The 72,089-nt window shown below is 42.7% G+C and overlaps 1 protein-coding gene across 1 annotated transcript; it reads right to left on the bottom strand.

Moving 5' to 3' along the window:
- Positions 1–40,023: 40,023 nt before the first annotated feature.
- On the bottom strand, positions 40,024–66,018 carry LOC311013288 (uncharacterized protein; the record flags this gene model as incomplete). Its single annotated transcript, XM_084009340.1, has 8 exons — positions 40,024–40,079; positions 40,631–40,790; positions 41,007–41,604; positions 41,699–41,786; positions 46,736–46,790; positions 48,439–48,513; positions 65,594–65,685; positions 65,883–66,018. 6 exons carry the CDS (start codon positions 66,016–66,018, stop codon positions 41,280–41,282), a joined length of 771 nt encoding a protein of 256 aa, XP_083865466.1. The 3' UTR covers positions 40,024–40,079; positions 40,631–40,790; positions 41,007–41,279.
- Positions 66,019–72,089: the final 6,071 nt, after the last annotated feature.

Raw genomic sequence — 72,089 nt, 5'->3', positions numbered from 1 at the left:
TAGAACAGAAAAGAAAATAAATGAGTTAAATTAGTGTTTATTGTCCCACCAGGAGAGCAACCAATAAAGACCGTAAACAAAACACAATAAAAAATAATGAACGCAACACAAATCATCAACAGTACAGCCAAGTATGTGGCATGGGACTATTTAATGCTGTTGGTTCATTATATAGATGCCTCATGGGAAAAGAGTGGAAACCTCCTGTATGATCATGTCTGTCCAGGTCATAGTAATCACTGAGTGGACGATTATTATAGAGATTATTATGGGGATGGATGGATAAACAATACACACACACACACACACACACACCCTAACCCTAACCCTAACTAAAACAATTAAAAACAGGCAAGGAATGTCATGACTAATACAAATAAAAAAAATATTAAACAATATAAACATAATTTAATGTATAATATACGTTTCACAATGATAGAAAGAGACTTCCATTTATATTTTTTTCCACTAAGACTACTGAATGCATACTGTGGGCTAGGACTACTGAACGACGCCTGTTGCTTTCTGCATCTTAACCAATGGACCCCTGAGGCGCCTGAAGTGTGAGCTTCACTCAGTGTAACCATAACCTACTCAAATCTTATGCAAAAAAATATACAGTTTCTATGTCCCTTTATATACTGTCCATTAATGTTACAAATCAACCACATCTGTGGGTCCCACAAATTCATACATAGTTTACAATCTAAATGACATTAGTTTATTTCTGACATGCATTCGATGCAATAAAGTGGACAGCTTCACAATAACAGATTGTTATTGACTTTATCAAATGACTGTGCACATTACATAACTGTACTGCGTAGAATCCATACATTCTATCATGCAGTAGATTAGCGTATGTTAAATAGAGCTTTATGCCTGAAGTGTTAAAGCTGATGGTTTAGTTGGAGTCCCAAAGCAGAGACTAAAACAGTAAGTATGTACAAGATGAGTTATTGGTTCTGGAGCAGGCAGATGAGGCTGGAAAACAGGAACAACCGCTGAGGCGACACGAGGGCTGAGGAGTGGAGAAGTCAGGCACCGACGACGTAGCGAGGCATGCAGGAGATCTGAGAACAGGTAAACACAAAAGTAATGTGCCATATGAAAAAACACGAGAGAAGAAAGCTTGTCACTAGACACTGAAAAAATGACAAGCGATGCTGAGCAGGCTTTTATAATATAGTGAGGGTGATGAGGCAAGTGGAAACAGGTGGGCCTTGTGACGCCTCCAGCCACGCGTCCAGGGGACACATGTCCAGGGGACACATGTCCTGAGGACACGTGTCCCACATGTCCTGAGGACACATGTCCTGGGGACACGTGTCCTGAGGACGCATGTGTCCAGGGGATCGGCGATCAGATTCTTTGCAGAGCTCTTTAGATTGTTTGCGAATGGGAGATTTATGAAATGTGTAAGGGCATTTCTGTGTTGGAAATAGATATTTACTGTTTAATATGTGTGAAGTTATACGCATCAAGTCGGACCGTGAATGTCTGACACACCAACTGTCTCTACTTTGATGCAGTTATGTTTCTCTGCTTTCTAAGGATGACCTCGTTTTCTACATAAACACTCAGTAATATCTAATAACTCTCCCGGTTGCCATGGTGAATCGTAGTATCGGAGCTCCATTGATGATGGCTTTGTAGAGTCGGCTGACACGTGTTACTCAGAGTTGGTCGACTCAGAGTTCAGGGTTAGGTCCAGAGTTTGTTGAGTCAGCTTTCTGGAATACCCCCCTAATCTCAATGTCCTCCCTCACCAACTTTGATGCGCGTTCCTGTTAAGTCCTTGAGGGTTTAGTTCTGTCCCTCTGTCACGTCGTCAGGTGCTCGACGGCTCGCTTGTGGACTTTTTGAGCCCTTTATGTCCCAATTCCGTAAGTCAGCATCGATGCTGACTTTGCCTGAGGCAATTACCCATAGTTCACAGGGGTTACCAGGGGAAGCATGGAAGGAATAAAAAAAAAAAAAAAAGATTTACACATTAACATTCAAGATTTAATTTTACAGCATGGCCACTGTAGTAGACCTCAGGACTATTTCAGTGTGGAACTTATCCTGGAATTCTTCTACCACAGATTACTTTTAATAATTATCATTTTATAGCTGATGAAGATGACTTGATGTATTAACATTATCAACAGAAAAGTATTGGCCACCACAAAAAGTTACATCATTCCCTATCCCCGTTCTCCAAACCCCAGATTATATTCATTCTAAACAGCTAATGTATATTATGTGCATGTTTCCTCGTGTGTGTGTGTGTGTGTGTGTGTGTGTGTGTGTGTGTGTGTGTGTGTGTGTGTGCGTTATAAGCCTGTAAAGGCTTCCCTTCACATTGAGAATTATCCAAAGACCATCCTACGCTACAGACATCATTGCAGCATTAAGAACATTGCTTATATGACTTATCCCAAGGAGCCTTACAGAGATGTACTATATCCCTGTAGTAACGATGTTATTAAGAAACAACATGATGTTAAAAAAAATATCAACGTTGCATTTTTTAGTTATTTTTTGGCCATTTGGACTTTATTCAGATAAGACAGTGTGAGATTGAAAGAGGGAGGGGGATAACATGCAGAAAGGTTGAGCTATATTCATCTGTAACTTATCTTATGCTTTTTTATTTCATGTATTATTTGTATTATTATTATTTACTGATGTAAAACATTCTGTGTGAGCATGATGACATGCTATTTCTATGATGTCTGTACTGTGTGAAAATCCTCAACAGGATGGAAATGAAAAGTGTGTTTGATCAGGAGAAAACAGAAACAGCAAGGCTCAGCAACCCTCTCATTTTTTTCTTTTTCTTTTGCAATTCTGCGTGCAGTTGAAAAGAAGTTTAAATTCATCAATTATTACCAGGTACATTATTCCTTGCAACTTTCGAAAACATGTTTTACAAAAAAGACGTTTATCAACCTACAACCAAACAAGTACATGGCACTTGCAATCTTCATCAAAATCAATCATCAAATCAAACTTTTTTTTTTTGTGGAAAATATGCAGAAAGAAAATGGTGTAAAAAGAGGCTCATTAACCAGGGCTTCAGTGTGTCTGTCCGTCAAAGAGTCAACGTTTGTCATACACTACTCTGAACCTCTTTTCACATTATGTTTTTCTCAGATAGAATGTTTTGCTGGGGTATTAAGATAATGTTGCTGCTGTCCCATTTTGTGAATGTAAGCCTCCACCAGAAGTTTCAAAGTGGATTTCTCTGCAACTTTCGTGGGTCTGTGGAAGTCCCTTGACACGCATTTCCACTTTGCCGGTTCACATTCGATAATTGTAGCTTTGAGGTCCGATGGCTCCAAATGTGTGGATGTTGTCCCCGCCCAGCTCATCGGTCAGCTGACTCAAGTAGCTTCCTGTTGGTAACTGTTGGTCTCTCCCTCCCTGCCGACAAAAGTTAAACTGTCGTAAGAGAGAATTATTTCGGGATCTACCAGCCACTCCATAAAGCTGTACAGAATGGCACGCATAGGCAGAGGTGAAGGCAGCAATACAGATGTTGTTGACGTCGTCGGGAGGGACTACATACCGATCTGCACCACCTGATCATGTAGGAATGCAAAGTAGCCGATATGGTTATTGGCCAATTTTTTTGTTGTGCTTGCTCAAATGTTTGTCAGAAAGACTACGTTCGCCATCCGCTCTAAAGAAACACAACAACTTTACAATCTGGAACCCATTTCAATTGAACAACATTGTTAAATGACACGGGGGGATGGGCTGACAAGCCGGCTTGTTGCATGTGCAGTTCAGTTGGGATTTCTAAAAAGTCCCAGGTTGATGGCAAAGCACAAGTGGTTGCTTTCTATACAGAGTATTTGTGACTGTACAGACACTGCACTTTTATAATTTCATCATCCCAAAGGATTGGTTGTTTGCTTTTTGTACCACCATGAGGATAACGTACAACCTGCACACATTTAATCAGATTTGAGTCGGGAGTTGTCATGACAGAGACATTGTTTTTCCATTTTACACCAGTGACATCTCATCCCACCCCACGTCACGTGTGTGATGAAGCTCTATCTTCCTGTCTGTAATTGGTTATTTTCTTTCACTGTCAATAATAATCTAATACAGTTTATCAATCTTACAAATGATGAAAAACCCTTTCTTCAAGTACACTCTCATGTTTCTTCTTCTCCTTCTCACTCAGGTGATCTTGGCCTCTCGGGGTATGATGGGCGAGAGAGAGAGATGCATCATGAAACAGGTCATTCTGTTTCCAGTATCACAAACAAAAACAAAAAAACAAACTCCCCACTGGCTGAAAACACTGATCCGTCTGGTTCTGTTATGTTCAGGAGTCAGGAAGGATTCTAATGTCCATGCATCCTGAGGGGTATTCCATCAAACTCGCCAAGTGCAAAGCCGGGCTAATTTCGATAAGCCTTGCTACCTTTAGCGAGAGTTTCGTTCCATCAACGTGACTTGAGGCACTCTCCGCTAAGTAACCATGGGAATTTATCCGACCAAACTAGCCTGCTCCGGGGCAGGCTAAACATCAGGCTTACTTTAGTGGGGGTTTCAGAGAAGTCCGTCTGTCGGAAACAACTGTACCAGCAGAAGGTTCCGCCAAGTCTAGTCCTCGTGATTTCATCACGTCAAAGACCAAAAATTACCAAAATTACATATATGAAGTACAAACTATATTTGCATCAAGTGTCTAAGAATACATGCTTGCAATTAAAAAATATGAATAAATCGTTTATTTCCTGAACACCGACTATCTAAATACATATCTATTTCTTGTGTTGCTAGTCTCCCAGTTGGGTGAGTGGTGATGCACCTGCCCCCAGGTGCAGGCAGTCCGTGTTCACATCCCGGCCAGGACGTCTTACAAATAATTTTTTTTTGATTGCATAATTGTCTTGAATTAGACCAACATTTTACCTTAACTATGATAAATATGTCATACAATTTCCCCAGAGCCCAAATATAACTTGCAAAGACATGATAGATATAATAGCATGTTATAGATCCCAATGACAAAGGCATTGCTGCATGCAATTTTCAGCCACATAAATTCCTTTCAGGTGAGTTCATTAATAGGTTCATTGAATGTGTTCATTGAATTGTTGAGATAAATGTGTTGGTCAATGTAGATGCATTTACTAGGCCTATCAAAAAGAGAGAGAGAGAGAGAGAGAGAGAGAGAGAGAGTGAGTTCCGGCCAAAGAAAGAAAAAGAGACGACTATGGACGGGAATTGAACCATGGCCGGCCGCATACAGCCGGCACGTTACCTCTACACTATCCTCACGTTAGAGAAATCGTTGTCAGTGTTATATTAGAACATGTTACTCTTAACGGTACTTCCGTATTAAATCGCTCTGCAATTCTTGCCCAAGCAGCCTCGCGATTTTAATTTATCACTACAGTATTCCCTTTATTGGTTATGATGGGTTTGTACTCCTCGTACAGTTCCATCAATAGTTTTTGCTCTGGTCTTTTCTGCCATTTTCTCGATGATTCGACATTCACGGTTCTGGTCTGGCTTCATATCCCGTGAACGTGTGTAACACACGACAACGTTAACCTGGCTTGAATAAGCCTCAACAAGGCGCGGCTGAAATGCGTTAATGGAATGGGTTTAGCCGCAAGTGGAAGTTGGCGTTAGTTCTAACCAGGCTTAACCAAGTAAGCGCCGCTTTAATTAGCGAGTTTGGTGGAATACCCCTCTTGTCTGTCTGGTTTTGATACGTCCACGGCACCGTCTGTCTGTGTATCAGGAGCAGCTCAATCCATCCAACCAGTGCTGCGGGTCAGGGTCAGGTCATCCATGAAAATGTGTGTATCTCTATTCACTATGATGTTGATGCTTGACATGTGTGAGAATAAAAGAATGAAAACACCATCGGTACAATCAATGCAAGTCTTCCTGCACTTATGTTTTCATTGCAATGTCTGTCTGTCTGCAATCTGAGGATCTGTGCTGAAGCACAGGACAGACAGAGAGCGAGGGAGAGAGCATTAGAGGAAGACACACACACTTTTACTGCTATCTTATCAGGACAGATGACTACAGGATTGTTTGCACCAATGTTACTATTGGACGCACTGATACAGTGTGTGTGTGTGTGTGTGTGTGTGTGTGTGTGTGTGTGTGTGTGTGTGTGTGTGTGTGTGTGTTTGTGTTTGAGTTGTTCAGATGTGTTGTTTATGCAGAATGTGAGGTTGAATGCAGTGTCCTTCAGTGTGTGTGTGTGTGTGTGTGCGTGTGTGTGTGTGTGTGTGTGCCATAATCCGTTTTGTGTTGATTGTTTCAAGCCATTCGTCTCATCGAGACACTGAAACATGGTTGTAGACACGTTTTCTCCTGTGGTGGAGATTCTGCGCCGTGACATCACTAAAGCAAACATCCTCACGTACCACTCTGATTACATGAGATGAAGTTCCAACGTAAGTTTACGCAGGAAGACCGTACTGTTGCATGCTTGTACCAGCAGCTATTTCTCAATCATCAGCCCCCCAGTCCCAGCAGGACCATCAGCCACCCCCAGTGTCTCCATGGGGGGTTTATCTTGCTGCAGATGCCCCTCAATGACAAATCTTTCTTTTTTTGAAGTTTAAGCCAAAGCCTCTGTTAAGACTTTACATTCCACAGCATCTGTTTATAATAAACATCTTTTCCTCATTTTCTTGTCTCTCCTGATTGAAATTCAAAGCGACTTACAAGAAATGCGTTCAATAATGCGGGTGGGACCCAAAAGTGCAAGACTCTTGCAAGTGCATCAACTTCAGGAAACATGCTGAACTGCTTCAATGGCACATTTTCAGTTTGTGATGAATAGAGTTTTGCTGTTCTGGGCAATTGGCCATTTGCAAACAGGAAAGGAGAGTGCATTGCTCAGACTGGGGTGCATGCTTTGACTAAGTCCTGGATCTAGGATGGGCCTGAGACATTTACAGCATGATAGACAAGTACCAGGGTCTCTCTTCCTGTAAATCGATAATTAATGAATATAATTAATTTACTGAAAACTTGATCTGCTTGTTACACTTCACTTTGAAATATCAGACAAGTAATATTGCTTTGATTTGCAGACGACCTGATCGAACACATCCACGGAGATCAGAGCTCCCTCTAAACCGCCGTGTAATCCCTCAATGTTCAAGTGAATGTTCTAAGAAATGGAAATAGCGCATTAAAGAAACCATGCAGTATAATCAGACACAAGTTAGCATGGCAACTTAATATTGTCTGGCATATCAGAAAACAATCAGCTCTGCTTAAAACTCTGCTTCATTGTATGTAGCAGGAAGACATGTCGTCCACATGCTGCTGGACTACATGCACACCCACATTAGACATGTTGTGTTACACCTCATGCCTCTTTTGCTCCCATAATGCCATCTATGGCTTTATGCCGCCATTGTTCAGTTCAGTGACAACATCTCTAATGCTGGACAAACGCTACATAAATGGACAGCTTGACCACCACTCTTCAGCCACACATTGGCTATTTCAAGCAACAGACTCACATTAGAACCCTCCAAACTCCTTTCCTAATCCTAACTCAGAGGTCTCGTTGCATAAACCCAACTTTTTTTTTGTAGTGTAATGACAGAAAAGGAAGTTGTGCCGAGCGACATGAAAAAAGTGGACAGTTTGTGTCACTCAGCACGAAACCAATCTTGTCTCATATGTTTTTGTCCTGTTGATCTGTCTCTGTTTACTTTTCTGCCCCATCCACCCAGATACCCACCATACATACATACATATGCATCCAAACACATAAGACATAGACTCACTGCGCCTTTTTGTTGTTGCAATGTGATATATGTTATCATGACGATTATGTTTTCAACAGTGGGGTAATTGATGGGGTGGGTGTACTGCTAGGTAGATGGGTAGGTTACAGAGGAGGAAGTGGGTATACTCTCCTTTATATTCCAATGGCTTTCTGGCTGATAGGTGGGTATACTGTAAACCGCCAGAAAAAGAGGTGGGTATACCCCGTATACATTTACATTTACATTTAGGGCATTTAGCAGACGCTTTTGTCCAAAGCGACTTACAATAAGTACATTTGTCAAAAGAAAGAAACCACAACATATCATTGCCGATAAAGTAAGAGCTAAAAATAGAAACAAGTGTTTGGTCCTCGTCTGAGTAAAGTAGTAGCTGTTCAGCAAATATACCTTACAACAGTGCTATGATCAAAGTGCTATAGGTAAGAACATAGTAGAAGTGCTTTTTTTGGGGGGGGGGGGGGGTGTTAGTGGGTCATTCTATGCAGAGGTGAGGTGAAGCCTTTTTTCGGAAGATGGCACGTGACTCTGCTGTCCTGACATTGGTCGGGAGTTCGTTCCACCACTGAGGCGCCAGAACAGAGAAGAGTCTGGACTTTGCTGAGCAACATTTGTTTGATTTCAGCGATGGTGGTACCAGCCGGCCAGCTGAAGTAGAGGAGCGAAGTGCTCGCTTCGGGGCATGAGGTTTGACCAGTGTTTGAAGGTAGATTGGTGCCGTTCCATTGATGGCCCTGAAGGCCAGTGTCATCGTCTTGAATTGGATGCGTGCTGCAACAGGGAGCCAGTGGAGGTCACGGAGGAGGGGGGTCACATGGGAGAATTTGGGTAGATTGAAGATAAGGCGTGCTGCAGCGTTCTGGATACGCTGCAATGGTTTAGTCGCCGAGGCGGGGAGTCCAGCCAGGAGAGAGTTGCAGTAGTCAAGGCGGGAGATGACCAGTGCTTGGACCAGGAGTTGCGTTGCATCCTTTGTGAGGAGGGTCCGAATCCTGCGGATATTGTAGAGGGCAAATCTGCAGGATCGGGCCACAGCAGTGATGTTGGGGGTGCAGGATAGTTGGTCTTTGAGGATTACACCCAGGTTCCTCGCAGTTGACGACGGCAATACTATGATGCCCTCGACAGTGACTGACAGGTCCATGCGAGGGCAGTCTTTCCCGGGGATGAAGAGGAGTTCGGTTTTATTCAGGTTAAGCTTGAGGTGATGTGCAGTTGTCCAGACAGAGATGTCAGCCAAACAGTCCGAGATGTGAGTTGCAATGTGGGTGTTGGAGGTTGGGGGAAATGAGAGGAATAGCTGGGTGTCATCTGCGTAACAATGGTAGGAGAATCCATGTGATGTGATTACAGAGCCCAGTGATCTGGTGTATAGTGAGAACAGAAGCATATACCCTCCACTAAACCACTGGTTTTCAATGTCCTGTAAACATTTTGACCCCAGGCTGTTTTAGCAGAATTTCACATATAAGAAATGTCAAATTTGAATACGTATTTTTTAGGTTGTTTAGGATGATATTGAGGTGACTATAACAAATATACAAATATCACCATGATTTAGGTCCCTAATCTAACATAAACATACATGTACTGCAAGAACTATAATACATCACATAACATGAGAAGGGGAAAACTTATATCTTCTGCGACACAGATGTATGGGTGTTTGGGTCCTGTCAGATTGGTCAGATTGACCCCAATGATAACAGATGTTAAACAATTTGAGGCTAACAGGAAGGTTCCATTTATTTCACAAAAACACATTTTCAACATATCCTTAATATTTTTGGTAAAGTCATTCAAACAATTCACATGTCACCATGGGATATAACAGGGTGCTTTGGGAATAACAAAATAAGTGAACCTTGAGTTTTGAATTATTGTAACAGTGTAGGTGGTGAAAATGATCAGGGTCATTTAATTCAATTTTATTTTATTCATGAAGCCCAAATCACGAATTTGCCTCAGAGGGCAAAAGGGGATGAAATAGAATGGTAATGATGATAGTAGTAATATTAGTATATTATAAGCTTGATTGTTGAAGGCTCCCATTCTACCTTTAGAGAATCTAGGAACATCCAGTAAACCTGTCCTCGAGTAATGTGATCTCTTCTCCTAGCTCTTGTCAGAACACGAGCTGCAGCATTCTAGGTCGACTGGAGATTCTTAGTGAGACTAACTGGAGCAGCCTGATAATAAGGAATTGCATTAATCTAGGCTAGAATGAACAAATGCACGTCAGAGCTGGATGTGATGCTTTGATTACACACCTGACTAAGTTACAGCTGCAACTTGTTTCCAAGTGGCACTTTGTTTGGAAGTAGTTTAGAACAACCTCGTAGGCGTACATTGGTGAGATAGCTCATGCATTGCAGTGAAGAGTTTACCATTTCATCACTTTTTGTTTTTGGTTCCCACCTCTCACAAAGCGATACGGCTGCTTTTTGTTGTCAAGACAATATGCTCCTGTTTTCATCTACACAGTACTAGAAGATGTTTTTCACTTGGTTTGGCTGTGTGTGTGTGTGTGTGTGTGTGTGTGTGTGTGTGTGTGTGCGTGTGTGTGTGTGTGGACAGCACACCTCCCCCAGTGGCTATAAGCTTTCTGTCACACTACAGTGCTGCTACATTTACTCTCCATGCACACACACACACACACACACACACACACACACACACACACACACACACACACACACACACACACACACCACACACACTGATGATGAGGGCTGGCACTGGTTAGACAATGGGCCATCATCTGAGCAATAGCTGCGGTGTGTGTGTGTGTGTGTGTGTGTGTGTGTGTGTGTGTGTGTGTGAGAATCTCCTATTATCTTGCTGTGTATGTATGTGAATGTCTATATTTTTTGTGTCCTCCATTTTGAGTGTGAGCATTTTTGATTAATTAATTGTTTTATGTAACACGTGTAATGATGCGTGTGTGTGCGTGTGTGTGTTTGTGTGTGTGTGTGTGTTTGTGTGGGCACATAGACACACATGAGCATATGGCAGTAAACACCTTTCTGTCTATACTGTCTGTGGACACTGGGACACAGCAGATAAGAATGATCACTGTGTTTGAGTGTGTGTGTGTGTGTGTGTGTGTGTGTGTGTGTGTGTGTGTGTGTGTGTGTTTGTTTGTCGGCTCATTTTATCCGTCTTGTGTAGATCTGATTACACAGTCTGTAGGGGAGGACGCAATGGGTTGGGTTAAGGTTAGGTTAGGTTTGGGTTAGGTTTAAAACTGAGGATTAGGCTGGTAGTGGCAATGGTTAGGGTACTCTCCAGGAAATTATTCATATGTGTCAAAATAATACTGAAAGAGAAAAGACAATAAACATTGACAGAAATAATAATAATATCGATAATAATAAAAATTCTGAAAATAATATCTTGTAAAAATACCACAGGTAAAAAGGTATTAACCTGTATATCAGAGTTCAACGGAAACCACCAATTCTACATTCAAATTGTGTTTTCAGATGTTGCCACACAAAGAGGCAGCGTTGAGCAACTGTATTCAGGACCCTTTTTTCAGGACTCTGGTTTTGGGGCTTTTTGACGTTGTCATTTGTTTTCAGCACCATTGTAGCGTCCCATCTCTAGGGAGGGAACACTCACTCCATGTAGCAGCAGAAACGATACTAATAAAATAACGTCGAACCCCGATGTGTTCCATCATCGAGGGTTCCCCTTGGTAGATCAACATCTTGCGGCATTGTGCACAGATGTGTCCTCCTTTGGATGAATGTAAAACGTGCCAATCCCAGTGGTAGTTGGGAAATGTAGGCATCCCCCATTCCTCCAAAGAAACTGTCTGGAGCTGTCCACGGTGCTGAAAGTGCTTAACATTTTGCTGGTCTGCTTAATACAACAGACATGGCATGGTGAGAAACGTCAACATGACAGCAGCAGCATCAGCCCTAAGGACGACGTGCTCAGCCCGGCTGTTAGAAATAGCCAAGAGGCTTCTGCTGGTCTCACAAGTCCCGTCTCCACATGACTACAGTATACACCTGGGGTACACTACTAGGATGCACACTCTTGCGGGGAGCCATTCCACATCATTCAGATATTTTGGGGCAGGTTTGGGAAGTTTGGATCAGTGGAGAATGCACATTGGGCACATTGCCTCGTCATGAACGCGTGAGGCCATCCTCCACAAGGAGTGGATTAATTTTCTCACTGATCAGACCCAGAACTCCCGTTTACACATTTCCCAAAGCTCCTCTGATGCCTCGTCTTTAGTGCAAATTCCGGAAGACAATCTAACAGTCACTCTGGGGGCACCAGAACGCACAAGTGCGTCATGGTTACCGACTATGATGCAGCTGCTGGCAGGGAAACTGTGGCTGCTCCTATGGTGCAGAGCTATAAAGTCGACATCATGATGATTACCTGCCAAGAAATAAATAAATAAATACAATGTTGACCCTAAACAGGTACATGTCACAAATAAAAAACAAACAAACAGAGCTAAGCATACACCCTTTTCCAGGGCTTTTACTAACAAGAACAAGCAATATTAAAATTCAGTCTAAAGTGGATGACAATTATAAAAAGCCTTTTTTATCCCATTCAAAAGACATAATGTAATGTAAAGACATGTAAAAAGTGGTTGATATCCAGGATTCACAACATGTGATAACTATGGGGTCCAGACATGACAGATGTGTGTCATCAGGTGTAAAAGATGGAAGTTTTGAAACGAAGCCCTCTGAAGTTTGTTGGATGCCGGGTATGTGATATTAGCATAGTGTATGACAGTGTAGAATAGTGTATATGATCGATGGTAGATGAGTGACACTGTGTGTATGAGGGGAAGGTACTTGAACCTACAGTCCTCCGGTTGTCCCCATCACCGGTTCTGGCTGAGGCCTGCTGGAAATGACTAAACATGTAGATTTTCGCATCTCTCTTATGTCCTCAAAAACTGTAGAAACAAATATGTGTACTTGTAAAAAGTTAGAATTATTAATAAAGTTAAAGCTTCACATCAACCCCTTTTTGATTTGGACATTCAGTTTTCAAATACTTTGTCAGGTGGACTTCCATATCAGATTGTGTGTAAAACAATTCTGGAAGACTTGAAGAGCCCCTAGAATCATGTAGTGATGCTTTGTGAAGCATTTTCTTTATTTTCTGAGCCCAATAGATGGCGCTCTCTGTTCAACAAAGGGTTGAAAGCAATGGAAATATATCGGCCTTCAACCCTTTGTTGAACAGAGAGGGCCATCTATTGGGCTCAGAAAATAAAGAAAATGCTTCACGAAGCTTCATTTGGACATCACTAGAATCATGTAAGGAATTAGTCTGGAAGTACCAGCATCCGGCTCTGATATCCATGGTGCTAAGTCACACGTTTCAGTGGTGGCTACATGGTGCACCTCTGCAGCTCTCAGCAAGTTCCTTAAATCAGCTCTGCACAAGCTCTCCTGCAGACATAGAAATCAGGCAATGCATTGTGAAAAACTACTAAATCATGTGTGTGTGTGTGTGTGTGTGTGTGTGTTTGGCATACAATCCCAAACACCCAAAATAGCACAGCAAAATGCAACTTGATCATTCGCAATTTTCAATAGGCTATTGTTTTATTGAACGTTAATGTAAAAGTATAGATTTACTTATTAACAGATTGCTCCTGTCCATGCTTCGCAATTTCTATTGCCGCTAGAGGGCGCTGTCACTTAAACTTTGGCGAGGGACAGGTAATTGTGACCCATATTGATAGAGTGGTGCTCAGTTAGTCTGATAAACTGGCCCTGGATGAGATATTACCAATGAAAACATTGGAGTGGGGGCAGAAAACTGACATGTTCCTCAAAACTAAAACCAAAACATTCTGCATGGCTAGATACTATGGTTATATATTATATATATAAATTAAGATACTGTATCAGTAATGGGGCCCCTGCCTCCCAGCATAACTATCAACTGAGTATCACCCATAAACATAGACCCCATCTTGATAACCTCAGTGAATGTGACTTGTAATGCCGTGTTGTCACCATTCATATCTATACAACCAAAGATTCTGTAATTGAATGAAGAAATGCCCTAAATGTAAATATAATGTGCTCTTCAGTTGCATCATTGTCTATGGGATGATGATTTTAATGATGATATTGCCTCATGGCGAGCATAAAAATCTTGTTTCTTAGTTTTCCATTTTCTCTTGAATGTTAATAAAGTTAAGTTAACATACAATGGAATCATTTCCTTGAATTATTATCTTTTAAATGAGACAGATATATGCATATACGCCCTATGGTTGAGGAGCTATTGTTATGTATTTTAGGATATTAGCATTATCACTGAGGACTAAGGGTGAACAGGTTAAGTACATACACATACAAACAGCCTATTCGGTATTCTCCTCGTCGCACATGGGCTAATCAGAGTTTCAATATCAGCAGTTGCTGATGACTGACTGCATGTATGTGTGTGTGTGTGTGTGTGTGTGTGTGTGTGTGTGTGTGTGTGTGTGTGTGTGTGTGTGTGTGTGTGTGTGTGTGTGTACACTAACATATGTCACAGCATCACACTCCAGTAACACCTGACTTGGCAAACCATCTCTGCACCACATAACCTGCCATGCAGCATACATTTCTCCAAGCAGCTCTGCATCAACAGTGTCTGACACCAAACACATGCCTCCCCCTGCCAGAGAGACACAAACATTGCTGCCACCGGCCATAAATTCATCAGTAACAAAGCTGCCTCCCGTATTATCAAAGACGTGTTCGTCATCAGACAAGTTTAGCCCGTCTCACGCCGTTCTTCTCGTTTATTTCTGTGTGTTTGTGGAGGAAGCAGGGGGGACCCCGGCTGGTGTGATGATGAGCAAGTGGTTGCTGTTAAAAAGCAGAAAGAGACATTAGAAAAGGTATAAGCCTCTGTGTGTGTGTGTGTGTGTGTGTGTGTGTGTTGAGAACAAAGGCCTGCTCTTTCACAAACACACAGACTTCTTTTATTTCTGCCTTAAAAGAGTCTTTGTTTTCCACGTCTTGTGCCAGAGCCATTACGTGACAAAAGCGTTTGCTCTCTCTCTCTGTTTCTGCATTAATTACAGACGTTTCCCACCACTAGGTGGAGCTCTTCCCGTTCCTCAGGAGCCTCCCCTCCCTCATCCTCCCCTGTGGATGTGGCCACTAGTTCTCTGACTAAAGCAGCAAATGGATCAGCGGCGGATAACAAAAGGATGCATATGATCCCTCGGATATCCCCCCTTCCTCCAACTCAACTGGCACCAGCGTGTCTCATAGCAGCCGTGTGTCTCTGCTCCCATTCAGCTGGATTACATTTACACCTGGTGTTAAAATGCATCTGCGCTTTACACACTTCAATTGGATTTCTCTCCCCGTCTTCAAAGCCTCAGCAGATTGCTCTCGTTGGCTTCACCTTTTTACACCAACAGCAGAATGCGTCGATGACGAGTTGAACCACGAGATTTGCTTCGCACCCCTTCTCTGCTCCGGATTGTTTCAGTGACAGCTTGAGTTCAATGTTGGTCTAATCCAATGAACAACCACCTTTTTCTGATCATATTAAGGGCTGTTAACGTTTTTCAATGTTTTTCACCCGCTCTCACAGCTTTGTGGCCCCATGAAAAAATAATCTTTGGGTCCCTTTTGACCCCTGTTTCATCCACTCTACAGTGTAATGTATCGGTTAGTCATAATAATAATTTGTTTTGGGTAATTTAAGCACAATTTAATTATTGAAAATACACTATGTATGATCAATATAGACTGAAAGTATTTTGGCTCCCTCTAACCGACGGGGCCTCAGGAGTAGAATGAAGTGATTTATTATTCCACTTAATCAGCCGTGTCCCAAATCAGCGTCCATCCTTCGGAGGCTGAATGCGTCACAGTGTCTGAGACAAGGCTGTCGTCCCATTTCAAAGCCCAGATACTGAATGTTCCTTTCCTGATGGACTGCTGGATCCTTCACAGCCCAACTTATCCCAACATTCATTGTGATGATTGTATTTTACGAGTGTTATAAGAATTTTGTATAACCTCATGTCTTAAAGTTTTCTTTGTTCAGGTTACAGCTTTATGTGTTGAACTGTTTATTACTTTAGTATCCCCATGGCTGACCTAAATGTTATCAGAGGCCTGGTAGTCATGATGTCTTGTTCTACATGAAGATTAACTGTCAGTGACGCGTTATCTCCTGTGCCTTTAAAAGACTCAAGTCACAACACTGATTTGAGCACTTCCTCTGTAGCATCCTCACACGTTGTTGCATTGTAACTGCTCCTCTTGTACAAGATTAAAGTCAGACGTCGACTTTACTTCTGTCTCCGATCTCCTCCTTGGGTGAATTTATTAGTTTACGGAAAAATTATTTTAACAACGAGGGTCAGCAGCTGGAGAATAAACTGAATAGATCATGATGCATCTCCTCCATCATAATCTAAAATTAAAAACAATCAAATATGATCTCTGGCTCCATTTTAACCAGGTAATGATAGTAAATTAGTCTACGCTCTTTATTGTCAACAGCAGCTGGTTGCTAGGCGACAGGAGCGGCAAAGGTGACACAAACAGGAAATCCTCTGTAGACCAGGATGTCTCATTTCAGAAACTGCTCAGTTTGGTCTTCACGGACTTCACAAAGACCATAAGGATGGAGGCTGGATTGGGACACAACCGTCGACACCTCTGACTGGGCCGTGGTGCATTTATTTCTTTTCTTTTGCTCTCATTGCATTTTTTTATTTGTATTTATTGCATTGTTCCTATTGTTTCATCTATTGTACTGTTTTATCAGTGTGACCTTAGCTTTGTTTGGCCTCACTGTTTACATCATCTTGTATCTTGCTTTGGATTTGTCTGTCAAAGCACTTAGTAAACTCTGTTTATAAATGTGCTATATACATATGATGATGGTGGTTATTATTATTATTATTATGGTCCAGCATCGTGATAAAGGCCTGATAGCCACTAAGTCCTTTTTTTAGTAGAAATTGTATTATCATTTATGAATGCAAATTAGTTACAAACCATTAATAAGAATGAAGTTGTCTGTATTCACAGCGTATAACCCACAAAGCCTGAGTAAATGATGTATTAATCCCTCAATAAGAGGTGACTCAGCGTTGACACAGCCGTGATGGGGTCTCATGATCAGCGGTGGGATGAATGTAGTGTTGTGTGGTTAAGGAACACTAATGTGTTCTGTGTGCCAGATACAATGGAGTGCTGAGTGACACTCTGCTCTTTGGCAGGATGCAGCAGTAGTAAAGAGTTGGTGCCCAGGGGCCTCTTCACTTCCTAATCCATCCTTGATGATGACAAACATGCTTGTAAAAGCATTAATCACGAGGCTTCACCCTGCCTTATTATGAAGAAATACATCAAAATACATCACGCAGCAATAAACCTCAATACGAGTACGCTAAACCTCCGTGAAAAACGCTGGTTTCTCTTCAGATCGAGTTCATTTGAACGTGGATTTAGATGTGATTAGTGATCTGGTTAAAGAGTCCCAGATGTATGGAGCTAGAACAGTCTCATAATTCATAAATGCACACAGAAATTCATAAATGCACAAAAAAGATTTACAAATGTATTTGGGGATTTGTATATACATGTGACTCAAAACACAAATACATTTTCAATGCACACACAAATATGTTTCATTTCATATGTAAGTAAAAAATATTCACATATAAAAAACAAGATTCATAAACATATTTCCAATGCACACACAAATCTAAAAAAAAATCACAAATACATGAATGTTAAAGTATTTGCAATCTTCATCAAATACGCATTTGGGGCTTGTTACATTCATATATGAACTGTTGGACCTGTATTTACAAAGTGCTTTTAATTTGTTAACCTCCCTGCATTTGTGTGTGAAACTTTTGAGACTCCCCTGACGTGACTCTGATCCACAAATGCGTTTTTTCTAAGAGGAGGTTGTCTGTAGCCAATCAGATGTCTCCCTCCTTTACAGCCAATCACGTGAGTGTCTCCCCCAAAAGTCTAAAACACAACTCCGCCCGCACCGGTTCATCTTCCCCAGAATGAGGGAATAAATTACTTCCATAAAATGCTTCTTTATAAAAGAAAAATAGATATTTATATAACTGTACACCTAATCTATACAGCATAAAGACAGGGAGCACAGGAAGAAGGGAAATTATCTCCAGAAACAAGGTCGATTCTGGCTCTAGCACCCATATCCCTCCAACGCAACGCACTCACGTGATTGGCTGTAAAGGAGGGAGACATCTGATTGGCTACAGACAACCTCCTCTTAGAAAAAACGCATTTGTGGATCAGAGTCACGTCAGGGGAGTCTCAAAAGTTTCACACACAAATGCAGGGAGGTTTACAAATTAAAAGCACTTTGTAAATACAGGTCCAACAGTTCATATATGAATGTAACAAGCCCCAAATGCGTATTTGATGAAGATTGCAAATACTTTAACATTCATGTATTTGTGATTTTTTTTTAGATTTGTGTGTGCATTGGAAATATGTTTATGAATCTTGTTTTTTATATGTGAATATTTTTTACTTACATATGAAATGAAACATATTTGTGTGTGCATTGAAAATGTATTTGTGTTTTGAGTCACATGTATATACAAATCCCCAAATACATTTGTAAATCTTTTTTGTGCATTTATGAATTTCTGTGTGCATTTATGAATTATGAGACTGTTCTAGCTCCATACAGATGACAAAGAAACATATGTTCTTATTTGAGATATCAATCTGTGAGAGTCGAATACAATACAGGTGAATGGAATTTAGCATGTGTTGATCACAGCAGTGAAAAGTGACGCTTAAGAAAATTCTTTCAGCAGTGTCCACGTGATCTGTACAGTCAGCACGTTTCATTTGAACTGAAAGAGAAATAACAACCAGGTACGGTGAATGACGATGTCTCTGAAACAAAAATACATTTCATAAATACATTCCCTATGAGCCTTGGATTAGTCAGAGACACAATGCCATGTGGTTAATGCTGTGAAACCTTTGCAACAAATGTTAGAAAGAAACTCATGATTGGTGTGACAATAATAATGTGAGAACAAACAAGAGCAACAAGTGTTAATTTTGACCTTTGGATCCGTATGAACGTCGTGTCCCATCACACCTGCCTGTAGGACTCTCTCACTTGTTATACCACGTAACTATCAGCCACAGCGACTCTGGACCATCAGACCAGTGCGGGACACTGCCTGTCCTAAATGTTTCCCTAAATCTGTCTAAGAAGTTTCCTTCCAACTGAAATACATTTGTTTGAAAGTTGTGTGAATAATGATGGAAATCGATGTCCATGTACAGGAATCAGAACATTTCAATGTCGTATCTATTTCACAAACTGCCGTGAGACTGGGATGACATATAACCACATGCATCAATAAATATCACTCTTGGCTAAATAATTAACAATGCAGATTGAAAAGAAATCTAAAATATGTAGTATGAAGTACTCGGACCACCGTCGTCTCTGGTTGCTGTGTTGCTAATTTAATGTCTGTGTAGCAATGAAACACAGAGGTTTAACATGCAGTCTCACCCACAGTTTGAGATGAACTGCTCCTCACCTGGAAAGTAGACGATAGCAGGCAGAGCAGCAGGAGGCGGAGCCTAAAAGCTGCACTCCAGTCAGACAGTTTCCATCGGCCTTCAAATATTTGACAGGAAGTCAAGGTAATTTGCGACCACATTCACATTTATTTATATTTGTTCATAAATATCTGTGGAAATCAGAATCAGAATAGTCAGGGAAGAAAGAGTCAAATAAGTATAAAAATCTAAAGTATAAAATAATGCCAATGAATATAAGTAATGTATTAATATAATGTATGTGAATAAAAACACTATACGGTTTTATCATCATCACCCTCATATAATCTAGTGCACATTGTGATGGGAATTTTTCATTTAGTAGTTCATTATAGTATAATTAGTACTTTGAGTAGTTTTAACTCATACTATTCCAAGTGTCATGAGGTAACCTGTATTCTGCACTTATGTCATGTCATGTGTTACATGAGTTGTGAAATGCATCTTGTGACACCAGCACAGCTGGCAAGTCAATATGGATCTATGGACACTGATGAGTGGTTCAAAGACCACATTCTGGACAAAGTTCTCCGTCTACACAAACAACGGAACAATGCTTTCTGATGACACATCACAAACAACTGTATAAAAAGCCCTTCTCAAGACTGAAGACTTGGTCAGACTCTTAAGGAGTCTGCCCCTATCTGGCCAGATAGTTTGCTCTGAAGCTGTATGTCGGTGATGCGGTCCGCTTGGACACCCTGTTTGCGAGGGCTTTGACTTATTAGACTTTGTCTGTTTACAGTCTTTCTGTAGCGACTGCTAGCCTGTTTTGGACTCTTTATAGAATAAATTACTAAAAGCGCTGTTAGGAATTGTATTCTTATTTCTCATCAGGTGATCATAAACTGATTTCCACCACAAACTTGGCGACGAGGATGGGATTGGACGTGTAATCTGGACTCCGTCGGATGGACAGGAGGCCGTATTCCTCCCCAAGGGGTGAGAAGCTGCCCTCCAGCGGAGCCCCGATTACCGATCCAATCCAGTTGAAAGGACAACAGAAAACGCGGTGAGAAATTTTTAAATTGTCTAAAACAGCCTACAGAGTCAGAGCGAAAGATTGTTGAATACGTATTTCTCACAACCACTGAGAGTTGTTGACAGACGTGTCATAGTTAAACCTGTATTTATTCGTTAGTATACGCCAGTGAATCCTGGTAATTCATTGACGTGCACAGCGGGTAATAATGAGACAGATAACTAGGGATGGGCAACCGTTGTTGTAAGGGGAGACAAGCGCGAAGAATGAAACGGGGAGCCGTGGTTGCAGCGTTGTCTTGGCCTTATAGATTTCAGACCGGTTGCAGCAAGGGATCCCAGGGGGGAATATAGCGCTAGCGGTAAAGTGTTGAAAGCCGCAGGAATGAGAACAGTACTGTAAAGAACAGCAGAGCTCTTGGAGGTACATGAACAGCACGGATTTGTATTCACTGATACCAGTGGATAGAAAACCCTGCGCTGTCCCAGGTTCCTCCTTCACTATGGGCCACTCATAAATATGATGTGGGACTCATGAAAGGCGCCGCACTATTGATAGTGCACCCCAAACTTTATTATAGGCCGTGCCTTAAATAATACCCACTCAAACAAGAAGCCATCGATGGTATAAAAATTATATTGGAACCTTTATTAAAATTAGGCATTATTGTTCCATGTGTGTGCACACCTATTTTCCTAGTTAAAAGATTTGTGACAAAAACCAAATTGACACAGTAGCGCTACTTAAAATTTTAGACACAAGGCTAGCCTGAAAAAAAAAAAACTCCAAATTGTAAAAGAAGTAATCTATCTGGGACATGTGATCACAAGAGGGGGAAAAAATCCCTCCCTCCCAAACGTATTGCAGCAATTCAATCCATGCTGAAAACAATTGATGACGTCATACTGTAGGTAGTGGATCCCAAACTGACTTAGAAAGAGGTAAAACTCTTAGCGTGCATGACAAACTGACTTGGACTCTCTTAAAAAGACATCTTAAAAAGAAAGTGTGGTATGAAGTACAGAAAGAACCAGAAAAGTTGTTTGAAGCATTTCTATTGGACAGATGAATGTTCTGCTGTGTCAGTGACTCCTCCCCTCTTGTAAAAAGAGAAAGACGGACACGGCACCGCAGGCCGTGTGATGTATTCAATGAGCGTCGGAACTACGATCAGCTTAAATTTGCCGTGCATCATATACGTGTTGCTGTGTACAACGACGGCCTTGTACGAGCAACTACCGGCTTTTTATCTGCTTCGGATCGACGTTCTCAGCTAAATTCAGCTTGTCTAGTCACGCATCTTCAAAACGTTGACGTAAATAAACACAAGGTACGGCGCACGCATCTCCCCCTCCCACCTCAACTGAAATGTGATGTGTGTCGGGCCTCGGCTTGCTCGGCAGCGGGGCGCACCGGCCGACTCAGACACTCACAGACCCGGTTATAAATAATCTTATCGGTTATAATATCTTATTATTTTTATCACTTGTCATTATTGTTGCTCTAATGCAAAACAAGTTGCATTTAGTGCCGTGATGCCGTCGGCATAGGTTTCTGATGTTTTTCATTTTGCAGAACGTGTTGTTAGGACAAATGCAGTTCAACCGTTTGCATAAATTAAATGTGTTTAGCCACGTTCACCAAAACCCTACTCAGACGTAACACTTGCTGTTTCCCATATTTTGCATGCTCAGCTTCCTCCCACAGTCCAAAGGCATGCAGGATGGGGATAGGTTCATTGATGACTCTAAATTGCCCGTAGGTGTGAATGTGAGTGTGAATGGTTGTGTGTCTCTACATGTTTGCCCTGTGATAGACTGGCGTCCTGTCCAGGGTGTACCCTTCGCCCAATGACAGCCTGGATCGGCTCCAGCCCGGCATAATCCTGAATACAGGATAAGCGGTAGACAATGGATGGATGGAGAAAACATCTCATCAATCTGCTCAAAGATGGCTTGGATATCATACAACGTTGATGGAAATGGCCTTCATGCACAGGTGAAAGCTGCACTTCCATCACCACCGAGTGCATTCCAGCATCACCTGAAGACTGGGTGATCATCAAAAATCACAGGAGAAAACCCTGGAAGCAAAGACACTACACGGATCCCTTCCAAGTTCTCCTGACCACAAAGACAGCAGTGCATTCAATGCAAACACATTCCAAGTCCGGAGGGAGAAGATCCTGTCACTGGTTCAACTAAGAGGCCATGATGAAATAACGCCTTCCTCCACCAGTAGCATGCCAAGCTCCAACAAGTGACAGCTGTGTCACCACCGACACCTTTGGAAAAGTCCTCCACAACAACAAAATCATCCACGAAGATGGTGACGACGATGATGTGTTCCCAGAGCTGCCTCAGAGTGGAGAATATCTTGTCAATGGCAGACAAAGGAACACAGGCAAAGACAAACAGGAGGAGAGATACTGTGAGTACAGAAATCAATCGCACGACCAGGAGGTATGGTTATGACATGGAGGAGGAGACCAGCAGTAAGAAGGAGTCTCTGCAGGTCAAGTCTTCATGGTCGGAGTCAATGAACCAGCTGATAAGGAAACTGGACCACCTTAATCTATACATAGAGGGGGCTCTGAGTGCAAACTCCTCCCCCTCCGACACAACCTGCACCCTAGGATGATTTTTCAAAGTCCACGTTACAACAAGCCCTGAATGAGCGAGTTCTCCAAAGACCAGACAGAGGGAATCATTGTCTTCCTGAAGCTCACTGTGGGAACTGGATGAAGACATACACAAGCTGGAAGCTGTGTGCTTGCAGGAGCCTGGACACTCATTCTCAGCAGAGCACCCGTGGACCCAAGTCCACAGGTTCATGAAGCAAAGGGTCTGTGCCCTACTCTCAATCTGGACTCCAGTCCTCTACTCACTATCCTCGCAACTGTGATTTCGGGCCGAAAGTCCTGGATCTCCTACGCATGGTGAAGCGCAAACCGAGCTCCATCACCTTCTCACACTACAACCGTCCCTCCGGATCTGGTGGACATTCTTTTATCAATGAGAGTTCAGATGATAGAGAGTCTTCACTGAAGGAGCCCACAGGAAAGGAGAAGATCAATGTAGAGGATGAGAAGACGGCTGCAAACAAAGCTAAGAATGACAAAGATAGTGATGAGGATTGTTTGTAAGGAATGAAATCATGTGTCTTCTATGAGTTAGAAGGACAGCAAAAGCTCTCAAGGACCTAGAGTTGTTATGATGTGATGTTTTAAATCACTGTGAATTTACATCATTGATGTCTCGCTCTTAAAGTCTTTGTGTACTGAATGAAGTTGTATGCTTAGCTGTTCGACTGTCTTTTGTGTTTGTCAGAGAATGACAAAAAGGGAGAAATGTGATGGGAATTTTTCATTTAGTAGTTCATTATAGTATAATTAGTAGTTTGAGTAGTTTTAACTCATACTATTCCAAGTGTCATGAGGTAACCTGTATTCTGCACTTATGTCATGTCATGTGTTACATGAGTTGTAAAATGCATCTTGTGACACCAGCACAGCTGGCAAGTCAATATGGATCTATGGACACTGATGAGTGGTTCAAACACCACATTCTGGACAAAGTTCTCCGTCTACACAAACAACGGAACAATGCTTTCTGATGACACATCACAAACAACTGTATAAAAAGCCCTTCACAAGACTGAAGACTTGGTCAGACTCTTAAGGAGTCTGCCCCTATCTGGCCAGATAGTTTGCTCTGAAGCTGTATGTCAGTGATGCGGTCCGCTTGGACACCCTGTTTGCGAGGGCTTTGACTTATTAGACTTTGTCTGTTAACAGTCTGTCTGTAGCGACTGCTAGCCTGTTTTGGACTCTTTATAGAATAAATTACTAAAAGTGCTGTTAGGAGTTGTATTCTTATTTCTCATCAGGTGATCATAAACTGATTTCCACCACACACATAAGTAAAGTTTGACAGTTATACTGTATTAAATGTGTGTTTCTGGTGTGTTTTTTCTTTTGTCTGCCTCCTTACAGTCGGGTGAGAGCAACTGTGGCACCTGGCTCTAAAAACTGCGGCCTCCTTTATCTCGTGAGATTATCGTGTCAAGTCGGACACAAAACTACCCAGCATGCATTGTGCGGCGAATGCCGGCGATCGATTCTGCGCAGGCTCATCTCCAACAAGCCTACTTTCATTGTCAGAGACTAGCGACTTCTTAAAGAGACAGTACAGGTAGAAGCACTTGAGTTTAAATGGAATCCAAAAAGCTCATTCAAATGAACTACAATGATTGAATACTACTCAGGATATGGTGAAGTTTAACCACAAAACAATACGGATCATTTCAACCTGGTTCCATGAGCCAAACAGTCCTGCCATTGCTCCAGTCTGATGTTTGACCAATGAAACACACTCATCTCATCATTACAAAAAAAGGAGGAAAGACAGTAAAGAAAAGAGAATGTTCTTCCATTCACCGATGACGAGTGGAGATCAAGTTCGAGTTTACATATCCATGAAGTGGTACAGTTGTACATTAAAATGTGGTTTATTTTTTACAGTGCTTGCTGTTCAGTAATCTAAACGTCTGTGTTGAGAATAAAACATTAGTCGGACCCCTGAGCAGAGGCAGGTAGAGGTTTTGGACAAAGTTTATTAACTGGCGAGGAAGTGAGCGCGTGTAGAAAATCAACTAGCATGCACTGCAGGAGGAAAGGGACAGAGAAGGGAGGGGGGAACACACAGAACGGATAAGAATCTGAAAGCAGACGTGGCTGTAAATCTGTCTTTGAGGTGGCTGTTGTCCTGGTGGACAGACTGAGAATGGTCCAGGTACTGTGTTTATCAGTCTAATGTTTCATCAGCTCATGTCACAGTGTTTAGCACTGAGTCAAATATGATTGGTCAAGTCTTGCCCATTGTCGACAGAGCAAGAGCACACAAGCCTTTTATCTTTATCCTTTTATCAATTAAAGAAAACAACAGAATAACTGGCAACAAAGCATACTGCTATCACTTAAAAAAAGCTTGGAATGAACTGTGTGTGTGTGTGTGTGTGTGTGTGTGTGTGTGTGTGTGCTGTCCAGAGTAGTGAAAAAAGAGCTGCATACATGCTTACTTTTCATTGTCATTGCATTTTCTTTACAGGCAGTACAACATATTACAATTTACTTTGATGAAGAGAAAACATCCTGTAAGATAAAAACACGGACAACTACCAGACCATACAATGCTGCCCCTAAAGCATCCCCTGCTTTCTGGTCTATTTGACTCTAAATGGACCATAATGTACTAAATGAACATCATGCTGGATTGAAGAAGACTTGAAACTAGAGATTGAGACCATAAAGTCATGTTTACAATGTTTACTGAGATAATACATCAAGAGAGAAGTAGGACCATTTTCTCATAGACTTCTGTACAATCAGACGTTTTGCAACCAGAGGAGTCACCTCTGATGACCAGCAGAATGAATGCAAGTTTGCCCTTACTATACAGACCCGGAGGTTGTCGCCAGTTTAGCAGACAAACTGTTAAACATTTTTGCAGAGCCAGGCTAGCTATTTCATCCTGCTCCCAAGCTTTTTCATTTTATCATATCCCTTATAATTACATACATGTTTGTCTATCTTGACATTTATCATTGTATAATGCATTAAATGTATAATTTATTTAAGTAGATTTTCTATAAACTGAGCAGTGAATACAGTAAAAAATAAACTCATCTCTTTTCTGTCGGGTCAGGGTCACATGAACTCTCATGGTCAGTTTGCCAGCATAAGTTGCCATAGTTACTGAGCTTTGTCATTTACATTAGTTTTTTTCCACTGTTTACATGCAATTTTGAAAACCGGGTTCTTTTTTTCAAAATATAATCACAATTATCCAAACACCACACTCAATTTGCATAATTCCTAGATTGTTTGCAAAATGACACACTTCAGTCAAAACATACACACTTTAGTCAAAACATATACACATTTTTGTGAAAACGCTATTGCACTTACAGTTTTTCTCAATTGTTTACAATGTTGTGTGTAATGTTGTGCAAATCTGTGGAGGTGTTTTGCTCCTTGGAGTAGAATTTCGCAAATTGTGTGGACATTTTTATTTTAGTGTGTAAACAATCGTAAAAAACTGTAACAACTACATTTTGTCTGAAGAAAGGAAGGAAGCTGCTTTGTATCTTGCTGGTAAGTCAGAATCGAATTGTAGATTTGAGTTTAGGCATTCTGTGAGTAGAGCTAGTTGTAACATTTAGGCCCCTTTTTTTCACCCGTTTCCCTTGGCGTCGTTTCAAGAAAATCTGCATCCAGACGAATCCACTAAAAACAACTCAGCGGGTTGTAGTACATATACCAGGCCTAAATGTGGCGCTGTTTCTGCTACAAAAATACACCAAAAACGCAGAAGAAGAGACGGAGCTTGACCGGATGTTTGCCCGTTGATATGGCAACACGTTAAAGCTACGGCTGATATGGCAACACGTTAAAGCTACGGCTACTATCCACCCGACCACCGGATCAATAAACACCCATAAAATAACAATTTGGCCCGTATAAATAATAAGCATCAAAAGTCGTCACCCTAAGGACCTTGACGAGGCGTTGTCACACGTTGTGATGGATTAGTTAGAAAAATAAATGCCTACATTCATGGGAAGTTAGCTAGCAGTTGTTTGTTAGCACCGTAATAAAGTAGCAAATCTGCAACTCTTTTCCCGGAATATTGCCCCCCTCTCTCAGCTCCGTTGTTTTCATACAGACGAGCAGAATATCTGCTACAAGCACGGAGGCCGCCGTTGTTGTTGTTGTTATGAGACGTTGCAGGGGAAGAAGTCAGGCTAGAGGGTTTAGGGGCGGGCCGATGACGTCATAGTATGCGTTTTTGCCGTCTACATGAAAACGAACACGACATTGAGGGTTCCGGCTTTTTTCTTTTAGACCCTGAGAGCTGATTTAAAAAAAGTGCATTTACAGGCACCAAAAACGCCGGATCCGTATGGACGGCTGGCTGAAACGCACAAGACTTCTGCGTTTACGCGCAAAAAACGTTTCTGTATGGATGGGGCCTTAGTCTTGTCTAGATAGCTTGTTGTGTAAATTCTTGTGAAGCTGTTCATACTGAGTGGGCAATTACCTAGTTTCGGCCATTTCAGCTGTAGTCAATAGACTTGATTGGAGGGAGGGGCTAAACCTGCATGAGGTAAACCAAGCACTTAAGAGCTTGTCATTACAGCTTCAGCTGCAGCGTCAGGACAGCCGAAAAAGACAAGGGAGTCGATCTGTGGGAGTCTAGACTGTCGAACAAAGACAAGGGATCTGCGGGAGTCCATCGAGGAAGTCATAACAACTCAAACACCAGCCATCGCAGCCATGTGTCCTATCCCAGTCAGTACATCAAAACGGGGAAGGTTTCTCCAGAGACACATCGCTCGAGGCTGTAACCCATCCAATCTCTGCTACCCCCTTGAAGTACTAGGGGGGCTATGGAACTGCCAGTCTGCAGTCAAGAAAGCGGACACCATCTCAGCGTAGGCCTCCTTGCAGACTGTCCACTTCCTGGCCCTTACGGAGACCTGGATCACCCCAGAAAACACTGCCCCTCCAGCTGCCCTCTCAACTGTCTACTCGTTTTCACATGAGGGGGGGATGGAAGTGAGTCATGCTATGCAGAGTCTGGAACGTGTCTGGAACGTGCCGCCTACAACCAACTGTCATCCTATCTCTAACAGAACAACCTTCTTGACCCTAATCAATCAGGATTCAGGACGGCTCACTCCACTGAGACGGCCCTCCTCACAGTGACTGAGTCCTTGCAAGACGCCAGAGCCTCATCCCACTCCTCCGTTCTCATTCTCCTCGACCAATCTGCTGCATTCGACCCAGTCAACCACCAAATCCTCCTCTCCACCCTGGCTGAACTTGGCATCACTGACTCTGCTCTAACCTGGTTCACATCATAGCTGACAAATCGCACCTTTCAGGTCACATGGAATGGCTCTATGTCCAAACCCTGTTCTCTGGACACGGGTGTCCCTCAAGGCTCAGTACTAGGACCGCTTCTGTTCTCACTATACACCAGATCACTAGGCTCTGTAATCACATCACATGGATTCCCCTACCATTGTTATGCAGATGACACCGAGCTATTCCTCTCATTTCACCCAACCTCCGACACCCACATTGCAACTCGCATCTCGGAATGTCTGGCAGAGAGTCTCCATCTGGACAACTGCACATTACATTTACATTTAGGTCATTTAGCAGACGCTTTTGTCCAAAGCGACTTACAATAAGTACATTTGTCAAAAGAAGGAAACAAGGAAACCACAACGAATCATTGCCGATAAAGTAAGAGCTAAAAGTAGAACAAGTGTTAGGTCCTCATCTGAGTAAACTAGTAGTTCAAGAGCAACAGTGCTACGATCAGAGTGCTATAGATAAGGGTGTTTTTTTCATGCTAGTCGAGGTGAAGTCTGAACAGGTGAGTCTTGAGCCTTTTTCGGAAAATGGCAAATGACTCAGCTGTCCTTCGTTCCACCACTGAGGCGCCAGAACAGAGAAGAGTCTGGACTTTGCTGAGCGACATTTCTTTGATTTCAGCGATGGTGGTACCAGCCGGCCAGCTGAAGTAGAGGAGCGAAGTGCTCGCTTCGGGGCATGAGGTTTGACCAGTGTTTGAAGGTAGATGGGTGCCGTTCCATTGATGGCCCTGAAGGCCAGTGTCATCGTCTTAAATTGGATGCGTGCTGCAACAGGGAGCCAGTGGAGGTCACGGAGGAGGGGGGTCACATGGGAGAATTTGGGTAGATTGAAGATAAGACGTGCTGCAGCGTTCTGGATACACTGCAATGGTTTAATCGCAGAGGCCGGGAGTCCGGCCAGGAGAGAGTTGCAGTAGTCAAGGCGGGAGATGACCAGTGCTTGGACCAAGAGTTGCGTTGCGTCCTTTGTGAGGAGGGTCCGAATCCTGCGGATGTTGTAGAGGGCAAATCTGCAGGATCAGGCCACAGCAGTGATGTTGGGGGTGCAGGATAGTTGGTCATCGAGGATTACACCCAGGTTCCTCGCCGTTGACGACGGCAATACTGTGATGCCCTCGACAGTGACCGACAGGTCCATGCGAGGGCAGTCTTTCCCTGGGATGAAGAGGAGTTCGGTTTTATTCAGGTTAAGCTTGAGGTGCAGCTGTCCAGACAGAGATGTCAGCCAGACAGTCCGAGATGCGAGTTGCAATGTGGGTGTCAGAGGACGGGGGAAAAGAGAGGAACAGCTGGGTGTCATCTGCATAGCAATGGTAGGAGAATCCATGCGATGTGATAACAGAACCTAGTGATCTGGTGTATAGTGAGAACAGAAGCGGTCCTAATACTGAGCCTTGAGGGACACCCGTGTCCAGAGAACAGGGTTTGGACATAGAGCCATTCCATGTGACCTGAAAGGTGCGATTTGTCAGGTATGATGTAAACCAGGCGAGAGCAGAGTCAGTTATGCCAAGTTCAGCCAGAGTGGAGAGGAGGATTTGGTGATTGACTGTGTCGAACGCAGCAGATAGGTCGAGGAGAACGAGAACGGAGGAGTGGGACGAGGCTCTGGCGTCTCGCAGGGACTCGGTCACTGTGAGGAGGGCCGTCTCAGTGGAGTGAGCAGTCCTGAATCCTGATTGATTAGGGTCTAGGAGGTTGTTCAGCGAGAGATAGGATGACAGTTGGTTGTAGGCGGCACGTTCCAAGGTTTTAGAGAGGAATGAAAGAAGAGATACAGGTCTGTAGCTTTGGATGTCAGTAGCGTCTAGGGTGGGTTTTTTAAGGAGAGGTTTCACGGTAGCTGTCTTAAAATCCACTGGAATGACACCTGAGGTGAGGGAGGAGTTGATCAGGGTGGTGAGGAATGGCAAGATGTCGTGTGAGATGTCTTGGAGAAGAGAGGAGGGGATCGGGTCGAGGGAGCAGGTGGTGGCACGGTTAGATGTAACAAGTGCGTGAACATCTTCAGAGGTGAGGGGGGTAAAGCTGGTAAGACCATCCGAGTTGAGGGTTGGGGGAGATGTCTTCTGGGAGGGAATAGGCGTAAATGAGGAGCTGATGTCATTTACTTTCTTGGTAAAGTAAGTAGCAAAGTCATCAGCAGTAAGGAAGGAAGGGGGCGGAGGGGTAGGAGGGGTGAGGAGGGAGGAGAACACGGAGAAGAGTTTCCTGGGGTTGGAGGCAGAAGAGTTGATCTTTGCCAGGTAGAAGGCAGATTTAGCTGCCGAAACAGTTGAGGTGAAGTCAGAGAGGAGGCGGTGGTAGTGAGCAAGGTCCTCGTGCTGGCCCGATTTCTTCCATTTTCTCTCTGACGCTCGCAACAATGATCTGTTGGTTCACAGAGGTTCAGACAGCCAGGGAGGGGGGGGAGATGATCGCGCAGGTCGTGAGATAGGGGGACAGAGAGTGTCCAAAGAAGAGGAGAGTGAGGACATCAGGATGGAGGAGGCTTCCTCAGTAGGTATTAGGGAGAACTGTTCTGAGGATGGTAGCGAGGAGATAACAGTTGAGGAGAGAGCGGAGGGAGTGAGGGATTTCAGGTTGCGGCGGCTGGTGACCAGTCGAGGCGTAGAGGGGAGGGATGTGGTGGGCTCCATGGGGAGGGAGAAAGTCACAAAGTGGTGGTCGGACACGGTGAGCGGGGTAACAGAGAGTGCCGAGATGCCACAGGATCTTGTGAAGACAAGGTCAAGTTGGTTCCCGGCGCGGTGAGTTGGTGGAGAGGGGGAGAGCGTAAGGTCAAATGCGGAAAAGAAGTCGATGAATTCAGATGAGTGCAGCTTTCCCGAGTGGATGTTGAAGTCACCGAGGACGACGAGTGGCGTGCCATCATCAGGGGAGCAGCTCAGGAGGGCATCCATCTCATCCAAAAAGTCCCCGAGAGGACCGGGTGGGCGATAGATCACTATGATGTTGAGTTTGAAAGGAAGGGTGACAGAGACGGCGTGGAATTCAAGTGTAGATCGGGGTAGGTGGTCTAGAGGAAGGACCTGGTAGGACCATCTCGGTGAGATGAGGATCCCAGTTCCTCCTCCTCGCCCTGTTCGTCTTGGGGAGTGTGAAAACGAGTAGGCAGTTGAAAGGGCAGCTGGAGTGGCAGTGTTTTCCGGGGTGATTCAGGTCTCTGTGAGGGCCAGGAAGTGGAGAGACTGCAGGGAGGCATAGGCTGAAATGGTGTCCGCCTTCTTGACTGCAGACCGGCAGTTCCATAGCCCCCCTAGTACTTCAAGGTCCTTACCGGTGGAGAATGGTGGGTAGCAGAGATTGGATGGGTTACAGCCTCGAGTGAAGGGTCTTCGGTGAAATCTTCTCCAGTGTGATGTCCTGACTGGGATAAGACACATGGCTGCGAGGGGGGGTAAGATGTTTTGCCTACCTCGGTGGACTTCCTCGATGGACTCCCACGGATAGACTCCCTTGTCTTCGTTCAGATGGCCAGACGCTGCAGCTGACACTGTAGTGACAGCCTTTTAAGTGCTCAGTTTACCGTAAGTACTGTGTGTGACCCCTCCCTCTAATCAAGTCTATTCACTACACCTGAGATGGCTCAAACTTAGTTGATTACTCACTTAACATATGCAGTTTCACGACGATTTCAACAACAAGCTATCAGCACACGACTAATGTTGCACTAGCTTTACTCACACAATGCCTGAACCCAAATCTACAATTAGTTTCTGACTTACCAACAACAGACACAGCAGCTTCCTTCCTTGCTCCAGACAAAATGTGGTTTGAAGGAGGTCTACTGGCAGCCCTTTAAGCACTGTGTGTGACCCCTCCCTCTAATCAAGTCTATTCACTACACCTGAGATGGCTCAAACTTAGTTGATTACTCACTTAACATATGCAGTTTCACGACGATTTCAACAACAAGCTATCAGCACACGACTAATGTTGCACTAGCTTTACTCACACAATGCCTGAACCCAAATCTACAATTAGTTTCTGACTTACCAACAACAGACACAGCAGCTTCCTTCCTTGCTCCAGACAAAATGTGTCTCAAGCTTAACCTGAATAAAACCGGACACCTCTTCATCTCAGGGAAAGACTGCCCTTGCATGAACCTGTCGGTCACTGTCGAGGGCATCACAGTATTGCCTTCATCAACTGCGAGGAACCTGGGTAATCCTCGATGACCAACTATCCTGCACCCCAACATCACTGCTGTGGCCCGATCCTGCAGATTTGCCCTCTACAACATCCGCAGGATTCGGACTTTCCTTACAAAGGATGCAACGCAGCTCCTGGTCCAAGCACTCTCGCAGGGACTCGGTCACTGTGAGGAGGGCCGTCTCAGTGGAGTGAGCAGTCCTGAAGCCTGATTGATTAGAGTCAAGGAGGTTGTTTTATGAGAGATAGGATGACAGTTGGTTGTAGGCGGCACGTTCCAGGGGTTTAGAGAAGAATCAAAGAAGAGACACAGGTCTGTAGTTTCAGATGTCAGCAGCATGTAGTGTGTTTTTTGTTTTGTTTTTGCAGTGGCTTCACTGTAGCTATCTTGATAGCCGCTGGGATGAGACCTTTGACTATGTTTAATTTGTTAAATGACCCCGGCTAACTGAAATATGCCACATAGGCTTCCCAAAATGATGAATTCTGCCTTTAATATTTCACTCCAAACTAAAAATGTAACAAGCCTGAGAAAACTATAAATGTGGTTGTCAGCAACACACCCAACCACATCCACATGCAAGGGTTTACATTATGGCAGGGATTACTCATTCTGGCTCCACAGCACAGTGAGCCAGACGGCAAAATCAATTAAGTTTAGCTTCCAGCTTCACAAGTTAAAGCATCTGCAAATATTTGATAAATATCAGCTCTCCCATTGCTCAATCACTTTCAACACTGGCCAGAATCCCCTGTAATCACAGGAAACTCATTCTCTCACTGAAACAAACCAGAGAATATAGCTGTTGGTGGATAATCATTAGCTATCTGACAACCTGCTGTCTAATTTGTGCTGTAATCTCAGCTCTCAGCCTCCGATGAGATACCTTCATCTGTGTGGAGAAAACTGGGAGGAATAGATAGAGCTATGAAAGCTGCTGAAGGCAAACACACATGTTAAAATATTTTTTTCGTAAACAAATAAATTCACCCAAGGAGGAGATCGGAGACAAAAGTAAAGTCGAAGTCTGACTTTTAATCTTGGCCAAGAGGAGCAGTTACAGTGCAACAACGTGTGAGGATGCTACAGAGAAAGTGCTCAAATCAATGTTTTGACTTGAGTCTTTTAAAGGCACAGGAGATAACGCGTCATTGAAAACATGTAATACAAGACATCATGTGCACAGGGCCCCTGATAACGGTTAGCTGCAGGATAGCTTTAGGCCCTGTTTAGGTCATCAGTGGAAATACTAAAGTCATTAACAGTTCAGTGCATATGTAAAACACTAAAATCATGTGGTTATACAAAATTCTTATAACAACACACACACACACACAGCTCTGGGGGGAAAAAATGAAGAGACCAATGCAACATTATCACTTTAGGTTTTACTGGTTATAGTTATGCATTGAAGTAAAATTAACGTTTTACTATTGACAACAATTATTCCAAAACACAAATACAAATATTGACAACTAGTCAAAATAACCAAAAAGATCCAGTGTTTTCAGACCTTGAATAATGCAAACAAAACAAGTTCATAATTATTTTTAAACAACACAATATTAATATGTTCTGAAATTAATATACTTCAGAAATCAATATTTGGTGGAATAACTCTGATTTTTAATCCCAGCTTTCATGCATCTTGGCAATATGGTGCCTCCGTGGACCAGATCAAACCAGCAGTCAGGGTCGGGCAGGACCAAGATGGATATGAAAAAATGTTTCATACGGAACCAAACATTTACAGTTGAAACCAGAAGTTTACATACACTGTTTAAAAAGACACATAAACACTTTTTCTCACTGTCAAATCAGACTAAACTTCTCCTGTTTTAAGCAATTTAGGATTACCAAATGTATTTCTATTTGCTAAATGCCAAAAAACAAGAGAGAGAATATTTCATAGAATTTGTCTTATTTTTTCAAAGTCAGAAGTTTACATACATTTTCTTAGTATTTGATAGCATTGCCTTTAAACTGTATGATTTGGGTCAAACGTTTTGGGTTTCCTTCCACAAGCTTTTCACAATAGTTTGCTAGAATTCTGGCACATTCCTCCTGACAGAACTGATGTAACTGAGTCAGGTGTGTAGGCAGCCTCGCACAAATTTTCTATGGGATTGAGATCAGGGCTTTGTGATGAAAGACCCATTTGCGCCCAAGCTTTAACTTCCTGGCTGATGTCTTGAGATGTTGCTTCAATATTTCCATATAATGTTCTTTCCTCATGATGCCGTCTATTTTTTAAGTGCACCAGTTCCTCCTGCAGCAAAACAGCCCCACAACGTGATGCTGCCACCCCCATGCTTCACAGTTGGGATGGTGTTCTCAGGCTTACAAACTTCCCCCTTTCTCCTCCAAATGTAATGATGGTCATTATGGCCAAACAGTTCCACTTTAGTTTCATCAGACCACAGAACATGTCTCCAAAAATTAGGTTTTTGTCCCTGTGTGCATTTGCAAACTATAATCTGGCTTTTTTTATGTTTCTTTTGGAGTAATGGTTTCTTCCTCGCTGAGTAGCCTTTCAGCCCATGTTGGTACAGGACTCGTTTCACTGTGGATAATGACACTCTCTTCCCAGCTTCAGCCAGCATCTTCACAAGGTCTTTAGCTTTTGTTCTGGGATTGATTTGCACGTTTTGGACCAAAACACATAATTATAATATATATATATATATATATATATATATATATAGTATAATTGTTTGAACAGATGAACATGGCACCTTCAAGCATCTCAAAATTGTACCCAAGGATGAACCAGGAGCGCCACAATTCTCTTCCTTATAGCTTGGCTGATTTCTTTTGATTTCCCCATGATGTGATGTAATGTAATGTGATGAAACAAGGAAGCAGTGTGTTTGAGGTGTGGCCTTAACAAATTTCCCCAGGTGTGCCTCCAATTAATAAGATCCAAAAGCCATGACATCATCAGCTGGGCTTTCCCACGTTGTTTAAAGACATAGTAATCTTTCTGTATGTAAACTTTTGACTTCACAGAAAGTAATAAAAAATTATCTCAGAAATTCTCTCTCGTTATTGTGGCATTTGGCAAATAGAAATAATTTCGGGAATCCTAACTGACCTAAAACATGAGAAGTTTAGCCTGATTTAACTTCAGACAGTGAGAAAAAAAGGTTTATGTGTCTTTTAATACAGTATATGTAAACATCTGGTTTCCACTATATATTCACTGTATAAACATACCTAGTTGATTTTCTTTCTGAGCTGTCAGCAGCTCATCCATTTCCTCTGTATTTAGTATTATTATTTGAATGTTGCTTCAGCTACCAGTGAGATGTGAGATACAATCTAGGAACACCAGTTGGAGTAACAGACTAACATGTTTAAAGACCTAACAGAAGCCCCTGGATAATAATCAAAGCAACATTTTGATGAGCAGAACTTTCATAAAATTAACAAATAATACCGTTACTGTTGTTCACCTGTTACTTAATGATGGATTTTACATGAACACTTCTTATCACCGTGTTTCAGTTGTTATTTATCTATTGTTTTTCTATCAGAGGAGAGAGGAGACAAATGATTGCAGTGTGGTGTGGGAGGATTTTACCGCTTCATGCTGTGGTAAAGAGCTGCTCAGTGTCCTGTGATGCTGCTTCAGAGGCTTTCGAGTGATGCCAGGAAGACATGTTTGCTATGACAACTCTCAGCACAGTGGATTCTGTCACCACAACAATTGGCACTGTCTTCAACTAAACCATCCTTCTCAACGCTACGCATTTTAAACCAAGTAAAAGCTTATGATCAAATTCATGTCCCACTCATCTCCACCAGGTAAATATCAACCAGACGCAACAAACGCTTTGGTTTGGATCAGGGTGAAATTGGACAGGGGGCCAGATTTTTTTCAAGTGAGACCTCAGGGGGCCGGATTACACTTTCGGACTGAAAAGGCCAAACATTGACTCAACACATGGATAGGTAGGCTATTTGAAATTATTCATGAAGGCCTACACATCAAAAAGAAATTGCATTGGCACCAAAATAGCCTCACAATGAGGCCTAAATTACATACATTACAAAGGAGGATGATTGACAGGCGCTCTCCTTCATACAATCACGTGCACACTACATGGCTGCACCTGATTGGATCACTTTCACAGCTGTCCTGTCTGCTCCCGGATTTCAAACCGACCAACATGGCGGCTCGTTTGGAAACTTTCTCTAATTTTACGTCAATAGTTCACCGAAACGTGTTTCTGAAAACATTTTAAGCGAGAAATAAGCTATGCAGTTGCTGAATCTGTCTTTATTTTACATGGACAACATTCAGTTTAAAATATTTTCGAGAGCTTGCGGGAGGCAGCGGCGCACCGTCTGTCCACACTCGCCGTGAGTCGAATGCATTGCAGGGCATACCGTAAATCCTTTAATATAGCCTCAGCCAAAATCTTCGCGACGCGAACCTGAATGAAGGGAAAGGGTGGAAATAACGCTGCCTGTCGACAATGTGACTGGCCGGTAATAGAATACAGGCCATACAGGATTTACGGTATATATTTAAAAAAAATAAATAGATAAAATAATAATTAAAAAAAATATTCTCCCCTTATCACCCGCGGGCCGGATGTGACGTACAGTCGGGCCGGGTCCGGCCCGCGGGCCGTAACCCTGGCATCCCTGGTTTAGATCATCCAGTGACAAGTCCACATTTTAAGCAGTCTGGTACTCAAGCAAAGTTTTAACAACACTTCATATCAATCAAACATTATTGCATTTAAGGGCTCCACAAGTGTAGGCTACTGTACAGAGTGAGCATCTCCTGATATTTTCAGGATCCAAATCTGACATAATCACAACATGTATTTACCAGGAAGCATCCTCTGGGCCCAGTTTTTCAAAGAGTTTAATCTAGATCAGAATTATCCGGAGTTGGAAATTCCATTTTCTGCTAGGATCAGGTAATCCGTGTTACTTTCGTGCTGGTTTTTCGGTATATTTTAGCATAGACTCCGATCTGTTTAAAGTATTTTGTTTCCAGGCTTACATACAAGCTAATGTGTTGTTCATGGGCATTCACAGTAATTTATCTGATGTGATTATTTATTATTCGGTTTAATAAAAAGGAACATCTTTGAAGTGTGATTTGTAGCCTTATTTCTCATTAGACAATAAAAGCAAAGTCAAATAAAATATAAGTGAATAATGACGGAAAGTTTGACAGCTTGTGTTGTCGTCATCATCCCCCATAAATACTTGTTCTATGACATGAACAAATTAAAGGTCCCATATTATGAAAAACAGGTTTTCTCTGGTCTCTACAACTATAAACTGGTCCTCCCTGAGCCTGTCAACTCCCAGGATGAGGAAAACAAGCGACTCCTGCATGGTCTGAGCAGCCCCCCCTCTGGTACAACGGTGCTCCTACAGGCTGCTCAGATTCAGCTCCCGTTGTTATGTAACGAAGGGAGTCATTTGCATAGGCCGAACTCCTCTGATGATAGGAGATATCCGAGAGGGGGCTTTTGGCAACACAGCGGGGAGAGCGCAGCTCGACTTACCGGTTGTGGGTTATCCGGCTGGTGCTCTGTGAATAAATCCCGGTGCGGGTGAAGCTGGAGACGATCCTCCCTCTGTCTCACACGCTCTGGTGTGTCTTCACTGCTGCCTCCGGTCGGACGGAACCCGGGGGCGCGTGTCCGACAGAGCGCCGTGCACGACTGTCCGGGTCTGGTCTCTAGTGTTTCATTTTTAACAAGGGTCAGTACAAAGCCGGCTTTGCCTCGACACGGACCTCCATCTGCCCCAACCATACAGGACCCAGCAACTTCACCTGAGCCACATAGGGGAGCCATACCCAGCCAACATTTTTATGTGGGGCCCATGTGGGTACAAAGTGGGCTGAATAATGGGCCCCATATGGGATTGTCAGATCGCACCCATATGGGATTGTCCGCGGGTTCCATGTTGGCCCCAAGCCAATTGCCCATGTGGGTTTAAGGCAGGATTACACCAGGTTTTAGGTGGGCCCCAGCTGGGCAAAACAGACAAGACCCATCTTGGTCCCAGCTTTAAGTCCTATGTGGGTCCTACATGGGGACAACATGGCTAAAATATTGGTTGCAAGTCGGATTGTTCGCGGGTTCCATTTTGGCCCCATGCTAACTAACCATGTGGGTTTAATGCAGGATTACACTAGGTGTTTGGTGGGCCCCAGCTGGGCAAAACAGACAAGACCCTTCTTGATCCCAGCTTTAAGTCCTGTGTGGGACCTACATGGGGACAGTATGGGCTGAAATATGGGTTGCAAGTGGGATTGTCCGCGGGTTCCATGTTGGCCCCATGCTAACTAACCATGTGGGTTTAATGCAGGATTACACTAGGTGTTTGGTGGGCCCCAGCTGGGCAAAACAGACAAGACCCATCTTGATCCCAGCTTTTAGTCCTATGTGGGTCCTACATGGGGACATCATGGCTAAAATATGGGTTGCAAGTCGGATTGTTCGCGGGTTCCATGTTGGCCCCATGCTAACTAACCATGTGGGTTTAATGCAGGATAACACTAGGTGTTAGGTGGGCTCCAACTGGGCAAGATATGCAAGACCCATTTTGGTCCCAGCTTTTAGTCCTATGTGGGTCCTACATGGGGACAACATGAGCTGAAACATGGGTTGCAAGTGGGATTGTCTGCGGGTTCTATGTTGGTCGCATGCTTGCCCATGTGGGTTTAAGACTGGATTACACTAGGTGTTAAGTGGGCCCCAACTGGGCTAAATACACAAGACCCATCTTGGTCCCAGCTTTAAGATCCCTGGTCTATGCTACCCCACTGACCAGAATGAAAGGATTTGAATAATTTTCACATAAAATGAAACATGCCTCCCTCATTCACAAACCTCTATACACACAAAAAATATTGCCTTACAATCCATCTGGAAAATTTGAGTAGCAACACACCAATTAATTAACAAAATATTACCATGGCTGAGAGTACTAGAGCACACGGTGAGACTACTATCTTTTCAAATTCAACTTTTAGTTCAGATGCTATATACTGCAAGTGTAAACACCTTGCTTATAACCATGAAAACTAAATAAAATAAAAAATCACCAACCAGTTTGAGTCAGGCTCTATCTAATTTAAAAAATGGCCACATTCTCTGATTTCAACTTTTTATTTATGAATATTTTCTGGTTTTCAGTCACATATAACATTTTATGGACCAAATATTTTGCTGATTAATAGACAAAATGATCAACAGATTTATTGGTAATGAAAATAATTGTTCCAGAAAATCAATGTAACAGTTTGTCAACATTTTGCAAACTTTTTAGCCAACATTGGCAAGAAAACAATGTAATATTACAAGTTAGTCTTGAAGATAGGTTCTTTACTTTAGTAGTATTACATGTAACTGAGTAATATTTAAACGGTGTAACTGTACTTGTACCTGAACACAAATTTTCTGCACTCACTCATATTCCACCACTGCTCAGTACTGTTTAATTTGGCACTGGCTGTCTGGATGCCCTTCGTCCTCCTCTGTCTCTTGCCCCAGTGAACCATTTCGACAGTGCCCTCTCTGCTTCCTGCTGGTTCACCTGTGCCGTCAATGAATTCTTTTTAAGAGCCTCTGTAAAATTTGGTTGACAGTATGAGCTAACATTAAAAACATATTCTCTTTAACCCTCCGATCCCCAGCCCCTTCTTAACCACCGAAAGCGCATAATCTGCACTTAGGGGTATTAATGTCCCAAAACATTTTAATACTTTTTTTTTTTTTTGTATTTCATCAACTTGAGCCATAAACAAAAATACCAAATACTCAATAATTGTCATATTTTTTAACCCTTTAAATGCCATGTTTGTAATGTAAACAAACCACATTTTTTATTTAATTGAAAAATGATTTTTTTCAGTATACTACATCAAAATTGGATTATTTATTTTTTTTATTTTTGCAGGCTGGCCTATGTCAATTATTAACAGCAACATTGGTTAATGTTAATATATATAATATATAATATTATTTTTTGTGCTATGTCAAATATTCTAATATTCTTTCCTCTCATTTTTCCAACTGACGGAAATCCGTCGGGGCGACGGAGAACTTTAATCCCTGCAGATGGAATGTTCTTCAACAAATGATTTTCATTAGTTGAAGAACTTCTCTAATTTACTTACCATACACAACGTTGAAAAGACGCAAGTCCTTAAACTTCTTTTTCCCGTGACGGCCAAACATGTTATAGTCCAATGCCAGCTCGTTTGACAGAATGTATTTCATAATTCGCCTCGTTGCATCATCTACACTTGTGCCCCCTATATCTGCCACCATGGCAACCTAGGGATGAGAGCCAAAAGGAGAAAAAAAGGCTTACATTAACTGCCAAGACAATAAGCTTCAAAGATTTAAAAATTCAGCCGGAAAGTCAACTAAACATTTGAAGTTGTAGCCTTTATGTAATTTACTGTAATGTAATACATATTTTTGTTTTGTAGGCTAATGCAAATCAATTTGGAAAAAAACTTTTTTTAAAAACAAACAAAAAAAACTTACAACAGCAGACATTAGACTGCGGTCCCCCAGTTTCTCCTCAAGAGCCTCAATATCTGCTTGAGTTTGCAGCGGGAAGACCACTCCATCAGGAACCTCCATCACTGATGCATCTTGCTTCTTCAGCAGGACATTTAGCATCTTACAATGAACTTTCTGGGTCTCCTTAATTTCTTCTACAATTGTAAGAAGTTTAGAGAACATGGCTTCACAACTGGGGCTTGCAACCCTCTGGGCAGTGGGGCTGGTGACCTGCTGGACAGTGGAACTGGCGACTCACTGGGCAGTGGGGCTGGCGACCTGCTGGACAGTGGAACTGGCGACTCGATGGGTAGTGGGGCTGGCGACCTGCTGGACAGTGGAACTGGCGACTCGATGGGCAGTGGGGCTGGTGACCTGCTGGACAGTGGAACTGGCGACTCGCTGGGCAGTGGGGCTGGCGACCTGCTGGACAGTGGGGATGGTGATCCGGCTGGTCATTTTCTTTGCTGCTGGCCCAAGGAGTTTTTCTGGGGGAGTGGGTGGAAGTTCCTCCTCTGAATCAGAATGCTCACTTGATTCTAGTTGCTTGCTCTGACTCTGGAAGAGTTTTGCCCTTGCCCTAGAGAGGTTAATATGAAGATATATAAGGTAAACCATACTGCCTCTATATTATGGAAATGACCTTTAACCTGTATTCCCCCACAAACACCTACTTTCTCTTTGTCAAGCCATCTTCGGTGTCTGTCAGGTCTGATGTATACTCAGCTTGATGTAGCTTTACCCTGGCCTCTGCATAAGTGGCTGTAAAATACAATGACACAAAATAAAAGGAGTGAAGCAGATATTAAAATAGAATTAGATTTCCATATGAATTTAAAATAGGTGTCGCGGATCACAAAATTCACAATTTGGATCACATCACAGTTTTGAGTCATGATTCAGTTCATTTTTTCAGATCAGCAAATGAGGAAAAAAGAATAGATTAGAGTTGACTGTCTGTAGTTATTACTATGGTAAATATAATATATATATAATATATAATATAACTCTAGCTCTGTGAAGAAGTAAATAAATCACCGAAATTAGAATAAACATCACAATCTAATGATGTATTTCTGTGACGACAGCCTGCACAGTTTCCCAGTTACACCGCTGTAAATGTGCAAAGTCATGGTCAGGAATTCACTTGATAGAAGTGTGATGGCTTTTAAATAAGTCAATCTTCCTCTTCCTCTGCTGTCACACAGACATGAGCTGCAGAGAGAAACACAGTGCGCATCTGTCGTCCTTCCACTGCAGCTCTGCATCAAGATTCAGGGATCTTGTAACTTAAACTCTAAAACGGGGGTCACGTTAATAGAATATTATCCGTCATTGACCGTTTTTTTAAAACAGTGATGGAAAAATCTGAAGGCCATCTATCACTTTGACAGATTGTAATTACCACTCCTGCCCAGTTGGTGGCGAGTGCGCACATTAATTAGCTATTGTCTAGTCTTGATGCATGACCTCGTTGGCTTCACACGGCAAAATGTCATGGTACCCAAGTGTCCAAACTTTCTTCAAAACGCCCAATAACGGAGAAAGTGTTGATAAAACAGATGAAAAAAGAGGGACTGATGTAGTCCATGTGGACCGGGACGAAGGTGTGACACTGAGTTCAGGCAACAGCAGGTAAACTGAGTTCAATTCAGCTGATTTCTTGCGAATGGTTTGTTCATATTTTAATAGCAATTGTTTTATTTTGTAAAATTATATTGTTCATATATTACTGGTTAAGCACAGTGGCCAGTCAGTGGTTTTAGTGGAGAAAAAGTCATTCATCTGCTTTGGTGTTGACATAAGTGAAGGCGCGGTGTGGTGTCTGTTCATGTCCTTATAAATGCACAATTTATAGCTTGTTTGGATTGAATATTAATTAAAATTGAAACAATGAAAATGAAATGCTATTGATTAGATCTTTATCATTAAAAAACAAAAATTAAAATGATGGGTAAAAATAGATTATGATGGGATTTTTATGACAACGAAAAAATCTAGTACAACCTCTGCTGTAAACAGTATTTCACACTTTCATTTAGTACGCAGATCACATGTGGGCGAACCCTGGTCTGTACGAACCACGAAGCAACAGCGATTCGCTACACCCCTACTTTGCAGCCCTGAAACCAGTATTAATTGGAAAAAACATGCACATACAGTATACATAATATGAAGCAGATGTCTAATCTGCAGAGGGATAGTGTGGTTGCAGGTATCCAACCAAACAAGAGCACACCTACAACTATCACATGTGAGGACTGAAATCAATTGAATTGAATGAATCGAGTTCGGTGTGATCCTGCTTGTTTGGAATGACGATCTGCGGCTACACAAGCCCTTGACCAATTAGCTCAGAGACCTTGTAGAGAAAAATCAACACAAAAAAGAATAAGTTGGGGATCACAGGGGCTTTAAAGTAAGTAAAGGAAATAGAGCAGTAGTTAATGAGGAAAATCAAAGTTACCTGCATTTCCCATCACACGCACATTACACAGAATCCAGTTTTGAGCTGGTGGTGTGCCCTCTTTCACGGCCTTGGTCACATTGAGCAATGTGGCTGGTGGCCACCAGCATAATTTTCCGTCAGTGCCCTCGAACCACTCTGATGCAGCCATCAGGGTTAATTTCATCCACAAACTCCACCACACTGAATGAGGGCATCCTGCAAAGTTCATCATGTTATGTGCTGTGTAGCTGAGACAAAGCCACAAACATTTTCCGAAGAGGCAATAACAGCAGTGATTTTGTGAAGTCTGCTACTGGAGCACTGGCAAGCTGACCAGACAGTTTTGATAGTAAACAAACTCCAAGACATGTCGAATCAACGGGGTAGTTGAAAAAACATGCCCCTGTCTCAAAAAGTTCATACACTACATGTGTTTCTGCAGTGGAATGCACAATGTTCCTCACAATTGCAACTCTGCCCCCCAGTTCAAAACAATTGGAACCACTGGAGTTTGAGATTATTGTGTCTTTGAGTTTATACATCTTATATTGAACACCCTGATGCATGGAAAAATCTGTTGGCAGTGGTCCAGATGCATGGGGCTGTTTCAGTTCAACACCTTCAGGCATGTCTTTCAACATGTGAGGAAATAATTGCCTTTCATAGACACGTCTGACAATTTGTTGCACAGGACCCTGTGGTCTTCTCACCATTTTTTTCAACTGTCCCAAATAATTCTCAAAAGGAAAACATGAAACTGAATCCAGAGGGCCATATTTTTCAGCATCATCTGCTAAATGTATAAGACTGTGTGTATTGTTAACCAGACATTTCGTCCCATATATCTTAGCAAAGTTGGTAACAAAGAATCTTAACAATTTTCTGGCAAAACCACAGAACTCTCTACACAGAGGAGACAGAAGTATTCTCATAGCACATGACAAAACCAGGAAGTTTCTGTAATGTTGATTGGGCAATCTTTGAAAAAGCACAACTGGCCCTGTATATGATAAGAACTGCCTGAATTCTGTAGCCTTCCACTGGCTGTACTCGGACAAAGATCTTGGCTTTCTGGAGAAGCTCCGGGGTAAGCTTTGTCTACACAGTTTCAAGTGATCAGAGATAGCGGAAAGGACAGAAGATGGAACCCGACATTGCAATGGCCCCTTAAACCACAGAGCAATCAATTTACGCACAATGCCCAAGCAAACTAAATGCATGTAGTCCAGAGGAAAGGCAGAAACCATACCAATGCCTAGCCCCTGGAGAGGTGATTTAGAGTGATGGTGGTCTTCATCAGACATTTGTTCAAACTGAGTGTCTGTCCTCAGGCTGGAATCCATGTCTGGAAACACAACTCTACGGTCAACATAAATGCCATACTGTGTGCAACGCTCACAAGAAGTATAGCCACCATGACCTTTGATACATTTTAAAAAAGCTCTTGCTGGAGTGTCACAAATAAAAGCATCTGGAAGTGCGACATTGTTTCCCACTTAACATTACACCAGTTGTTGTGATGGCTTTTAAATCTTCAATAAAATCATGCATGTAGTCGTTCACAGATTCAGGTTTACAGGGACCTGCATATACACCTATGATAAACACTTTTGCTTTTGGTAGTTCAACTATTTGACCTAAAATAGGCCACAGCTGCATATTAGAGCTCCTTGAAAGAGGCAGCCCATCAACATTCACACGAATAGTCAATGTGTCTGTTGTCAGTTCATGCTCATTTGTCATTTTCAGTTCCGACAGTATTGCATTTGCAAGCCCAAAGTGGTAGTAACTTCCCTGTCCCATCTCTTTGACCACACAATCTTTCACTGTACCGAGGAGAGTTCTGGGATCCTTGGGTACATCCAGACCTAGCTCCAAGAGTATTGCTAGTAACTCTGACAGTGCAGAATGAGACACCTGACGGTTAGCTGCCCATTCAGCTAGTTTCCTCTTCGCATCAGAGTGGGGTTCCTCTTCAGTAAAATCACAGGCAGGATCTTCATCACAGTCACTACACATCTACACTACACAAGTCATCATCACTGTCAAAGTCCAACTGCAGATTTACAGCCTCATCAGCATTGTTCTCCATATATTCCTCAACCTGCACATCCGGATCCACTGCCTGCATTTCTTGGTCCACCGCCTGCACTACTTGATCCACTGCCTGCACTTCTTGATCCACTGGCTGCACTGCCTGGTCCACAGCCTGATCTGCCTGGTCCACAGCCTGATCTGCCTGTTCCACAGCCTGATCTGCCTGGTCCACCGCCTGCACTGCCTGGTCCACAGCCTGATCTGCCTGGTCCACCGCCAGCACTGCCTGGTCCACAACCTGATCTGCCTGGTCCACAGCCTCCATGGCAAGGGTCAATAAATGCTGCTGCACTCTAGCTTTGATTATCCTCCTCCTTGTCCTTGAATTGCCATGGAAGTAATCCATTTCACTAAAATACACAGAAACCATAGTGTTTCCCACATGTAAAATGGCTTGTACTACATCATCATTTCGTTCAATTGGTTTGAGTTAACTGGTAGGCCTCCCATGTAAACAAAGCCCACTAAACAAAAATATAATGTAAACTGTAGGTCTAATCTAAAATCAAATTCAACTCTTAGCCTTCTTTGAGGTGGTTCAACTTAACATCATTAAGTGGGAAACTTACCTACTAAAACTACCCACTACTCAGTGGCTGAAATATTTTTGTGTTTATTTCACAAGGAAATCTGGTTTTATATTCCAAAAATGGCATTAAAAGGTTCAAATTATTTTTGAAATTAATGAAAATGTAATAGTTATGATCAGGACGAGTTGGTGAAAAGATCTGACTCAATAAAAGTGGAAAAAAATATTAATAAATAATATTTTTACAGCACTTTTAGGAGGGGAACATTTTTACAGAGAGGGATCTCTACATTACTTTTTTAAAGGGGTGCACAAGGGTTAATATTATTTTAGAAGTAACCTTAAACAAACAAAACTATTCTATCTAATTTAATCCAATTTTGTGGCCATCAATCAAAACACTAGCACTGGAAAGTCTGCTGACCCTGTTCTTTCCTTCCTCATCTTACACACACATGCTTACAGAATGAATGAAACTGAGCAGAGGGAGGCAGCGACTGTCCACCATCATGCACTTCACATAGCCTACTACAATTTTTGAGCTTGCAAGTGCAATAATATCAGAACTGAAAATGACAAATGAGCATGAACCGACAACAGGCATATATGGCAAACTATTACATTCAAATTACTTACGTGGCAAAGAAGAACACTTTCCAACAGTGTGTGAACAACTGTGATCTGGACAAATCTAAATGTGACAGGAAGACAATGGTTGAGAGAAGTCAACAGGAGGCACTTTTTATAATTCATGTTTTTTCACAGGTAAATACTGTGTGGTTAACATTCACCCACCAACTATAAAATAACATTTCAGGTTAAATTCACAATTTTAACACACTTGTAGATGAAAACTATATAGCCAGCCTAGAAATAGAACAATGGGAGAGTTCTTATTTTGTTTGGATTTGTCATATTTTTTCTTAGTAATTATGTCAGGTGCATTCACACATTTTAACTGATAAGACTATAAAATAAACTCCTTGACTCCTTGGCAGCTACATTAAGCTGTTAATTAATGGCACTCTCATAAATAAGAGCTAGGATGAACACCGATAGGCCTAGATGTACTATTGCAGAATAATGCTTCTGGACTTTAACTAAACTGAATGATTTGTTTTAACAAAGGGCGAGCATGGTCAGTCTAGTTAAATTGTCAGAACTATCCATTAAATCATTCTTTCTCAAACCTTTTTCCCGGGGACCCATTTTAACAACAATGACCAACCATTGTGACCCAATTCATAAAGGGCCTTATCTATAAATCATGAGAAAAGCAAATTTGTGCAGAAATTGAACATTCCTGACCATTTTTACTGCCATTTTTACTGCCATTTTCCACATCATCTTATATTAACTTGAATAAGTAAACCAGCGATTTTGAAGAAATATATGTTTGATAAATCACAACGTTGTTTCATGCCCATGAAACACTTAATAAATGAGACCAAATCAATGCATTTAGGCAGAGTTAACAGGTTATGTCATATTAACTATGTTGTTTTTATTTCCTGTCATCAGTAAAACAATTTTCACATTTTAAATGCTTAATGAGTAAATAAAATAAAATCAGATAACATAAATGCATTTTACAGACTCCTGTTTTTTCCCCCTCTCAGTCTAACAGTGTACACTAGCCTTTCATATTATATTAAATGTTACAAGTACAATTATGAGAACAATACGAACATCCAGAGCTTCTTGCTTAAAGTTTTTTTTTAAATGTTCATGCAGAACAAATAGGCTTGTGTTTAAGTGCAGCTATTGTCATCAGTCAATCTGGTGCGCTTCAAGCAGAGACACTGACAGCACTGCACTGCACTAGAGGTTGTCTGTCAGCACAGTGTCAGTGCGTACACCTGACACCTGGCGCAGTGTGTTTAACATGTCTCGCAATTTTCGGTGGCAATGTTGGCTGTTACTTATAAACATAATTCGTCATCGACTCTGACTGCGTAGTGAGTGCGAATTTATTGCGTTTGGGGATTATTTGCAGCAGCGCTGTTGATTACATAACGTTTGCAGCAGTGGCAACAAAAAGAGCCGCCATGTGGCTGCTGAGCTAATTCAGCTTGCATTATTGTATTCGAAATTGTTTATTCTGCCTTTGATTTCGAGAGGAGCTGTATAAAAACCAGTAACGTTATGTCGACTAATTAGGTTGATTAGGCCTAACTACCAACATTAGCTTAAGTTAGCTAAAACACTCACTAGAACATTAGCTGAGTTCAAACAAGCGTTTTTGCAAATTCCCCAGTGTCTAAGCTCACAATACTTCGATAGTAATGATGGTTTAATACAAGAATTTTACATAATAGAGAGACAGGTATGCTACTCACCAGTGTCGAAAGCGTGCTGTTGCTACTGCGGGCTGCTGCTACACTGCGGGCTGCTGCTCTTTGTTGCTCTCGGCGCTGTTCCGAAGAAATTCAAAATAAAAGCGCGCAGTGTGACCGTTAGTTGCTACGGAAGCCCTACACGGTCATGCATACATATATTTTATTTCCTCCGTTTTCTCGTGATAACGAGATAATTTTTCACCCGTTTTCCCGTGATAACGAGATCATTTTGAAGTTCGGTAAAGTTGGAAAGATATTCACAGAGTCGAACTTCCGGGATCAGTGAAAGTGAAACGTTTTTCAAACACAAATGATGCCTCTGTCTCACCGTAATACCATAGACTACAAGCTACAAGCACCAAAACCCCGATTTTTTACATAAATAAGCCGTCCTACGAGCTGAACAGAGAACATTGATCTCCATGCGCAACCGGCAGCCGGGCGAGTGCGCAGGGACCGTCTGCAAATTGCATGACAATCAATAACTCCACTGTTATACAGTAGGCCGACAGAGACTCCAAAATCACTACACACATCAAGGGTCTCTTTATGGTCAGTTCGAATCTGTGAATATCTTTCCAACTTTACCGAATTTGAAACCTCGCCTATCACGTTTCATTTGTTATCTCGTTATCACGAGAAAACGGATGAAAATTATCTCGTTATCACGAGAAAACGGAGGAATTATCTCGTTATCACGGGAAAACGGAGGAAATAAAATATATGTATGCATGACCGTTTAGGGCTTCCGTAAGTTGCAATACGCATGACCTAAACTCCTAATTTTGAAAAGCCTGGCCACAGCGTCTGCCTTCTTAGAATAACATCACACCATTTGTCAAACACAATGTTCCTGCACATAAACTATGGAGCAATGAATATGCCAGCACATGTCAACAACAACAACAACAACAACAACAACAACAACAACAACAGATAAATAATTCACACAAAAAATGACAGGGGGCTGATCTTGGATCTTCTGAAAGTATGTTTTTAAGAAACATAATTAAATTTAAAGCAAAAACCTTGTGCCCTGAAAAATAATAACACATTTTTATTTAAAAATAGACTTTATTCATATTATTTTTTATTCCGTATAAGTTTTTATTCAGTATAATATATATATATATATATATATATATATATGCCTACATACATATATATATATATTATTATTATTATTTTTTTTTTTTTATTATTCTGTATTCTGTATCTCTTTGTAAGCAAATACAATTATTACTGTGAAAATCTATAGGCTATCCAGTGGCATAAGGATATGCTGCTGTAGACAGTCATCCACACACCATGAGTTATCAGCTTCAACCTGCCTGGCCATTCCATTCCATTCTGCTTCTGCCCCACAGAACTGCAGCTGCTTACTTGTGTTGTGTGTTTTTTCCCCGCAATGTGTGATAGATGTGTCAAAGGTAAGAGAGCACTAAAATTCTCAAACCATTCACCAGCAATCGGTCTACAGTTTGATCAGGTCTGTGCTAACCACAGAGCCAGCTCTCCTTACAAGCCTGTCCAACCACAAGCCGCCTCCCGAACATGCCACAGCATACAAGATAATGCTGATGACAACGCTGTCATGTTGTTTTGCAAGTTCGACTGTAATATTGACTGTATGAATACAGAGCAGTAACAATCCAGTCTCACACCAGTGGCAGTCGGTCCCAAAAAAATTGAGGCGCATTTCACCTTGTTACAGCACACCTAACAGCTGCTTTCATGTCTACAGTCACACAGAGTTATTAAGAAGGAAAATATAGCCTGTAGATTTTAATCAGGGTTCATACCCTGTTTTATTCTGAACTGAGAATGTTTCACATGTCCATGTATCATCATGTCTGTATTTACGTTAATTATGGTTATAAAAGATAGTCCACCAATGTTTAACTGGGATTTGATGCAAACAATAAATGGAACAGAGTTCAGCAGAAAAAAAAACACATCTAAAAACAACACAGCATTACAAAGCTGTCTAACCTTTGGCCAGTATAGCACTACTTGAACATACATTTTTCCCCTAGGTCATGCAACTGTCTCTTTGACTTTCTAATTAAAGTCAGTCCCAAAATTGGATCATTCCTTCAAAGGATGCTTTCCGAGACTGCATTGGGTTCATGCATCTGAATTGCACCTACCCGAAATAGGCCCCAAAAAGCGGGCCTATTAGCACAATTCAAATTCTTAAAGCAATTTTAGCACCAAAATTGCACCAGGCTACGCCTAAGTGGTGGCGATTATAGTGGCCTTGGTGTGTGTCTTTCTCCTACGTGAAATAGACTCCAAAAAGCAGTTTCAGATTACCTTTGAGGCCCCCTTTTCCCTATTTTGTCAGTTCTACATTACACTACATACATGCACCATTCAGTCCCTGAGGTGGTGAATATGAAGGTGCTGGTTCTTGTGCATCCAAATTGCTGTTACACAAAAAAGTCCCCCAAAAGAAGGCCTTTTTGTGTCTTTTTTAGTACAATTCCAATTTTAAGAGCAATTTTAGCAATAAAATTGCACACTGATGGCAACTGCAGAGTGTGTTGCTATGTGGCCCGAGGAACGAGCACTGGAGGAGCTATAGATTTGGGATCAGGGGGTCAAGATGAGGTGCCCCTGTGAATTTCACACAACCTAATATATTTAGCACCTGCCCTGAAACAAGTCTGGATTGAAATATGCCAGCCTCAGCCCCCCAGAAGCTTAAAAAAAATTGGTCTCAAAACTCACTTCTGAGACTGCGTCTTGTAAGAGTGTCTAAATCCGAGACCCTTTGTGCTCTAAAAAAAAGAGGAAACATTTTCCCCAATACGTACATGCATCAAATTTGGTTTGCTTAATCCTGGGGCCAAGAGTGTGTGCCCAAAATTTGGGGCCAGGTGCTCTGGGGCCCGAACTGCAGCCCTTTAAAATTTGACAAAATTCGTGCAAATTTGGGGTGAGCATAACTGTAGAAAATACAAAAAATAAAATTACTGAAGCAACATGGGTCCCAGATAATGTTACCCAGTTCCACCCCATTCCCACTCTGCCCACTTATATCCCTTATGGGGTCCATAGAGTCGGCCCACATGGGTTTACCATGTGGGGCCAATGTTACTGAAGCAACATGGGTCCCAGATAATGTTACCCAGTTCCACCCCATTCCCACTCTGCCCACTTATATCCCTTGTGGGGGCCATAAAGTAGGCATACATGGGCTTACCATGTGGGGCCAATGTTACTGAAGCAACATGGGTCCCAAATATTGTTACCAAGTTCCACCCCATGCCTACTTTGCCCAATTATATCCCTTATTGGGCCCATAGAGTAGGCCCACATGGGCTTCCCATGTGGAGCGCATGTTACTGAACCCATATGGGGCCAACACAACTTTTCTACTTCCAGCCCATTCACACTTAGCCTACTCATATCCCTTATGAGGCCCATACAGTCAGCCCAAATGGGTTTCCAATGTGAGACCCATGTTACTGAAACAGCATGGGTCCCAGATAATGTTACCCAGTTCCACCCCATTCCCACTCTGCCCACTTATATCCCTTATGGGGCCCTTAGAGTTGGCCCACATGGGTTTACCATGTGGGGCCCATGTTACTGAAGCAACATGGGTCCCAAATATTGTTACCAAGTTCCACCCCATGCCTACTTTGCCCAATTATATCCCTTATTGGGCCCATAGAGTAGGCCCACATGGGCTTCCCATGTGGGGCGCATGTTACTGAACCCATATGGGGCCAACACAACTTTTCTACTTCCAGCCCATTCCCACTTAGCCTACTCATATCCCTTATGAGTAGGGTTGGGCATCGAGATCCGGTTCCAAATAGGAACCGGTTCCTAACCTCCGGTTCCGGAACCGTTAAGAAGCTGTTGGAATTGCGATCCTTTTTTTTCGGTTCTTAAACGTCCGCACTAGTTTGTTTGTTTTACTCCGCTCACACTAGTTTGTTTGTATTACTCCGCCCGGCGTGCGGAGACTCCGCGATAGAACGATCGGTAACGAGTAGTCTAACGCGCTACTATTGCCAAACCAGTAGTCAGATTAAAGTTACTTATCCAAATACACGGCGCGTTACTATTTTTGTCAGTAAAAAAAAAGATCTGCTTTCTTCGTGCGTCTCGGGAGTGACGTATGTTAGCCGACACCTTCACGGACGGTCGCGTGTAGTCGGCTTTACCGGCAGAAACGTAAACAATGGAGGGGGAGAGATACGCATTTTCCAGCTGGAAATACAAGCATTATTTCGACTTCATCTCAGCAAAAGATGGCAATATAAAGGTTCGTTGTACACTCTGTGTTAACAACAAAGTGTTGTCTACTTTCAAGAATACAACGTCAAACTTGAAAAAACATTTAGGCTACGTTCACACCGCAGTTACAAGTGACCTGAATCTGATTTTTTTGCTCATATGTGACCCATATCTGATTTGCTTTTGACAATGTGAACAGCACAAGTCGCATTGAATCTGACATTTTCTAATCAGATTCAGGCCACATTTAAATGTGGTACTGAATCGGATACGTATCGGATTTTTTTGAATGCGACCGCAGTCTGAACAGCCAGGTCGCATTTAATGCGACTTTGACGTCATTCTGACCCGCGCTGCACTGTTTTGTAAATGAATGACAAATAAAGTTGATTGAAAAGCGGGCGGGAGCCAAAACAAACATGGAGGACATTAAAATGTGAATTTTCTTTCTCCTCTTCCTCCTTCGTGCAATCACCCGCTCACAAATTTGCCGGCTGCCGCCACACACTGTTTTTAGCATGAAGCCATACAGTCCCACGTTACCGGTTGCCGTTGCCATGTTCGCTTCCATAAACACCGCTGTGGCGTGATGTCATCAATGATCAACTGCGCATGCGGGTCACTTCAGGAGCGTGAGCTGTTCACACAGCAATCCGTAGACAGGCCGCATTTAAAGAGGTAATGTGAACAGCCAAACAAAAAATCGGATTTGAGCCATAAATCGGAATTGTGCATTAAGACCTGCGGTGTGAACGTAGCCTTAGAGTCACAGCATGGCACGACCACATTAAACGAGCAGGTCCCGTCCGGTGACGGTGAAAAGGCGCAGCGTGTTAATAAACAAGACGAGTTCCCGATTTCACGGAGCTCCTGCTAACGCCTGGTTCACACTGGACGCGGAAGCGCCGCGAATAGACGCGTAGCGGAGCCCGCTTCCATTCGGCGCCCCTGTTAAGCTATGGTGTCGTTCACACTGGACGCGGAGCGCCGCGACTACGCGCGGCCCTCCCGCGCTGTGAAGCGATCGTTTCGCCGTCTGCTCTATTTTTTGCGCGTGCCGCGAGTGAACGCGTCAATTCTGGCAGGAAATCACACAGAGAAACACGAGACAATCCGGTCAATTTTCAAAATAAAAGCAATTTTCAAAATAAAATACCGCGATTGACAAACGCGATCATATTTGTGTATCTAAACTCGCACTGTCGGAAACAGGAAGAGACAATACATTTAATAAATGTGAAGAGTAGATAAGAAAAATGTGTCATTCAACGGTATATCTGCACTACTACTGTCTACTACCATACACTCTCTCTGTCTGTGTGTGTGTCCCTCTCTCTCTCTCTCGCTCTCTTTCGGATAAATACAAGAAGTGTACAAACTTCTTGGTTACAGAAACATGGCGTATTAATTGTATGGGGTTTAATGGAAAAAAATAGCTCTGAATGAACAGCAGCTGAGCAGAAGCGCTTGTCAACCGCCGCGGAGAAATACGCGTCTGGTCTGAACGGGGGGTGCGCGGATCGCTCGCGATTTTCGGCAGCGCAGCGCGCCGCGCCGCGGCGCTTCCGCATCCAGTGTGGACCAGGCGTAACTCAGTCTGTGCTGAAATGCGAGCGGAGTCTCTCTTGAGTGTTTAGTGGAGAAATGTCTCGCTGCTTGCTGGCCCCGCCCCCTCCCTTCGTCATCACGCCGCTCATACTTTAGGACTGTGCTCATTTGTTCCATAAAAAACACTCCTTGCTGCTCTAATGCCGGTTCAATATTCATAAAATGTTCATTCATGATGTTACTGCCATTACAATATGCAAACAATTATTTAAGTTAAGTGAAGTCAAGAGTACTACTTTTCAAAGTAACTGTGGCAACACTGGACCTGTTGACCTGCACCTCAAAGAATCGGAATCGAGAATCGTTTAGAACAGGAATCGAAACTGAGGATCGGAATCGGGATCGGAATCGGTAAAATCCAAACGATGCCCAACCCTACTTATGAGGCCCATACAGTCAGCCCAAATGGGTTTCCAATGTGAGACCCATGTTACTGAAACAGCATGGGTCCCAGATAATGTTACCCAGTTCCACCCCATTCCCACTCTGCCCACTTATATCCCTTATGGGGCCCTTAGAGTTGGCCCACATGGGAAGCCCATGTGGGGCTCATGTTACTGAAACCACATGGGGCCCACACAACTTGCCTACTTCCAGCCAATGCCCACTTAGCCCACTCTTATCCCTTTAAGGGCCCACATGGGCTTCCCTTGTGGGCCCATGTTGAAGGAACCATATGGGGCCCAAGAAATTATACCCAGTTCCACCCCATGCCCACTCTGCCCACTTATATCCCCTATGGGGCCCTTAGAGTTGGCCCACATGGGCTTTCCATGTGGGGCTCAGGTTAGGTAACCCATATGGGGCCCACATTACTCGCCTACTTCCATCCCATGCCCACTTTGCCCACTCATATCCCCTATGGGACCCATGTGGGCTGACCATATGGGCTTCCTATATAGGACCCATGTTACTGAAACCATATGGGGCCCAGACAATTTGCCCAGTTCAAGCCCATGCCCACTTGGTACCCATGCAGCCCCTTTGTAACCCATATGGGGCCCACATGTACATGTTGGCTGGGTAGTGATACATCCAAGTAAACATTGGCGCATGCTGCTGCTAGCGTAAGTGGCATCCTTTCCCTCTCTCTCCAAGTAGGCGATGACAGACAGAGCTCATAAGCATTTAAAGGTGCAGGCACAGAAACAGCCTGTTCTCAGCAGAGCTCATTTGAGCAACTTTTAGACAGCTGAAATTCAGCTGTGTGGGATTGATGAAAAACAGTATAATATGGGACATTTAAGTAATTTGTCATTTAAAGATTGTTTAAAAAAAGACAGTAGCAGTGAACTTAGTCATCATCAGCTGGCATCTTCTGTTGCTGGTGAAGTTACATTTGAATTAATATATAATTACAGAATAAATGATCCTACATCCTGCAACATATCTATATGCTGACACTATTTGATTAATGGTAGTAGACAGTAAGTCTAATCTGGCTGACTTTCTGTAAAAATTCTTACTTTCACATTTCTTTGTGTACATTTTAAATGAACAAGATTCACCATGTTAAAGGTTTACATGGAGCTCAGGTACAGCTCAGGCACGATATTTTGACAGTGTATTGACACCCTATCAGCATTAATATAGTTTTGATGTCTATATCTGTAGAACATGTCACAGACATGAAAAATGGTAATGCTTATGTTTAACTCAATGCTTCCTCTTTCAGAATAAAAGCCTTATAATGTTTTTTTCCCCCTTCCATCCATCCATCCATCCATTTTCTTCCGCTTATCCGGGACCGGGTCGCGGGGGCAGCTGCCTGAGCAGGGACGCCCAGACTTCCCTCTCCCCGGACACTTCCCCCAGCTCCTCCGGGAGGACCCCAAGGCGTTCCCAGGCCAGCCGGGTGACATAGTCACTCCAGCGTGTCCTGGGTCTTCCTTGGGGTCTCCTCCCGGTGGGGCATGCCTGAGGCTTGAGGTGGCTCGGGCATCCGATACAGATGCCCGAGCCACCTCAACTGGCTCCTCTCGATGTGGAGGAGCAGCGCCTCTACTCCGAGCTCCTCCCGTGTGATGGAGCTCCTCACCCTATCTCTAAGGGAGCGCCCCGCCACCCTGCGGAGGAAGCTCATTTCGACCGCTTGTATCCGGGATCTTATTCTTTCGGTCATGACCCAAAGTTCATGACCATAGACCATTTTTCCCCCTTGATTTGTCATACAAGGTTTTTATTCTGGACAAGGTTGTTGAAGATGCATTGACTCCAACTGACGTCTTATTGTGTTCTTATTATTTATAAATGAGCACCTGCTTTGTAATCTTCTGTCCAAATTAAATATGAATGGCATTTATAAAGACAGTTATATTCTGGCCATTATGAAAGGCAACATATGTATGTCTCAGGCATCTGAGATGTATGGGCCTTGGACAGAGCTAGGATAACTCTTTGCTCCATGTGTCCAGAGCTTTTGCTCTAGCTAGCTTTAGCTAAGCTAACCACATCCTGACTCCAGTTATCTGCTCAATACCCAGACATGTTAGTGATATTGTGTTAAATAAAATAACTGCATGACTACAAAAATACTCTACGTTCCCCTTGAGTGTCGCTATATCATGTGTCAGTGATGACTTGTCAATATGCACTTGTTACATGAAGAACGAGTCACGAGACTAGCGACACTAACGTTTCACATTACTTACGACTAACATGACAAAATGTCCACATTTACATTTAGTTTCACACGGGGGACACTATCAGCCGTTGGTATGTGACCGTGTTAGTAACTTGGTAATCATGTGAGTTGTTAGTAACTCAGTAGTGATGTGAGTGGTTTTTCTCTCGCTGGTGACTTTAGTTGTTAGTATATCACCAGTTTGCAAGTCCTAAGTAACTTGGTGGTGACGTGAGTCGTTAGTAACTTGGTAGTGATGTGAGGCGTCAACCTCACTACGTGATTTTGTTGGCTAAATCTAACTTCCTGTCAACACAAACATTTATTTTGAAAAGACACACTGCATGTAACAAGTGGAAACAAACATGTCATCCCTGACAGTGAGAGGGAAACGTTCCATGTCAAGCGTTTTTTGAAAGAGTGAAGAGTGAGAATGTGTTGGTAGGGAAACTAAATGAGGGGCCCGTTTCACAAAGCAGGTTCAACAAACTCTGAACCTAACACTGAACTCTGAGTTGACCAACTCTGAGATGGGCAACTCTGAGTTTTCGGTTTCAGAACAGCGGTTTTGAATTAGTTCAGTCAACTCTGAGTATGTAAACTCTGAGTTACGCGCGTGCCTGCCGACTCTATAAAGCCATCATCAATGGAGCTCCGATACTACGATTCACCATGGCAACGGGGAGAGCGTCATTAGATATTACTGAGTGTTTATGTAGAAAACGAGCTCATCCTGAGAAAACGGAGCAACGTAACTGCAGCAAAGTAGCGATAGTTGGCGTGGCAGACAATTACCGCCCGATCTAATGTGTATAACTGAATGAAACAGTCTATTAATCTAAAGGTAATAAGTCTTTATTTTCAGCCTTGAAGAGCGACACTGTGGTGTAATGGTTAGCAACGCCACCCACGGTGCGGGCGACAGGGGTTCAACTCCCGTAGTTCACAAAGTAACGCACTGAATGAATAATCATTTTCATAGGTGTAATCCCCCAGGCACAGAAAGAAAGTGGCGTCAGTTGAAAATTAAGCATAAGAATATTGCACAAATACGTTGACTAAGGCATATGATTTTAATCATATTTCACATATTAAACAGTAAATATAAGCAGGTATTTCAACACAGAAATGTACTTAAACATTTCATAAATCTCCCGTTCGCAAAAACACTACCTCCGCAAAGAATCTGCACTGCATGAAAAGTGGGATTTACGTCAGTTAGCGGCCCTGTAAATTGACGTGGAAGTTCAGGTTTACGACTGCAAACGGCAATTTGCAGGAAACACCGAAAACTGACGTAAATTGCCGGGAATTGACGTGGGCCTTGCTTGGCAGTTGTCCCCCCATGACCCCCCTCCCCGTAATCCTAGGGGAGGCTTTAACATGTAAATGAAAATGCTGTGAGCTATACAAATGCAAATCAGGGTAGCAGGGGGAGTTTCACCCCAGGTGACATTTTTCTGAAAGGTGTTAACTTAATTTCATCTTCATTCAAAGATATAACTTCATTTCATCTTCATTCAAAGATACACAAAACTATTTGCTTCAACAATTACTTTTAATCAGGCTTTGCCACAAAGGTAAAATGTACATTCATGCAAACAACATCACAGTCTCCTAGAGCTCAACCACTGCATAGTGGCATGACTACAGTGACCCTTTCTTTGGTCTTGCTTAAATGCACAGTGGATGTGTTAACCACACATCTCCCAGCAATGCGCTCAACAGGCAGAAATGATGCTGGGTATGACGTGTCTGTTCCCTGCAAGCTCCAAACTTCTATTGGCTTTCCATAAAAATGTCTGTCCGGATGGGGATGAAGCCAGGAAACTTGTGCAATAACATGTTTAAATGCAGTACCTTTTGACACAACATTAACAACTATAAACTGCTTTATAATGGCTGGTCGTAGTTCTGCTAGAGGGTCAAGGATGGGTTCCTCAAAACTATTAGTGTTTCCACACCACTTAGCATATACATATGCTGACCTTTCTGCTCTAGACCCATCAATTGAGTAAGTTACATTCAGATATGTTACCCGTTTGCATGTCATGGCAAAACAGTCAACGTCAGTGACACAAGGGTACATTTGATGATACATTGTCAACATTGCATGTCTGTCAGGCTCATCCAAGATTGTCTGGTGGAATGGAGACAAAGGCACCACTGTACAGTTTTCTAAGAGAAGTCTTTCTGCTGACACCAACACACTGTGCTTCACATAAAGCATATCAGCTGTGTCACTGCATGACAAAGTCCCAACCATTTGTCTTCCTAAAATACTGGCAAATTCAGCACCATATTCACATGTCCATGGCATATGAAGCTGTTGGCTCTGCTGAAACTGCCTCATAATCTGGACTTCAATTGCCCTATTGTTATTAAACTTTCCCAGTATACCATTAAAACGCTCAAATGAAAAACACCAAAAAGAATAAACAGGTCCGTAATCCAACATGCACTCTTTCAAATGAAGATGCAGATGCATGTTGGGGGTGCAGTGCAATGGGCCAAACAGTTCGACAAATTTTGAGATAAATGTCTGCAGGTATCCATCTGCTAGTTCCAGTCTATTGATAGATATGACTCTGGAGCAGAGTATGATACAAGCCTGCACAAAGTCAAACCACATGTCATAGTGTCTGTTGTTGATAAGCCCCTTCAGACAAAACAGTGAGTAAATGGTTGTCCAGTTTTTCCACTGATCTGCTGTAAATCCTGTAAATCCAGATGAAATCCGTAAGGGAATTCTTCCAACCTCATAAGGTACTTTGATTTTTTCCACTCTAGCTTGAAGTTCATCAAGGCTTTTTGTTGTTAAAATTCCTAGTTCTGTCCACAGTCTGAATACATGTCTTGCTGTACCAAGGAGAAGGTTGTGCATTGGATCTATGACGACAAATCTGATGGCTTCATAGTAACTCAAGCGGAAAAGTTCTGACCATCTAGCTCCATATTTGCGTTCAATTCTTTTCTGTTCTGCCTTAGTCCTTGCCCGTTTGGATAGTCCAGCATAGCGTTTGTGATCCTTTGACGTGCGTGGCTCCCATGAAGACCGCTCAAAGCCGGAGTAGTCCATTTTTTCACCAAAGTCTTTCTTGCTGAACGTCTTCAAACACTTGTGGCATCCTGCAAATAAGTAAAATGCAATACGTTACACACACATATTTATATTTGAACATTCAATGAAACAGACCAACTACTATCCATTAAAAAATGAACAATGTAAACATCTACATATTGGTTTTACTGATTCAATGATCAATTTCAATGTTTATTAATTATAGCAAAGAATGTTTGAATATTTCAATTACCTCTGTATGCTCCATGTCCAACAAAGCCTCCACATTTTCGAGTTGCTGGGATATCTGATGAAAGACAACGCAGCGCTGCTCTGTAAACCTGGGGCCTCATGTACTAAGAATTGCGTGGATTTCCTACTGAAACATTGCGTACGCTAGAATCCAGAAACTGTCCTACGCACAAAAAAAATCAGATGTATCAAAGTGTGCGTACGCATGGATCCAAGCACTTTTCCTTTGTACATCCCAATCAACGTGGAATTAAGCGCACATGTGGAAGTGCTAAACTCCTCCCTGTCCACGCCTCCATTTAAATATGCAAATTAATTTAAATAGGGCCTGCACCGGGGATTCCCCTCTCTGCACCATCAGATCTACAAAATTAAAAAGGGAAGAAGCGCAACTTCACCGAGTCTGAGCTCGAAACGCTCGTAAACGAAGTCGAGACTCGAAGACCAGTATTATTTGGTAGCCTCTCATCAGGCATAAACACAAAAAAAAAGAAATGTGAGTGGGAGCGTGTGTGTGAGGCAGTGAACGCTGTGGGGTCGGAGCAGCGCACACTCCCTGAAATAAAAAAGAAATGGTCCGACGTGAAAGTGGAGGTGAAGCGGAGGATTTCGGCCCACCGCCGAAGCGTGACCGCAACGGGCGGGGGGACAGGAGGATATTAATATATTATATATTATATTATCATATATATTAATGACTGCAGAAGTGCGCCGTGGCTACTGCAGTGTGACATTTCCAACTTTACGCACGCGTTTATCGACACAAATACTGAACACAAGGAGACAATAAAGGGCTTGTTAGATAGCTCTGCCACTCTATTTTCACCAGGGAAAAACAAATGCACATATTTGAATGCACGTGCCCAAATGGGCATTGTGCTGATTTACACTCCGGGCGCAATTAAACGGATACATTTACTCACCGAGAAGCCACCCATCGCGCACCGTGCCAGCCTCCAGCCTGTTACCAACCATGCTATTAGTAAGAATGAACGAGTCATGCGTTGAACCAGGCCACCTTGCCACGATGTTGGTGAGCTGCATTTGTGCATCACATATTATTTGAACATTTATTGAATGAAAATGTTTCCTGTTGACAAAAACAAATTCATCCTGTGATGGCGCTTTTATAGCAACATGTGTGCAGTCAATAGCTCTGATTACATTAGGGAAACCGGCTCTTGCTGCAAATTGCGCTTTAATGTTGGCCTGTTCAACAGCATTGTATGGGAATTTGATGTACCTGGATGACATTCTGATTCCGTCCCACACAGCTGGCATGGCTCGGCTCAGAGTGGACTGGCACACTCCTGACCGGTCGGCCAGTTCCCTCTGGAAGGCTCCTGTTGCCAGAAACCCCAGAGTGGTCAGCACCTGTGTGGGCACGGACAACCCCTGGCTCCTGGCTGTGTTTCTTTCTAGGGCCGGCCGCAGCTCTGCGCACAGCTCCAGTAACACTGGCCTCTGCAACCTTAAACGACTCATGAGCCAGTTGTCGTCATTTGCTAACATACCGGTATCTTCCCGTTTTCTAAACACCCTCTCACGTCTGATGTTACCGTTTGCGATGTCTTCTAACAAGGCCAAGGCTGCCATTGTTAATGCCATTTTTTCATCACTTTGCGCATGCTTTTATATCCATCCATATGATTGCAAACACGTGTGTGTTAATTGTCCATTAATGTGTCTCTGATGTGCACATTACTCTGAGGACTAATTGTTTTCACATAATTAACAGTTTCCCAGCATCACCTCAGAGTGTCGCCAAAGGAACAATAGCTGTAGAAACGTGCGTACGCCAGCCATGAAGCTGCCGTGGGACACCGCACATTTCCACGCTCATTTCACTTTTGATACATCTGAACGTTGGTGTGGAAAATTACGTACGCCATGTTTTTGTGCGTACGCAACATTGATACATGAGGCCCCAGATGTCCTAAGAAAGAGCTGTCTTCCAGAATCATGCCATGCCAAAGTTCTTGAAGCTCATCAACTAAGGGGTCTAAGAAAGCATTTATGTTTAGTGATGGCTCTTTTGGTCCAGGTATTAGTCCAACGAGAATCATATTTTCTTCCTTAAAACGGTCTTCACGAGGTAGATTCAAAATTACCAAGTAGATGGCTCCAACTGAATAAGGTGCATTTTTGAAAGGTTGGAACCAGTCCACATTCAGCATCAATGCCAAATTATTTGGCTCTGCTAAAAAAGGCTCTCCATTCACATACTGGTAGTCCTGCCATACTTGCCCATCATATACGTCTCCTAACACACCCTCAGGTATTTTCCGCTTTCGCCATTCTTCACATTTCGCTTCAAATCCAGGGGCCTCATGTACTAAGAATTGTGTGGATTTCCTACTGAAAAATGGCGTACGCTAGAATCCAGAAACTGTCGTACGCACAAAAAAAATCAGATGTATCAAAGTGTGCGTACACATGGATCCAAGCACTTTTCCTTTGTACATCCCAATCAACGTGGAATTAAGCGCACATGTGGAAGTGCTAAACTCCTCCCTGTCCACGCCTCCATTTAAATATGCAAATTAATTTAAATAGGGCCTGCACCGGGGATTCCCCTCTCTGCACCATCAGATCTACAAAATGAAAAAGGGAAGAAGCGCAACTTCACCGAGTCTGAGCTCGAAACGCTCTTAAACTAAGTCGAGACTCGAAGAACAGTATTATTTGGTAGCCTCTCATCAGGCATTAACACAAAAAAAAAGAAATGTGAGTGGGAGCGTGTGTGTGAGGCAGTGAACGCTGTGGGGTCGGAGCAGCGCACACTCCCTGAAATAAAAAAGAAATGGTCCGACGTGAAAGTGGAGGTGAAGCGGAGGATTTCGGCCCACCGCCGAAGCGTGACCGCAACGGGAGGGGGGAAAGGAGGATATTAATATATTATATATTATATTATCATATATATTAATGACTGCAGAAGTGCGCCGTGGCTACTGCAGTGTGACATTTCCAACTTTACGCACGCGTTTATCGACACAAATACTGAACACAAGGAGACAATAAAGGGCTTGTTAGATAGCTCTGCAGCTCTATTTTCACCAGGGAAAAACAAATGCACATATTTGAATGCACGTGCCCAAATGGGCATCGTGCTGGTTTACATTCGGGGCGCAATTAAACGGATACATTTACTCACCGAGAAGCCACCCATCGCGCACCGTGCCAGCCTCCAGCCTGTTACCAACCATGCTATTAGTAAGAATGAACGAGTCATGCGTTGAACCAGGCCACCTTGCCACGATGTTGGTGAGCTGCATTTGCGCATCACATATTATTTGAACATTTATTGAATGAAAATGTTTCCTGTTGACAAAAACAAATTCATCCTGTGATGGCGCTTTTATAGCAACATGTGTGCAGTCAATAGCTCCGATTACATTAGGGAAACCGGCTCTTGCTGCAAATTGCGCTTTAATGTTGGCCTGTTCAACAGCATTGTATGGGAATTTGATGTACCTGGATGACATTCTTATGATCCCGTCCCACACCGCTGGCATGGCTCGGCTCAGAGTGGACTGGCACACTCCTGACCGGTCGGCCAGTTCCCTCTGGAAGGCTCCTGTTGCCAGAAACCCCAGAGTGGTCAGCACCTGTGTGGGCACGGACAACCCCTGGCTCCTGGCTGTGTTTCTTTCTAGGGCCGGCCGCAGCTCTGCGCACAGCTCCAGTAACACTGGCCTCGGCAACCTAAAACGACTCATGAGCCAGTTGTCGTCATTTGCTAACATATCCTCCCGTTCTCTAAACACCCTCTCACGTCTGATGTTACCGTTTGCGATGTCTTCTAACAAGGCCAAGGCTGCCATTGTTAATGCCATTTTTTCATCACTTTGTGCATGCTTTTATATCCATCCATATGATTGCAAACACGTGTGTGTTAATTGTCCATTAATGTGTCTCTGATGTGCACATTACTCTGAGGACTAATTGTTTTCACATAATTAACAGTTTCCCAGCATCACCTCAGAGTGTCGCCAAAGGAACAATAGCTGTAGAAACGTGCGTACGCCAGCCATGAAGCTGCCGTGGGACACCGCACATTTCCACGCTCATTTCACTTTTGATACATCTGAACGTTGGTGTGGAAAATTACGTACGCCATGTTTTTGTGCGTACGCAACATTGATACATGAGGCCCCAGGTCTTTTAACAAGTTCTTCCAGAGACTGCACAACACTCTTGTAACAGTAAGAACGTATTGGATTAACATACTCTTTGCCGCTAGAAGATTTTGCCTTTCTTAACAAGGCAGAGCCACATTTCTTCCTTAATGCAGACCTCTGCTATGGGTGATTGTAGAATGGGATGTGACCACAAGTCTTGCAAACCTTTGTGCCATCCCGTCTGAGCTCGTAGGTTTCAGTAAGCATGTATACTGTCATACATTTTGGACAAACCACATACTGTAAGAAGTTGTCACGGAGGATACCAGTCCATTTCCTCAAGGAGAATAAAGTCTTTGGAATGTTGCTTGCAAAGGCAGTGACAGAATTAGCACAGAGAACATTTCCAATTATCCACATGAAGTGTTTGATGCACAGAAGAAGTGATGTGAGGGCATTGTCAGAAATCTTGAAGGTTGATTGCCATGACAAAAGCATCATGGCCAGAAGTTTCAGCAACAAGTCTTCTGGTTTTTCACTTCTGGACTGATCACTTCCATGCCCCTCGCCATCTTCACTCTGCTCCTCAGCAAGGCTTTCCCCCTCTTCAGTCACGTACTCATCCTATGCAAATGTAAAGTACACATTTAAAACGCATGCAATGCCCATACTCATCACTCAAACGACTGTACTCAGTGCATGAATATGGCCTTTTGACAGTGAAAAGACCATCATTGATATGGCCATTTGAGTATGAAAAGAATTTGAGTATGAAAAGACCATCATTGATATGGCCATTTGAGTATGAAAAGACCATCATTAATATGGCCATCTGAGTATGAAAAGACCATCATTAATATGGCCATTTGAGTATGAAAAGAATTTGAGTATGAAAAGACCATCATTAATATGGCCATTTGAGTATGAAAAGATTTTAAAGCTGTAGTGAAGATCATGTGCATCTCAAACAGTTAGCTTTAGTGCAATGAACCTGTTAAAAGTACTCTGTGGGAACATTCAGGGAATTGTTGGAAGTGTTTATAATTCAATTGTTTATTTTAGTTGCTTTCATAGTTCCCTAACAGAAATTTAGACTGTACACTGAGAGTAACAGTAGTAGTACTGAGAGTAGAATACAATAATGTGGGTGAAACATGTTGGGTTTTCCCGTTTGAGCTCTGGATTAGCATGTATGGAACTCTATACTTGAATAGTCAAAGGTAATTTCATGCTTACCACATAACAGGAGATGTCTTCATCATCTTGCACTGACTCTGAATCGCTGGAGTCCAGGAAAAGATGAATGCTTTGGTCATCTGCTGTTTCGTCTGGAAACAACCCGTGCAGAAGATACAGTCATGCATTATAATGCGATATTCGTATTTTATTATTAATTATTATTACAATAACCACAACAGTGAAAAGCAACCACATATATTAGACAATCTAAAGGGGAGACCGGGTACAGTTACAATATCTGCAGCCCACAGCTGTACAGGTGTAACAGGTAAATTGTGGTGCTTACCGTTGTCTGAACTGTCAGTCGCTGGGTGAATTTCTTCAGATTCTTCCATCACTTCTTTTTCTGGGTCCTCGGAGTGCATTTCACTTCCATCAATCTCTCCAAGTCCAGCCAAGTTATCTTCGAGGTCTTTACACATCGGCGGTACATGACTCCCGTCTGTTGGGTCATGACTGGATAGCAGCAGGCTCTGTACGTTATCTGACTTAGCCCTTTTGGATTTTTTCTCCCAAACTCCATTTTTGAAAAAGCGCTTTTTGTGGTCAAAATACTGTGTATGACAGAGTTCAATGTTGCAATGTTCACAGAAGCGCCGAGGTCTTTTCTTCAGTATTGGGACTTCCATTATTCAACTAACGTCACACCGTGTTTCTATCACAGAGCTTCATGGCCACACCGTGCCTGTTTATATCATAGATCTCGTCTCGCGAGTTCTTCCGTGTAACAATGACCTCGCATGTGATTGGACGAGCACGTACGAGGACACGGGGACCTCGTCCAATCACGTGCGAGGTCGGCATCTTGTCCAATCACGTGCGAGGTCATGGGCAAGACGGGCATGTTTTTATACCTGTACTCAGAACTTTCACTCCACTTCTGTGTTTTAACTGCGTTGGTTTCGTGATCTATAATGGCTGGACGGCGTCTCGCATTCAGCTCCCCTTCAACCCCTCTGCATGGACGCGATCAACCACTTTCAGCGAGTCCGCAGACCGGCGAGAAGAATCTGCTGAATGCTATCAGTGGCCTGTCTCGTCAGCTCGCTGTGCTTGCTGCCGATGTGAATGAGCAGTTCGCCGCACTAAACTCCAGGTTGGCTGCTTTGGAGACGAAACAGTGTGTGGAAGAGACTAACGTTAACTCGAAGAAGAGAAGACGGGTGAACAATCCCAAGATTGCGGTAAGAATATGTTCGGTGATTGCTAGCTAAGCTAAAATTAGCAAAGCAAGCCCAAGCTAAAAGTAGCTTAAAAGCTAATAGTCCAAGCTAAAAGTAGCATAGTAGCCTTGTAAAAGAACAAGAGAGAGGAACCAGTGTAACGTTAAGTTGCTTTGTTAAGTGTATGTTGTTGGTCTTTTACAGGAAGCAGTACGCCGTCTTCACAACTCGGAGACGAATTGTAGGCGCTACGAACCGGAGCAAGGGTAAGATTTAAAGAATATGCTTTCATTCTGCTGTATAAAGAAATACATGCGTTAACAGTAGATACCGATCTTAACTGTTCATTTTGTTTTCACAGACGAACCTCGCCTCATAACGAAGCTGTGACCGCTTACTTGCTCGGAGCTTTGTCCGCAAGTCCGGATTTCTATGACGCCGATAGTGACGCCATTGTGTGTAAGTAACTTTTACTGTTTTCTTCTTCCTTGTTTTAATTTTACTGTGACTTAAGTTCTCTTATTCATACCACTCATTTAATTGTTTTCCAGCTGCCTGTAAGACGTACTATGAAACGGTACGCAGGAGCTTCAGACACACACAGCCTGATCTCACATCGCAGGCGGAAGCTGTGAAGACGTCAGCTCGGAGTCGTTCCAGGAGAAAGAGGGTAAGACTTATTAGATTTATTAGATCCGTTTTTGGTGAATGTGACCAAACCTACCTAAACCTATTTTTCAGGTGCATTAATAGATGTGTTGTGTCCATGCGCAGTGCATCGCGCAGTACTGATTGTCTTTATTGATTGTTTTACAGCTGCTGGAAGCGAGACGGAGTGTGCTTGCTGGCGATGAGGTGGACCGTTGGAAGTCCGCTACCACAGACATGATGTCTGATGAGGAGGATGGCGTCGTTGGCGGGGTGTCTGGATGGATTGTGCGACCTCCATCCTCTCGTAGCCAGGAGCTCACCGAGCTCTTTGCGACTCTACAGTCGCGATTAGAGAAGAATCCCAAGTACAGGGCCACGCACCGCAGGCGGCTGTAAAATTGTTAATTTGTTTGTTGTGTGGGCAAATTTGTAAAGTTGTGTTGTCAATAAAGCTCTTTCTTTGAATACTTCCTCCTGGCAATTTTTCCTTTCCTCAATAAATTCATTCATATTTATATTTATAAATATATAAATAAATAAAAATAAATATATGTGTGTGTATATATATATGTATAAATATACATATATATATATATAAAAACATATATATATATGTATATATATATATGTGTATGTATATATATATACAGTGATATATCTGCTAACCAATCACTAGTGATTATTCTTGTTTAAAAGACCCAGTGTGACCAATAGTAACACATCTGCCAACGGGGGTGGGGTTTACATTTATAATGTCTCATCAGGTTGACCAATAGTGACAGATCTACCAACGTGGGTTGGCTTTACATTTATAATGACCAGATCTGCCAACCAATCACGAGCGATTATACTTGTTTAAAACTAGTGGTTTCATCCAATCCTGAGTGAGTATATTCAAGCCATCTCTGGCCAGGCGCGGTTTTGCTGCTATTCATATGCTAATTAGAGCCTTCGCTGTGGTTCGTTTCCGACAATTTTCGGCACAGACGAACGCGGCGTTCGCAGCCTGTAAATTGTCGTTAACTCCCGAAAATTAGGGAGATTTCCGGGCGTTTACAGGGACGAAAATCCGACTTTTCATGCAGTGCTGGTTGCGGATTATGTCCGCGATATGAAATGTTGAAATTTCGGAGAATATTGTTTAGATAATATCTAATGTGATTGGAAGGAAAGGTAATCAAAATTGTCTCCCAACGCAAAGCTGCTAGAATCACTTTTATTTCCATATCGATTAGGTTGGAAAGGATGGCACATTTTTTTCAGAGTTGGTTCAGATTCCAGAAAAAGGCGGAGACATGTAGGGAGAAACTCACGGTTTGTTGAAGCAAACCTGCTAGCGAGCAGGTTAGGTTCACGGAGTATGTTACCTGGGTAACTGACTCAGATTTGTGCTGAACTGGCTTTTTGAAACCGAAAAACCAGAGTTTCCCTCATCTCAGGGTTAACTCACTCAAGGTTTTCACTAAACCTGCTTTGTGAAATGGACCCGAGCAGTGTGACTCATTTGTCTATTCAGGTAGTAGGAAACCTGCTGTCGTTGTGCTGATGAGCCAGTAGGATTGGCTTTCTATGAAAGGCAACAAAGCCTCCTTCCTGTGCTCCCATCAGCCTGACAAATGAGAGCAGAAAAGAAAAACACTTAGCCAGTCAGATGAGCTACAATGGCTTTGTAATACTGTCACACTAATGGGATTTGAATGTTTGTATGTGTAAGAGTGTGGTTGTTCTTTGCATCGTTATTATTATTATTATTATTATTATTATTATTAAGTATTTAGCTCCACACCTCTAAATCTTTGGATCACTTTAATCCACATTGGTATGTGTTCACCTCCACAGAGTCACTGTCTGCATTTGTCTGCTTGTTCTCAAGGAGAGACTAGGTATTCTCCTGGCTTCGACTACGGGACCCCAGCCAAGTATGCAGAGAGAGCATGAAAGTGATGAAATGTATTGTGAGTTAATTTTCTCTGATCATTTTTCACACAGAGGGACGGATTTGCAGTTCCAGTCGGCTGATGTGCTCCATCAAGGGAGACACATGAAGAGACTTCAAAAATCATAACAAAGCTCTGTATTTACTCTGAGCAGAAGCCATTCAGAAGCTCAGAGAAGCGGTGATAGACTTTCACCACACGTAGAGTGGGAACACGCAGCACAGAAATATATTTTAACTCCTGACAGTCAAAGAGGGGGAAAAAATTCACATCTCATTGGTATGCATCCTCTTTTGTCTTTGTTTGAGGCTATAATGTCTGACAGAGGGGACACAAAATTATAAATCTACTCTGAGGGAAAATGCATAATGATCTATTTCTATACACACTTGGCAAAAAAAAAATCTCTTTACTTTTACCAAAGCTCATTTTGCAGCTCACGCTCAGCAACTGTTCGACAAATGAAAGCACTTTTTCTGCAGTATAATTTGGATTTGTTATCACATTCTATTACATTTATGCCTGCATGCATCAGAGGCATGCACAGAGATGGAGGGGGGGGGGGGGGGGGGGCTGTAACAGAGTGAGAGAGGGGAAGAGGGAAATGTACCAACAAGAATGAGCTTCATATGCTTAAGGCAAGGCCAGTTAATATTAAAGTCAATTTATAACCTTTCATAGCATGGGGCTGCAGAGGGAAATTAATCTTGCATGAAGGGTGATTTCTGTGACAGATTACTACACTCGGCAGATTGACCGTCTCTAATACACAGTTCACCTCTTTTGCAATCTGCTTAAAGAATGTGGATAGAAGTTCATGTATCCTTTAGTAGCCATAGGACACACATCTTAAATAACTGCCTTGGCTAGTTGGTTTGTGAGCTGGACATGTTAGGACTGATGGGACCAAGTCTGTGTCAGTTGACATCGGAACATAATGCTAAATAAACAGCATCACCCAGGGCTGTTGGACTGTGAATGTCTCTTGTGCTATGACTTCTTGCTGCTTTCTGGAGAATCATGCATACAAAACTCAGAACTTAGCTTCCTTGGGTCCTCATCAGTAAACCTGATATAACATACAGTGGCTGCACTGCACATAACCTAGTCACGGCACCTCACAGTCAGAAACAGCAGATAAATATACTCTGGTTGAGGAATAACACCAGGAACAGACTTTAACTTCAGGAAAGGTAGGCAGGCTGGGCCTCGGAGCCCCAAACAGCTAGAGATTTATTATAAAGTTTATGTGGCAGGGTTGTGCAAACAGGATTAGGTATAAGCGCACTAGAATTTAACTAACCCAACAATACCACTTGGGGAATTTCACCCACCAGTAAATAGAATCTATAAAACTGGTCTAACACTGTGGTCATACACAGGCGACAGAGGTCCAGCACTATTTATAAATCAATGAGAACTGGGAGCGCACGTGGAGAAACTTTGATAAAGGAAAAGGAAGAAAATGAAACATCACTATCTGGTGTTTTTTGTCAATTTAAGTCTTGTTTTGTGATGTATCATCCTGACTTCCTGATGTATTTTTGTAGTCTTTTTCTCTATGTTGTGTATTGCTTTACTTCCCGTTTTATTCTCGTTCTGTGTGCATCACGTGTCCATGTGTAATTAGTCTGGTCAACCCTACCTGTTCCCTGGTGTTTTTCCCAGTCACCTGTCAGCCTGCCCTCGTGTTGACTTACCTGTGTCTCGTCTCCCAATCAGCTCTTGTGTATTAAGTCTGTTTTCTTTGTTTCGTTCTAGCTAGTTCATCCTTTGTTGATGCCGTTGTTGTCTGTGTCCCCAGTGATGTTTGTATTTTACTGTTAAGTTTTTTTTGTTCATCACCTAAAACCACTTCCAATAGATATAAAAAGAACAGGGAGGGGGGAAGTCAGCAGCAGAGATAGGCAGCCTACCTAACATTTATCCACCACCGGTATGGTGTACGATACTGTAACCCCGCCCTCTTACCACTAAAATCTTTGAAGGGAACCACACTAGTGGGCCTAACCTCCACAATGAGCCGGCTGCTAGCTCCACTAGAGAGGATTAGAACAATGGAAATGGAAGGTACATATGTACGTACAACCACTGCCTCGAGGTAACACTGTTTATATTGGGGCAGGTCTAATAGACAAAACAGCAGCCTCTAAGGAGCTACAATACAAGAATCACAAGTTATTAACAGGTTTATTACAATTTAATAACAATGCAATCCTTTACCTCAGAGATCATACGCTATATGCTTGGCCAAGCGGACTCAAGGGGGTAAACAACCATGTTGTCCAAGGAAGTAGCTACAGCTTCAATCACTCAACTCAAAAGCCAATAAGACACCAGTACGACCAGACAGATGGAGGATTAAGGCAGACAGGAGACTATGGAGATAAAAGCAGCCAGTATTTGCTGTGACCACTGTTCAAGACTGCAAGTTTAGTCACCCAACATCCCCAAATGAGACACTGAGTGGTGGTTCAGTTTGACCTTCTTTGGTAGCTCCGCCCACATTGAAGTCTACAAGTATAGGCCTGGACCTCACTTCCTCCTCTTTGTCTCCAAACATTTTGATCCTGATTGAGTGTTGTAGGTGTTTATTTGTCTTTTAAATAAACCTTCAACGTAAGTAGCATTTATTTTGATTTATTGACATTATGTTGTGTTTAAGAATGCAGGTTAATGGATATTGCTTGATCTAATTTGTTAAATATTATGGTTAAACACATGTCTGGCTAATCATTATTT

Source organism: Eutrigla gurnardus (genome assembly GCF_963514095.1).
Source record: "Eutrigla gurnardus genome assembly, chromosome: 5".
In the NCBI taxonomy this organism is placed as follows: domain Eukaryota; kingdom Metazoa; phylum Chordata; class Actinopteri; order Perciformes; family Triglidae; genus Eutrigla; species Eutrigla gurnardus.
Note: the sequence above shows the minus strand (reverse complement) of the source record. Positions and strands in the feature narration are given on the sequence as shown.